Source organism: Manis javanica, chromosome 11 (assembly GCF_040802235.1).
Source record: "Manis javanica isolate MJ-LG chromosome 11, MJ_LKY, whole genome shotgun sequence".
Lineage (NCBI taxonomy): Eukaryota > Metazoa > Chordata > Mammalia > Pholidota > Manidae > Manis > Manis javanica.
The window spans coordinates 76730742-76791689 of record NC_133166.1 but is presented as its reverse complement, the minus strand read 5'-3'; the positions used below and the strand labels follow the sequence as shown (position 1 = coordinate 76791689).

Genomic DNA, 60948 nt, shown 5'->3' with positions numbered 1-60948 from the left:
CAGGCGGGAGCCGCAGAGGCCCAGGGAAGCCGGACCGCCGCAAGGGTAGGTTTAACAGAGAAGCGGGAACCGTATCTGCGCAGCCCCGGCGGCTCCGCCGTGCGCCGATCTGCCAGGCCGCGTAGGAGCGGGCCAGGATGCGCGCTCCCGTCGGCGCAGGGGCGGAGCCACTATATTACGTGCGCGGTGCCGCCCCTGCGAGAGGACGTTGCGTGCTCGCTCGCGCCAGGCGAGTCTCCGCGTCTCCCTCGCGAACTCGGTGAAAGGAATTGGCGCCGTTCGACACCAGGCGGGTCTGCTCTGCAGCACGAACCCACTTCCAGCCGCAGCCGCAGCCGCCGCCTGGGCCGGGAGCAGCCGCAGCAGCCGCCACCGCCAGTGGCCGAGTGAGCGGAGTCGAATTCGACCAGCGCCTAGCGGTGAATCGGGGCCTCACCATGAGTTCCTCGCCTGTTAATGTAAAAAAGCTGAAGGTGTCGGAGCTGAAAGAGGAGCTCAAGAAGCGGCGCCTTTCCGACAAGGGCCTCAAGGCCGAGCTCATGGAGCGGCTCCAGGCCGCGCTGGATGACGAGGAGGCCGGGGGCCGCCCCGCAATGGAGCCCGGGAACGGCAGCCTGGACCTGGGCGGGGACTCCGCCGGGCGCTCAGGAGCAGGCCTGGAGCAGGAGGCCGCGGCCGGTGGCGACGAGGAGGAAGAGGAGGAGGAAGAGGAGGAGGAGGGGATCGCTGCGCTGGATGGCGACCAGATGGAGCTAGGGGAGGAGAATGGGGCCGCGGGGGCGGCCGACTCGGGCCCGATGGAGGAGGAAGAGGCCGCGTCGGAGGATGAGAACGGCGACGATCAGGGCTTCCAGGAAGGGGAGGATGAGCTCGGAGACGAGGAGGAAGGCGCGGGCGACGAGAACGGGCACGGAGAGGAGCAGCCTCAACCGCCGGCGACGCCGCAGCAACAGCCCCAGCAGCAGCGCGGGGCCGTCAAGGAGGCCGCGGGAAAGAGCAGCGGCCCCACCTCGCTTTTCGCGGTGACGGTGGCGCCGCCCGGGACGAGGCAGGGCCAGCAGCAGGCGGGAGGTAAGAAGAAAGCGGAAGGAGGCGGAGGCGGCGGTCGCCCCGGGGCTCCGGCGGCGGGTGAGTGCTGCGTTGTACGTTGCGCGCGGCGGGAAGCCCGCGCGAGGTGGGGACCGTGCCCCGGGCTGCCGGAGCCCCACGGGGGGAGCCCCAGGCGGGGGCCGCCGCGAGGGCGGGGGAGGGGCACGGGGGAATCCCGGGCCGTCCGCGCTGCCGCGGGCGCGGCGACGGCGTCGCCTCCATTATGTGGCTTGAGAGCCAGGGGGAGCTGCAGCTGCGCTGGGGGAGGAGCCGGGCGGGCGGCGGGCGGGAGCCGCGGTGGCGCCGTGCTGCGTGCGCGCGGTGCGGACACATGTCAGGGGGAGGGGAGAGGCCCGCGGGCCCGGGGCGGGCGCGCTTTGGCGGCTCCGGGCCGCGGTATTGTGCAAGGCGCAGGGACTCGGCGTTACGTCATTTCCGGCGGGCGGGGCGGCGCGGGCGGAAGAGCAGCACAAAGCGGCCGCTGGAGGGGGGGCGACCCCTCCCCCCTTCCTGAACTCTCTCCGGGACGCACGTGGGGCTGGGCCCGGCCGCGCGGTTTTCTGAAGCTTTCTCGAACCTTCGAGCGGACTGACGATGTTAGTACCTGTAGACTGCGACACTAACTCCAATCCGATTTCCGGCTCGTGGTTCTTTGAATTAATCTTTGTCATTTGATAATGCTTACTAAAAGGATCTGGGAAGGTCGAGCTTGTTTTGCATCTCAAAACAGGAAAGATTTTTTTGTTTGTTGAATTGTGGCCTGGCCTGTTAAACGGGGGTGTTGTGTGTTATAGGAGACGGCAAAACAGAGCAGAAAGGCGGAGATAAAAAGCGAGGTGTTAAAAGACCTCGAGAAGATCACGGACGCGGATATTTTGAGTACATTGAAGAGAACAAGTATAGCAGGTAGAGGATGCTAATGTAGTTCTACTTTGCTACCCGTTTTTGATTTGGTGGGGAAAGCTGTATCAGGAGACGATTCTGTCTTTCAGAGCCAAATCTCCTCAGCCACCTGTTGAAGAAGAAGATGAACACTTTGATGACACAGTGGTTTGTCTTGATACTTGTAAGTGAAGCCGTTTTTCCTCCAATTACGAAAAGTAGTGATTTTGGGATACAAAAGTAGAAAACTTAAGCAGTACATTGAATATAAAGGCAGAATATTTACTGAGGGTAAACAGTTTTTTTTAAAGCAGGAAGATGATGGCTTATGTTCCGATTCCCGGTAAATTAATGTTTAGTACAGTACCACTTGCATTGTATTTGGTAATTTTACGGATTCTACGGTATTTTCTTGTAACTTTAAAGTTCTCATTTGTAGGAATGTAACTTAATGCGTTTTTGATTAGCTAATGCAAATTTGTAAGACTACCTGTAACTTTGTCCTCATAGGCTTCTACAATAATTTCATTTTTAATGGAATTAAGTGAGCTGTTTGGGCTAAATATTTATTAATGACTTCCCATTAGCACACAAGTATATTCCCTATTCTAAAAGATTGTAATACTACTTTCTCAATAACTGCTCTTTTGTTCTCAATTCCAGTTCAGTAGCTGCTGCTTTAACATAAGTTGATTTCTTCCAAAGACCTGGGGCAGCAGCAGTGGGCTATCACTGGGCCACTAGCTTTCTTCAGCAGCGAATGGTATCAATGGCAGCGCTGTAAATACTGCTACTTACCTAGTTGGGTTGCAATTGAGTATGAGGAAGTATTGCAAACCTCTAAATGGGCCTTGGCTGTCAGATTTGTAGGATTTTTTTTTATAACAAAAATTTTTTTCTGTTACTTGATTAGAATGCACAGTTCTTTTAAGTGTTTTAAAATAAGGTAGAAATAATTGCTTGAAAAACAAGAGGTAAAGTGTCGCGCCCTGTAGGTGTGTAGGGAGTTGAAGTTTAGATTTAGAGTCTTAATGTTTTCCAAAACAAATTGTTTTTATTCAGATTTGTAAGAGGCAGATGTAAACCTGGATTTTATATTGAATACCCTTTACAAGTAGTTGAGATAGTGGAGTCTCTTTTAAAAGAAAAAACTGCACATGGAAAAGTAACTATTGGAAAATGTTATGTTAAATTCATTAGATATAAAACGGTTAGGAATTGACAAGATACTGAAGGAATGATTCAGAAGGTAAAGTGAACAGGCTTTTAGCCGATCGCATAAGAATCTCCAGTTTGTCGAGAGCAGTATTCAGACACAGTTTGTTGAATTTGAAGTTCAGTGATAAGGAACTTCAAGAGCAAAGCTAATTTAAGGAAAATTTTGAACTGTAGACTTAATTTCCTTTCATCAAGAAAAACAGTTTTCTAACTTAACCTCGCAAAGTGAGAACTCTGAGAAGATTCATGATAATGAGCGGGTGACTCAAGGGTAGTTAGCTAGGTTAAAGACGTTTTGTATTTGAATAATCTTGGAAGTCGATAATCCCCCATTGTTACTGATTAACCGGCAAGACTGGGGGAAAGGGGGAATTTAAAATGCTGTAATGTTAACAGCATTAGACGACCAGTTTTGTACTTTGTAGATTGAGGCTGCTTTCTTCATAAGTGGTAGAAAAGAACTTACACGATCCCGAGCCCCGGGGTCGAAAATCACAAAGTGCAAGATCAACAGCTCATACTCGTACTTTTAAAATATTTGATCATGGCCTCCCTTCAGTTTTATTGTGGCACTGGTAAATTCTACCTGGTTCTGGCATGCTTCACTTTGATTTCCTGCTATCCTCTACTGCTTGCCTCTAAGTCAAGGTAAAGAGCAGAGCAGGTATGTATTAATGTCACATTGTCTTGATTATTTTATATACTTAAAACTATACATCAAACCTTGATGTTTTAGTTTTATAGGTAGTTGGCATTGTAGTTCATTGTTTGGTGTTACTTGGTGGGAGTGGGGTTTAAACTGAAAGTTAAAATAGCATGATCTGTAAAAACAGTGTTCCATGCAGCATTAAGAAATACATGCAAAAAATTTAATAACCAAGTTTTGTCTATATAGCAGATACATTTACACTGGATGTCAAAAGAAGTAATATGGTATTTGGTGTAATTACAGATAATTGTGATCTACATTTTAAAATATCAAGAGATCGCCTCAGTGCTTCTTCCCTTACTATGGAGAGTTTTGCTTTTCTTTGGGCTGGAGGAAGGGCATCTTACGGTGTGTCAAAAGGCAAAGTCTGTTTTGAGATGAAGGTAAATGCAATTTTGTGACAGCAGGTCCCCCACTGAGAGCTTTTTGTGATCCGTGATCATCTCACACTATTAGGTGTCATAACTTTTATATTTGAAGTTTCTGTGGATTAGAAGAGTTTGGAACTCTTGCTTTCTAATAGTTAAATGTGTTTGTTAACATCTGAATTTGCAATATATAGCCAGCCTGTTTATTTGGGGAACTCCTTTTTCATCAGGCACCTTGAAAGGCATGCTAACAGTTTAAAAGTAAAAAGGTTTGGCTTTTTAAAAAGTCCTGGTTTTGTTCAGGAAAAAAACAGGTTAAGTGTATGCTTTAATTGGCTTTAAGTTGATAGAATATATAATTTTAGAATGTTAACTTCTTTAAATGCGAAACAACAAAGTACTTAGCTCAAATTTTTTTCAAGTTTACATTAAAGGCCCTTACTGAATTTTAAAGTTCTTGCAAATGTTGGTGGGAATTGCGGTAGAGTTGAGTGTCTTTTTGTCTTTAGTAGCCAGGAAGAATAGCCCATGGCCCAAATGAAATAAGCCAGGGTTCAGTGGTTTATCTTCAGTTTATAGTTTGATCATTTCTGATTTGACTTCCAGGTTACAGAGAAGATCCCAGTAAGGCATTTATATACAAAAGATATTGACATACATGAAGTTCGGATTGGCTGGTCACTAACCACAAGTGGAATGTTGCTTGGTAAAGTTTCCACTTGAGTGCTATGTGGTCATGGATGTTTAGGGTCTGATTTCAGTAGTTAGTTGAGAAGGCATTGTGAACATTTTGTCTGTTTACTACCCATTCTGTTAACTATTTCAGGATATTAGCATGTAGTATAAGCACAGACTAAGATTTAATTTTTTGTTCCTTTATGGTTATTTTATGACCAGTGGTTAAAATTAGTATGTTATTCATGGTATGCAATTTGTCAACTAGTTATATATATATAATCCATCTCTCATTAGTTCTGTATCTAGTATAAAGTCAAGTGTAAGTGAAAGAGTATTAGGTTATATTATCATTTCTCTTAAACCTTCCATCTTGCTTATTAAAGTATGTGGGTCATTGGACTTTAGGAAAATGGGCTTATGAAGTTAACTATTTTCTTAGGTGAAGAAGAATTTTCTTATGGGTATTCTCTAAAAGGAATAAAAACATGCAACTGTGAGACTGAAGATTATGGAGAGAAGTTTGATGAAAATGATGTGATTACATGTTTTGCTGTAAGTCATAGCTGACTTTCTGTGTACAAATGGAATTAATAAGCTAGAAATGGGGAATTAATAAGCTAGAAATTATTTTAAAGCTACATCAATGTCAGCCTTTAGAACTAATTTTGACTGAAAACTAAACATGAAGTTGACCTGAAAATATAGTCTGTTTTTCTGAGACGGTATTACTTCCAGTTCTGGGTATAGGTGTTTATTCTTTATAACCATCATAATGTTCTATTTAACCTGTAAATGATTTCCATGGGATGGACTTGAGTCCTAATTTGAAATTCTGAAGTTTTTCGGTAAAAGCTGTATAGGAAGCCGATTAAAACCATTACTTTGCTTTCCAATTAACAGAACTTTGAAAGTGATGAAGTAGAACTCTCCTATGCAAAGAACGGACAGGATCTTGGTGTCGCCTTCAAAATCAGCAAGGAGGTTCTTGCTGGGCGGCCACTCTTCCCACATGTTCTCTGCCACAACTGCGCAGTTGAGTTTAATTTTGGTCAGAAGGAAAAGCCATATTTTCCAATACCTGAAGACTATGCTTTTATCCAGAATGTCCCCTTAGAGGATCGAGTTAGAGGACCGAAGGGGCCTGAAGAGAAGAAAGATTGTGAAGTGAGTGAGTTTTTAAAAACGTGGAGTTTGTTTTTCTGTGGCAAAATGACATTTTGAAGAGCTGGATGATTGATTGGTTTGTTTGCTTTCCTGTGCTTGTTCTTCTCAGTCACCCATTTTTCTGTTAGATGTGTTCTCCCTGTGGAGTACTAAATTTTCCACAAACACATTTTCTTGTTACAAAGCTATGAAAACTGGGTTCTTGTGTATTAAAGACTCATGAGATGACTTCCAATGATTGGAGAGAGAAATAATTCTTTCCTTTGTAGGTTGTTATGATGATTGGTTTGCCAGGAGCTGGAAAAACTACCTGGGTTACTAAACATGCAGCAGAAAATCCTGGTAAATACAACATTCTTGGAACAAACACCATAATGGATAAAATGATGGTAAGTAAAATGTTTTGGGTGTAATCTCAGCATTTTGAAAAGACTAATCATTTTGTGTGTCTTTACCATTTTGTTAGTAACAGAGGAATTTGGGGGAAAGTTCAGTTGGTTAGGTTACTTAGACTATAAGGTAAACTGGCATTATTTAGGCTTCATTGGTTTTTTTCTATTGTTTTTTGAACTCTTAACAGTAGCTAAAGAACTATTGAAATTCTAGGATCTTATAAGTAAAGTGACCTTTTTATTAGCAATAATGAGAAAAGGCAGTATTCAAAATTTAAAATGTTGCCTGCTTTCCATTTAGATCTAAGTTGTTATGAAAAGTTAAGATTCACATGTTTAAAGGAACTTTACAACTTTTAAAAACAGGTGGCAGGTTTTAAGAAGCAAATGGCAGATACTGGAAAACTGAACACGCTTTTGCAGAGAGCTCCACAGTGTCTTGGAAAGTTTATTGAGATTGCTGCCCGTAAGAAGCGAAATTTTATTCTGGATCAGGTAGTTTTGAAGTCGAAATATAACTGATTGGGGTTTGGTTGTAGAATTACTATGGGGTTATAGACATAATTTTTCTTTTCTTTTCTTTTTTAAGACAAATGTGTCTGCTGCTGCCCAGAGGAGAAAAATGTGCCTGTTTGCAGGCTTCCAACGAAAAGCTGTTGTGGTTTGCCCAAAAGATGAAGACTATAAGCAAAGAACACAGAAGAAAGCAGAAGTAGAGGGAAAAGATCTACCAGAGCATGCAGTCCTCAAAATGAAAGGTATGAATTTATTTTAAATCTTTTAGATGATGTATATCTGTAAACTCAGTGTAGTCTTTTTGACAGTAATACTGTTTTCAGGACTTAAATTTAACATGTAAATTAGTGTGTTTAGCTATTTCTATTTTTAGGTATTAATGTTAGTAAACCACGAGTAGTTATGTAGTGTGTGTTGAAAGAAGTAAAGCCATGCAAAAATTGTAAGCTTTTAAGGTAGTGAATATGTGTAGTGGGTTTTTAAGTTGACATGACTTTATTTTTCATAGGAAACTTTACACTGCCAGAGGTAGCTGAGTGCTTTGATGAAATAACCTATGTTGAACTTCAGAAGGAGGAAGCCCAAAAACTTTTGGAGCAGTATAAGGAAGAAAGCAAAAAGGCTCTTCCACCAGAAAAGAAACAGAACACTGGCTCAAAGAAGAGCAATAAAAATAAGAGTGGCAAGAATCAATTTAACAGAGGCGGTGGCCATAGAGGTCGTGGTGGATTCAATATGCGTGGTGGAAATTTCAGAGGAGGAGGCAAGTTAAAAGTATTCTGTTTATTTGCTTCAAGGGTGAAACAAAAGGATAATCATTTAATTTCTGGTTTGGGTCTGTATGTTACTAAGATGAATTTAACACAGGAAGCTTATTTTTGCTGCCCAAGAAACTAACTTAAAATCTTCATGTGGTCTGATAGTAAAAATACCTACATTGTTTGTTTGAATGGTTAAACATTGTTTTTGTCTAAACATTTGTTTTCCTCCTAAAAATAAAGGAATAGGCCTGAAGAACCCTGAGTCATATGTGTAAAGGAGATAAAACACAGCTCTTAAACATCTCTTGTTCATAGCTCCTGGGAATCGTGGTGGATATAACAGGAGGGGCAATATGCCACAGAGAGGTGGTGGCGGTGGTGGAAGTGGTGGAATTGGCTATCCATACCCGCGTGGCCCTGTTTTTCCCAGCCGAGGTGGTTATTCAAATAGAGGGAACTACAACAGAGGTGGAATGCCCAACAGAGGCAACTATAACCAGGTAATGATTTCATCTCCCTGCAGGCACTGATTATCTGTATAGTTTAGTCTGGAAGGTTGTACATGTTGCGTAGCCTCAGTAAGAATTGAGTGTAACACAGTGTCCATGTATTGCCATAAAAAGTAAACCAGAGATGGTAAAACGAGCCCACTTCTATTTTCAGGTGCACTACTATAGTGAACAAGTCTGATGTCTCGTAATTAATAAGTACCTGAGAACAAACCAGCAGAAGGTGCCCAGAGTGTAACAGCTAGCAGCTCATCCATTATGCTGTGCTGCCTCCCTCACTGTGTACAGATCTAATAAGTTGTGCTCTGGATTCTTAAAAGGTTTTCTTTTTTACTTTAGAACTTCAGAGGACGAGGAAACAATCGTGGCTACAAAAATCAATCTCAGGGCTACAACCAGTGGCAGCAGGGTGTAAGTAATTTATCTGTGCTTGTGGTACATTAATTGTATTTTGAGTTCATAAAAACCAGTCGGGAAGATCTTGTCCATTGATTGAAGTGATGATAATTGTTACAGGGCAAGGTGTGAATTTTGTTGCAGTTGTAGCCATAATCTTTATTTTCTGAAGGCAAAATATGTTGGAGTTTGCTGTAACTTACTTAACATTTTTAAATTAAGTAATATTTCATACATATGGTTCTCTTTATTACTAGCTTAAATTGTGTATGTAACCTTAACCAAGTCATGATGTGTTTCCTTTTGTAATGTGTTTATTGATAATGATGGGATTTAATGCTAACTGAACCTGGTTTGATAGAATTCAGAGGTATGACAGATATAAATTTGTTTCCAGCAATTACTCTGAATTAGATTTCATTGTCATTTCCTAAAAGCAGTTTGAGTGGCTTATGATGTTTTTTCTTTAAAAAAAAAATTTTCTCTTACAGCAATTCTGGGGTCAGAAGCCATGGAGTCAGCATTATCACCAAGGATATTATTGAATACCCAAATAAAACGAACTGATACATATTTCTCCAAAACCTTCACAAGAAGTCGACTGTTTTCTTTAGTAGGCTAACTTTTTAAACATTCCACAAGAGGAAGTGCCTGCGGGTTCCTTTTTTAGAAGCTTTGTGGGTTGATTTTTCTTTTCTTTTCTTTTTTGTACATTTTTAATTGCAGTTTTAAAGTGAATCGTTAAGAGAACCTCAGCATTGTGCACGATAAGAGAATGTGTCAGTATTTCAGGGTTCTACATTTTATCTGTAAAATGTGACTTTTTTTTTTATCACAACAAAAGTAAAATGTTGCTTTGTACCTGGTGTCTTTTATTAAGAATTTACTCCCCCCATTTCTCAGAGATAACAGTCGGGAGTCATTGTCACAATATAATAGAAATGTTAGCAACCAGATTCATGTAAGGACTAAGTCGTCCTCATGAATTGCATATGACTCTGTACTGCTCATATTACACTCCATCCTCTCTGTAGTTTGCTGAGTAGTGGAGGGGGTAAGCTTAAACAATAGTTTTGGACAATAACTGGGAAGGCTTTTTATTTTTAAATAACAATGGAATTGGCGTAATTGGGAATGAAGATAAAACTTGGAACCAAGATAGAGAAGATGGAGTGTATGTAGAAGGGCTGTTAAAAATGTAAACCTTGGTTGCATTATTTGTGGAGGCTCAAACTTGTGAAGGTTAACCCATAATTTTTCCATTTGTTCTGCATTTTGATTCTGAAAAGAAAGCTGGCTTTGCCCATTTCTTATTAAAAAAACTTGTTGTAAATCCAGTTGTCTAATGGGATCTATATGAAGTTAGCTATGTCTGTATGCCCTTCTCCCACAAAATACTGTATAACTAGTGTGCTTGTAGTAGTTTACTCCACCATCTTTGTAAGCTAATGAAAATTGTGACACCCATTTATATCTTAATTTTTAATCATGTCAGTTCTTGAATGGGTATCTCCTTAGCCTGCTGATTTCTTTTTCTTTCTAAAGAAAGTGGGTGGAGAAATTAATTTAGACGTTTGTTTGCAATAAAAAGAATTCATTTTACTCTCGTTTTGGGATTCTCGCCATCAAGGTTCAAAATCCCTTTATAAACTCCTAAGAGGAGAAAATTTTAAGTGTGTGCTTTCTGGACAGCTTATTCTTTACTCTGTGCTTGGAACATTTAGGTTTTAAAAACTTAAATGTATACTGACAAGTCATTTTAATTACGAAGAAAAGTTGAATTCTTCCCTTCCCCTCCCCCCTGCAGATGACTTAAACATTTAATGAGGGGAAAAGGTACTGGCTGGGAGAAGTTAACACTCACTTTATCAGCTTTACAAAATGCTAATGGCTGTCCTCAACTGACTTTTATTTTATATACATATATATCTATATATAAATACATGAAACTTTAGGAACAGATGCTTTTAGAAGCCATCATGCAAGCCAGTCATTGATTTCACTATTACACAACACTGCTAACTTAACTGTACTTATGTGATAACATTAGATCCCCTAATTGTAATTTTATTGGGTTTGCACAGAACACTTAATCTTCTAAAGGACCCTCACTAATACAAAGTGAGGAATCAGGAGTCAAACTGTAGAACTAAAACTTGAGTCTAGTGTTTTGTTCGTGTTTCAGGTTGCTTCTGGTAAGTGTAGGTTTGTCTATATTTTTGATTGTTTAGGCTTTTGTTCTAGCAATTTTTAAGTCAGACTTTTAACTTTCTTCATACTCCTAGGAATTTTCTCGGTACAAGCTGAGCTGGAGTTGAGTTTTAGGTGATGGCATAGATTCAGTTGATAAATTTTTGGAGTGAGGAAAAGCTAATCCTATTATCCTAAGAATACTTGACAATACAAGGTAGTGTCTCAGGGGCTTTCATCATTTTAGCCACTTACTGCTTAGCAACCACTGGCACAAGCACCTTCAGTATACATGGATATACTTCTTGGGTTCAAATTGCTAATATTAGTTCATACTCTAATATGTAGTGGGAGAGTAATGGCCATTTGGTGTGGACTATCCTGCCTGTGTAGCCCAGAAAGTTATCGGATGAGAGATGGGATAGATAAAAATGCTGTCCAGGAAAATTAAAATTTTAAGGAGTGTAATCTCAGGATTGGAACTAATGTCTACATTTTGTATGAAAAAAAATCTTAGTATTTAAGAAATGAGAAGAGTAAGTGTACTAAATGGCAGGCAAAAGGCTGAAGATGAGAAATGCCAAGTTTGGCAGAATAAAACCTGTGTAAGAACCTTGGTTTTTTATCTGCCCTTCCCTTTGCCTACCTTCTCTTATTGCAAGCACATCACCCTATAAACAACATAGTTTGGAACAAATGTCCCAAGTATACCCAGAGAAAACTAGCCTGAGAGATTGTTATTGGCCTAATGGGCTTTCACTAGGAAGTGGTTATAGTTTCTTATACCTGTTCTGAGTCAAGAATTGGATCCAATTGATCACCTGCAGTATGAAAAATGACTTAAAGAGGCCAATCAGGAAAACAAGTGCTGTAAGATAGAAATGAAGTGACTCAAACTCAACGGAGTAAGTTTTCTTTGCTGCTGGTCAGTTGCATCTTGTATGAATGTCCACTGTTAGATGGAGGGTTTGACCTAGAAAGCTGTGACCAGCTTCTTTCTGTCCCTGGCACCCAGACAGCAGGATGAAATCTTAACAATGAACTGTGAGCTAAATTTTGACATTGAAATAACAAAAGGAAGAAGCCATATTAAATCGACCAAGCAATAAGCTCATATTTGCCTAGGGTGGATCTGTCTGCAAATAAGTAATGTAAAATTATGTTCTGAGAAATAGCAACAAGGTATTCAAGCTTCTTAAAAGAATTATCTTTGGAAAAGTACTTAAAGTATCCAGAAAGGGTAATAGTACTGGGTTTGTTTGTTTTTTTCCATCTCTAGGGGAGTTGACATTCAGGGACAGATGATGTTCTGTATTTAATATTTGCCTCATTTGTAGGAATTGAAGTACATGTTTTTCTGTAACCAGTAAGTTGGCTTTTTACCCTAGGATCATTTTTATAGTATATGCCACTGCACAAATAAAACTGGTGAAGTATTTTAATGACATCTGATGAGTAATTGTAAGTGTGTAGGAATTAACCTGATTTTAAAAAGTCACAACCAGAGTAAGTTTATTTTATCAAGGTATAAGCTTGTATGTTTTATAGCCCAAGTCTTAGTTTCTGGTATTAGATATAAATGCACATCTTCAACAGTCACTATAATTCTCTTCCTACATATACCTTAAAATGTCTTCATAAAAAAAATGGATGGAACTTGTAGCAGAGAATAATTCTCTGCTCCCTAGCCCTCCAGGACATTCATTGAAATGTTCTGGAAAGATGAACATCATACCCTTTTGAAAGCCATTTTTTCCTAAAATGCTTGAAATGGTTTGAGTCTAAACTTTTCCACTGTTAATATTTTTGGGCTCTGAGAAAAACTGGGTTTAAGTTTTGGTGTTTCAGTGTTAATAAAAGCAAGGATACACATGTGGCAATAGGCTGTGCTATCGATGCACTAGAACTCATGCATAACTTTTAAAGGACTACTAGTGCTTTGAATAGGTAGTAAAACTTTCAACTTCCTCAGCTCACCAAATAGCAATTTGAATTTATTAGTCGTGTAAATAAACCAGTCTCCAAATCATTAATTTCTTGAACTTAAAAATAGTTGAACTATGATGTCTTTCTTGTAAGGAGAGCCTTTTCCTTAGATAACTTTTAGGTTTGAATTTTCCTTTTGGCCCTATCATTCCTGAACTTTGACACAAAAATACATGGTGGAAGATCTAGCCAGTTCAGTGATTGAGGTTTTATTGAGGCTACTCTAATTCTAGGTGTTTTTTTCTCTCTAATACTAGTAGTACAGGAACAATGTTTGTGAGACAAATACTTATTTTGTCCAGCTAACGTTGAAGTGACCTTTGTCTTTCTAACCCTTTTACTAACCTTATTTAAACCCTTGAGTTGAAAGTGAGCTGCAGTATGGACTGATGTATGCAGAAAATAAAACAGGATGCTCAAGTATCCTAACATTCTAAAGTTTGTTACATATATTTGTGAAGTTAGTTGAAATAACCTACCTTGATACCAGTTTTTATTTTGTTTTGCTGAGTATGCTATTTTGATGGTCACATAAGTGTTTCAACTGCAGGCAGCTGGAGCTCAGAGCTTTAGATGGGAAATGGCGAGAGTATTTTACTAATACACTAGCCAATACACTTAATTTGCTCAAAGATCTTAGTCTATATGCAGTAGTAGATTGGAAATAGGTGGGAATAATAGATTCATAATGGTAACCTACAATTAGTCAAGACAAATCAAAACCCTATATATCTTAATGCATTTAGGTTGGCAATGTGCTGTTCATGTTGGAAGCTGAATTAAGTACAATTTTTTTGGCATTATGTAGGCAATCTAATTTTAGTTGTGATTGGAGACGCAAAGAACAAGTGCAGTTAACTGGTAGGCCAGGACATTGGTGATCACTGCTCAGTTAGTACTGAGACAGGAGTTTAACCATGTTATAATTAATCATTGCCCAGGAATATAATTTTTTCCTCTTTTCATGCCAGGATTCAACATATACTTGTATCTTGACAAGGAACAGGGGTTTTGCTTTTAAACAAAGCTTGAACTGTGGGTATGAGAAAATGATAACGAAAGTCAAAAGTGATGAGGTAATAACAACAGTCTAGGTAAATAGAGATAAAGGTTCACCTCCTCCATGTTGCACTGTTACATTTGCAGTGCTGTACCAGTGGCATTACGGTTAACTCGAGCATGTACGCTGCTACAGGCTGGATACAGCTACCGTAGACCCTGATGGTAAACACTGAATTGTTGTTGGTGGCATGACCCTTTCGTGACAGTTTTAACAGCCTGTGGTCTTATGGAAGTAAAAATCGGTTTTGTCCAGTAAGTATTCTATACTTGCCAAGCACTTGAGAAGAAGCACTGCCATAAATTAGTATCAGCCAAAAAACTTTTAAAAATAAAGAGGAAAAAAGAACAGTTATCTAACTTGGGTGACACAAAAGCTTTATATCTTAAGGCATCCAGAGAAAGGTAAAATCAGTACTAAAGAAAAACAATAGGGGCTTACTTTTTTAAAGGTAGCTATTATAAGGTCTTATACTTATGTTGTCTTCTTAAGGAAAATAGGAGTCATGGTCAAGTACAATAAAGGTTCCAACTTTTTTTTTTAAGTAAAGCGAAAAATATGTGCTGATTTAAATTTCATCTCCTTTTCCTTAGTCTGTCCATGTGAATGTGCTGTGTGGAAGAGTAAAAGGGCCCAACTAAATGTGTTCCAGTGATTCCAATAGGTACTCCACATTAATTGCTGCTTGTACATTCTTCTATAACACTTGTTATATTGGGCTTTCCAGGATCACCTTATTAGAAACTCCTCTTATTCTATTTGAAAACATTTGAAAACACTGGTGAAAGGGACAAATTGGTAACCAGACGGATAGATAGATCTCTAGCAGCAAAAAGGGGTTTCTAATTTCCTCTTTGCACACCTGAAGTATTAGCTGGTGTATTAGCAGTTGCTGGTCCTCTTGCAAAGATTTAAGGCAGTCTATGCAAATAGAGCAGAGCCCTTTTAAGGCTGGGTCCTTACTCTAAGGTGCAAATTCCCTGTTTACCTTTTTCAAGACACTTTAATATTAATCTCTCACTTAAAGAGTGTGAATACTTGAAATATTCTAATGCAAAAGTCTAGGATGCCAATGTCTTGTTTCTTAAAATCTTTCTGCATCTAAAAGTGGACAAATACATGTTACCTATAAAGTCTTTGAAAATAGATGGGATCCATTTAGATGATGAAATGATAAATTTACATCAAAGTATGTAAAATGAATTAAGTACACTTAAGTAGTAAAGACAGAAGGAATAATAAGGCTGTGTGTCTGCTTTATGCCAGTCCGGGGCATGTAATTTCTTAAAGGTTCAGCTTAGAGGAAGTTCATTTTTCCCACCAAGTACTCCAAAATAATGTCTTTTGATAAAATGAGAGGACTTGGGTGCTATACCAATTTGAAATGTAACTATCAGGGTTTACTCAGTGATATGTAGCACAATCTTTCAACTAGAAATAATGCAGTGGCTTCTGAAGAGCAGACAACTCGGTTTCAGAGTTAAAGGTAAAAATAACTTCATTTGAGAAAAACCATGAAAGTAGAAAAAACTACTTTCAAAAAGCTTTAAATTTAGTAAAGCATGTCAATGGGAAGAAACATGGAAACTCATCCATTAAACCAGTTTATGCAGATTGTTTACTTTGATGTCCTAAGTGCAGGCCATAAAACAGGTGGTTTAGAGCATACAGAATTTTATGGAAATCCTAGAAAAAAGGTACAACAGATGTCACCTATTAAATTGATCTGAACTTGTGAATAGAAGCCATCTTAAGTCACTACCTGCTTATATTGTAGTCATTGGTAGCTTTCTCAAGATAAAAATGCTTGGAGGAAAATCCATCCTTACTCTGGATAATAAAGGGTGAAGTTGATGCAGTGGTTGAAAAGACTCATATTTACAACCTGTTAATCTGTAGTGTTCACGCTACAGACTTTAAAATGCAGTACTTTGAAAAGTACTTTTTTAATAAGTTTCTTCTTTAAAATGGGATCTAATGCACAAGATAACCTATAAGCTGCGAGTATTTGGGTGGTAGAGGATATTGGTATACTGACCTGATTTGATGACCACTGGACCGTATTTTAAGATGCTTCCAAAAAATATGAGGACCATTAAAAATCAGAATTACAGCAATTGTTTTAATTTTCTACTTTTCCTTATTAAGGTTTTGTTTACCCATAGTATATATATATTAACATGACTTTTAAAGGGGTGCCTTGACACCCCCCATCCACCACAGATTTTTATCTAGGAATAGAAGGATTCAAACCCTATTTGATCCCTAGCTCTTTGCTGAAAAGTGCATAAACAGGAATCCTGAATTTATTATATAGACCTCCTCGCATTATATAATCGAAGCAAAGGGAAACCAGCGATGGAGTAGAGGTACGTAGACTAAAGAGAACACTTGCAAATCAAATAATGGTTCTAGGAATAGTCAAGATTTCTTGTTGCCAAACTTGGTCAATATAAATGAAGTCCCGCGCAAAGCTTCCTGGTTAATTTTAAATTCCCTAAGGTCCTTTTACCAAGATGTAAAAAGCAAGTAGTCAAGGATAAAGGGAGGGCTGAGGGACGGGAAGCTGTGAACATGCAAGGTTTAACAAAGTAGGTGTGATAAGCTGAGCTACGGGAGTTTCTAAAACTACTAATGACCACAATTCTGTTTTAATCAGCTGTTTAGCTGGTACCTACTGCTCTATCACCTAGTGTGAAATTTCGGAATTAATGGAACAAGGAAGCACAATACAACTGGAGGCTCGAAGTGGGCATGGAAGGTAGGTTACTTTTTCAGTTTAAGATTCAGAAGGTGAGGGAGTGGACAAGAGGGAAACCTGGACTCTGTCTTGTTAGTGAAAATTTAATGATTTGAGTTTAACAGAGGTAGTTGGTTGAGATGTAAATATTGACAGGGTTCCTGACAAGAAGCTTACGCTCTACTTGTAGCAAAGACCAAAGTACCAACAACTGTAACATGAAACACAAAATAGAAGAGAGCCTAAATGAGGTCATGTAATTCCCAGGGGTTAATGAGCCAGAGAATGGAATGCCACAAGGAGGCAGAAGAAGGGCTCGGTGGACTGAAAGATTGGGCAGGGGCATCGATTTAGGTGATGGTGGCCAGAAGCTCACTGGGGATAGGATTGGTGAAACTTCACACAGTTTGAACTGGAAGTTGGAGGGCAGAGTGGAAATAGATTGGAGGCCTGACCAAAGGTGTGCAGTAGCAATATGGTATTGGGCCTGGGATATTGTACATAGTCCAGTAACTCATTGATGCATTTTATAACATGTCAATAGTTAAAAGTATTACATTAAAGAAATAATACAACCAGTTAAGTATATCACAAGTTTTGTGTTTTTACCCAGGTCTCCAGTGTATGCTGTTGTGAAAATGAATTAACCCTGGTTTTGATGAAAGCCTTGGAAGTTTTACCAGTCAAGAATGGTCTTTTTCTTACTCGGGGTAAGATGAAACCATGAAACCATGGTACGCTAGAGCTAAAAGGGACTTGAGTTACATAATCCAGTTGCCCAGTTTTATGTACTTATGTGTTCATAAGCTGAAGGCAAAGATATATAAGTGCTTGTTAAGTATCAGATTTGATTAGTACCATTTTTCTCCTTAGTTCTGCGGTGCTGCCTCTTAAAATGTAAGTGGGCTATCACACTGTGGAATTTTTAATGTAATTATTTAGTCATGATCAATTTGAACAACCAGACTGCACTCAACTGATTGTGTCAGTTTGAGTGGGCACATGCTGGCAAAAACTCCATTTTCCTTTATAATCTTTTCCTTGTCAAAGTCTCCCTGGTGGTTGCCAGATGATTAGGCTCAATAGAAAACTTAGGACATGTGCTGGCAATGACATTCACTAGTATCACTGCATTTGATAAACCACCCAACTTGTGTGCCCTGACCCTTGCAATGACAGCCACAAGGAAGTGGGGATGGGAGGGAAGATGCTCTCTCTTGTGAATTGAACTCTGAAGCAAGCTCCACATAGCCTTTGAAGAGGGATACAGAACAGAATTCAGTCTCATGACATTTGTTCCTTGCTCAATTTCTTTAGCTCATCATGATAATCAAGTTATAGAACAATAATAATGCCAGAATCCTGTCCACTGGTGTCACTTTTCTCATTAAGTATCATTTCTTAACCAGGAAGATCTCTAGGTCATATTGTTATATTTAAAAGATTGCACTGAAAAGTAATACCGATATTTTTCTAAACAAAAAATAATTTGCTTTGGAAAGGAGAATTTTTTCTTGAATGAATGAATAAATGTTGTGGACTAAGCTGGATGTTGGGTGCTTCTGAAAAATTTTTTATTGTGGCAGCCCATTGGATTACGTCTTACTGTAATAATGTACATGTGATCTTGGAGTTCTCTTTCATTTGTGCCAAACAAGTCCTGAAAATCTTTTAATGTATATATATATACACACACACACACACACACACACACACACACGATGTGCATATTTAAATTTTACCTAGAAAATTAAATACCTGCATACTTGCAAAAAATATTTAGAGCAGTTAAAAACCTTTACTTTTTGGGAGATGACCCATCTTCTATAAGAAATGGTGGAAGCACAGTCCATTTTCTCCAAGTTAAAAATAACTTGCAAAGTAATAAAACCCATTAGTGTTAGTCTTACAGTAGTAGCACTGGCTTCAGAAATCAGGAAGTGTGTTCCCTCATTTTTAACAGGGTAAATAAACACTTGTGATTTTAGTAAAGGCAAGTTTTAAATTCTACCTAGGGAGATTTTATTTCTTGAAACGCTGTCATTCATGCTCAGTAGCTGTCATTCATGCTCAGTACTTATTTAAGAACTTACCTAAGCCTTGGTTTGCTTTTGACAAGTCTGCTGTCCTCTGGCAGTGGATGTGGGGCAGTAATGCGTCTGTGAGTACTCACTCAGGTGTCAGAAAAGGACAATACGACTTACACATACTTTATTTGCTGGACTGAAAGCCTTATTATGGCACATACAGTGTTTTACAGAGCTGACCTCAGCTCATCCACATGGCTTCAGAGGGTTGTACTTGGTGTGCTCAGGACTCTACTTGCTGCTGCTGGTGTCGGTTTGTTTTCTTTCAGGATCAAGGTGGGTACTTTCATATAAAATCTTATTTTTAATTCCTTCTCTGGCAATTCTTTCCTGGATCCTTAGCTTTGCATAATTATACCTACAATGGAACCTTGTAAGAAAAGAGCATTAATAAATTAGTTAATGACCAAATTCCTATAGAAACAATTTTGAAATTTATAACAGTTTAAAAATGCTTATAGACAACTGCCCAGAGACTGAAAATAGAATCAGTCTAATTTGGATGGAGGCCTGTTTTTTGGGTGGCTTGGTATCAAGACACACCTTCCTTACCTTCCTTATTAAGGTATGTTTTTACCTAAAATGAGGGGTTTCTGTCACAGCCTATTTTGTTTTTTGGAGGACCTCCTATAATGGAACCATATAGTGTGTAGTTCAGGTCTGGCCTTTTCGGCTCAAGAGAAGTGTGAGATCAGTCTGTGTTGCATCAGTAGCTGTGAATGCATTCTTAAAGGAGCATTTTCAGATGGGACGCTATAAGCAAGGATGAAATGAGCACTGGGGTAACAAAGGTTGAGGCGTTTCTAAATAATCTGGTATATAAATGGATTGTCAACTGTTACTCATTCACCTATTCCGTCAACAAATGGTATAAAATGTGCACATACACATTTAAAAAACTAAGATTCATGGATCTTTACTAGTATACATACCAGCACCCGAAAGTCACCAAGATAAAGCCTCCTACTCCAACATCACATGATCTCCTAATTCTACCTGTAAAAGCAGCATAACCACCACAGTCAATGACATTTTATGTATTACATAGCACACCCCATTCAGAAAAAAGACGGTCGGCCAGAGAAATGTATATTTTTTTTAAGTAGAGAAAAGCAGACACTCACTTGTTAACAGAAAATGTCCAAGGCCAGCCACAACAGATCCTAATGAGCCGTATAATACCGAATCACGTGCACAAGGAATATTTTCGACGTCTAAAATTCCTAGGAGCTTAAAGGGCTAGGGCAAATAAAAAAAGAACCTAGATTGAACAAGAAAATATTTTATTCCAGCGTAGCTTGGCAAAGACCGCACTAGAATATGTGAGGTTTGACAACAGTGAATCTGTTTACATTGTCTTGGGTGTACAATCTGAATCTAGATGTAAACCTTGAGGACTTGAGCAGAAAACCCCTAAGCACAAGGATAACTCACATCTAAAATAATGGTGCTGTATCATAATTTGCTCATCTACTGGTTGGAAGTAAGAACACATTTTATGAGCTCTTTAAGCATCTGTATGAAATTATTGGGGAATTTTGCTTCCAATAATTTGGGATGCATAAATGGGAAAAATAAAATTATTCTAACCATGTTTGTTACATACTATTAGTATAGTGCTCTGTCTCACATTTTATTGGTGTTGACTTGGTGAACATCATTTGTATTTGTAAAGACAAATATTTCATGTAGTGTTTCCTTGCTTGTTACATGAAATTGCTCTTAAATGTATTTGATTGTTCAGAGTAACCACCTCTGAGTATGATGAAAAAGCTGGACATCCAGAGAGTTGCGTTTTGTCTCAGCTCTTCTGTATCCTGTAGGACATACTATTCTAATCTGTGGCCCTCAACTTAAAATTGTCACCTAGCCCAATCCCTTTTATTACAAGTTCCTTAAAGTGATAAAATGAAAATTTTCAACAGTCCTAATGGGATTTATGGATTTGTTCTTGATTAAAAAAAATACAGCCACCTTAAGCTTAATAGGTTTAACTTCAATGTCTGTCAACCATTAACTCTGTATTAGGGTTTTGGAGAGGGCAGGATAGACATTTAAAAGTAATGTCTACATTTCACTGTGGCATTCCATTAATAAAGACTGAAAAAATGTGATACCGCTATTTAAAAGGAAGCCTTGTCCATTAAAGGTTTCAGAGTTATGGTAGCAGAGTGAGGCAGGACAAGTTTAAGAGAGGGGGTTCGATAGGATGAGGTGTGATAACTGGAAGGAGTAAAGGGGGAGAAACGGGAAAGGACAGTAAAAGTCAGAATTAAACGCTGGTACATGAATCTATTGATTGTATTTTTTTCTTGTGTTGGCTTTGGCTCAAGCTTCTGACAGAAAAGACAAAATGTGACTTGATTCATAATAAAAATATATGTACTCCTGTGGATCATTCTGTTACATTTCTTTTGTGGTACCCCATTATCCTCCCCCCAAACCTGACATACTACGTTATGAACACAGCAGGCACTAATTAATGCTACAGTATTGTGTAATGAAGAGCCTTTAAAATTTTTATATGCAGTATGCAAAGAGATTGGGACATTTAATCCTGCTTAACCTTTTATTTAGCAAGAAACTCTTCTCGTGTGGAGAATATATGGTCCTGGGGGAAAATGTAGCTGCTCTGCAGATGGAACAGGGACTGTTGGGCTCCCCGTTCCATCTCCAAGCCAGCTGATTTCCCAGGGGAGCAACCCTAGGGTTGGCCTCCCAGGGGCCAGAGGGAGGAATGTGCTTAGTGTGAGTCTTTACAGGTCTTAAAGCAAGTGAGACCAGCAGTTTCAACCACAGGATAGAATGTTACACCTTCCACATTTGGGAAAGAATTAAAGGAAAGTACACACACACTGCACACACCTCCCCTAAGACAGCACAGGTTCCTTTAAGGCTTCTGGACTTTGTCATTTGGATTCCCTTGCATAGTGGAGCCACGGTGTGACCCCAGGATACACCAGAATCTGCAGACATTTTGGTCATTTACACAAAATGCTGTTGTGACCCCCGTTCATACTAAGTGTATGAAATGTACTTGCCAAAAATCTGAGGAGGTGCTGATGTCACCTAAGTAACTTTTTTTTGATGAGTCATTCCTTTTATTTATCGATATACACTCTTACGAAGGTTTCACATGAAAAACATGGTTACTACATTCACCCATATTATCAAGTCACTGTCCGTCAGTGTAGTACGATGCCAGAGTCACTACTTTTCTCTGTACTACACTCTACCCCATGACCCCCCCACACCATGTGTACTGATCATATCCTTCAGTTCCCTTCTCCCCACCTGCCCTCTCCCACCCTTCCCCGTTGGTAACCGCTAGTCCCTTCTTGGAGTCTTAATGGGTCTGCTGCTGTTTTGTTCCTTCAGTTTTGCTTCATTGAGTAACTTTCTTAATCTCACTCTAAGATTCTGATTTAGATGTAGAATGGGTTACTGGAATCCATATTTAGAAAGCTTTGTTCAATCTATCAGATTGAGAAAATACTGCTTTAAAGAAAAAAGTCACTTTAAAAGAACTGCAAATAATATGATTGACTAAGAAACCTCTTACAGAGGCTATATATCCAATTAAAAATGTTACCTTCTAAAGCCAACCTGGATAGAGACCTAGGATGCTGCTGCCAAGCCTTCTCCAGGACATGTCAGCCCCTCCAGCACCTCTGATGTAATGTCATCAGTGCCAAGGCTGAGAAACCAACGCTGGTATCATCTCAATTTGGAGCCAGCAGGGGACTGTTAGTACCAGGCCCTTTACATCCATTTTTTAAATTCTCAAAACCTTTGTGAGCAGTTCTCTCAGTTTCTGGGACTTTATGTAGAAGGCTAAGTGCTGGCAGAGTGGATATGGAAAGTTAGTCTCAATTCTGAAATCTGTCATCTCCACCATTTAATAACCCTCTGGGATTTTTATAGATGAAAAAAACCCCAAGGCTTAGGAAGGAGTCACTTTGCAAAGGTCACACATCTAAGGAATAATAGGACTAAGTACATAATCTCTTACATCTGCAGTTTGTATTAAAACTGGATAAGGATGTACAAAGACTTAAGAGCAGTTTTCCCTTTTTAGTGGAGAATTCTCAGTCTCCTGGTAAAGCTGGAGTTTAGACTACTGATTTACTGATTACTTCAAAGCAAGTATGGAATACTAATGAACCAGTCTTCGGCATACATGCTTTTAGAACACAACTAAAATTCTCAAAAATTAAAGGGTCTAAGCCCCTAAATTCTTTGAAGTAGTACTATTTATAACAAGCATTGTGGTGTTTCTTAAGTAGACTGTAATGTTTAATAACTTAACGCTACTAACAAACTCAGGCCCTTAAATATAAACTGACATTTTAGACTTGTGAATGACTTTAAGCTTAGATTTAAAAAAGCAGCTTTACCAGCTCACCCTGATGGAATTAAAGGAAGCAAGATTTTTAAGCCAGAATCCCAATTTAATTTATAGGAGATAGACCAATAGAGCCACCTTGTCTCTAACTGCCTGCCAAGTGTATCTGCATCAGTGCCCATATTCCAAAGGACAAGCTGACTCTAGTCCTAGTCCTAACTGCAGTTGACTCTTAGCAGTAAAGGATTTTGCTTCTACAGTTATCCCTTAATTTGCATCATTGGTTTTCCCTCTACCATAATAATCTCCATCCTAAAACACAAAATATTTCTCTGCACCCCTTTCGCCTAAGCTGCCATCGCATTTCAGCTCCCTTTGCAAAACTACCAGGGTGGTGGTCTCCACTTCAAACCTACCCTCCCTTTACCTCATCAATGAGGCATTTGTCTCCTGCACACCAGTGAAGCAGCACCATTCTAGGAAGACATCCATTTTGCGAAATCCAGCATAGTCCACATCACATGTGGGAATCCAAATGAAAAAAAGATAATTTTTGAGACATTTTCTCTATGGCTTCAAGTAAAATACGTCTTCTGTTTTTTTACTTCAGTGGTCATTTCTGGCAGCTTCATTATTGTCCTGTCCTCTGATGGCCTCTGAATGTTGAAGTGTGTGCTACCCTTCTCCCCTCTGGGATCTATCTTCCAAGGTGTCTTAAAACTTTCAATTAAATGCCATTTATGAGGACTCCTAGATCTATCTAATATATCAGACCTCAGTGTCTCCTGAGCTTCAGTTTCATATTCATCTGCCATTGGCAACTCTTAAATATCTAAGCACCTTGAGCTTAGTATTTCCAAATTACAATTACTTTTCAGGTATTGCTACTCAACCAGTTTTCACACCATAAACCTAGGAGTTACCCTTGAATCCTGTTCATCGAACCCATGTCCAGTGCATAAGCAAGTCTGGAACAGAGTACTTGAGCCAAAGCACCTCTCACCTTTCACTGCTGTGGCTACTCTCTCCCCCAGTATCCTAAAATACTGATTGCAATCAGATGACTATCATCTTACTTTTTAAACCCTCTACGGCCTTCGGATATGCTCTGAATATGTATTCCTTCTATGAAGGCTCTCCCTCCCCTCCTGCATCCCACGCTCCTGTAGCCTAGGCATGCTGGGCCATGGCGTTAGTAACAAGCCTAGATGGCTATTGCTTAGCGCACACTGCCTTTCTCTTGGATCTTTGCAAAGCTGGCTTAATAAATTAAGTTCCTACTTCCTTTTTGATTCCTCCAATAGAATTGGAGTCCCACAAGGACAGGGATTTTTGCATTTTGATATGCTGTATTTTACACACCTAGTTAAGTGTCTAATACCCAGTAGGTTCTCTATAAATTTTTTGAATGGGTGATTAATTTTAGAATTTACTTAGAGCACCTACCTGGTAGTCATGTACCAAATTTTATAGTGTTTCTTGGACAGCAAAGAATGAGAGAAAGACTCTTTAAGGTGTAGTTCTGTCAGCTGTGCTAGCTTGATAATGTACCCATTTTTACCTTAGCTTTGCTGATTCTAATCTCTGTGCATTGTATTGGAATGATCACTGAAAAATTCTTTTTCACAAACCTGCAGGGTTCCTTTTCTGACATTACCCTGGGTGGTTAAGTTCAGTCATAGCTTATGTTCTATTAACTTTATTATAATTTCTTTGATGAGCTTTGATAGGTATCACTGTTTCATGAGAGATTATTTACAGGCCTTTTTTTAACTTTTTTGCCCCACAAATCTGGTAGTGCTCATTTTTAGAGCTTGTACCATTCGTTTCACAACAAAGGGTGTTGCTAATGATGGGCCAAATAGGGCAATACTAATTTTTTCTTTCATTGAATTCTTTGATCCTCCTCAGTAGAATAAACCATATTTATGACCCTTAAATGACAGCAGTTACCTCCTATCAAAAGGTGGACAGTCAGATACGAAAGGGATGAAGTCCCCATTCAAGATTCCAGTGTTCTCACAATAGAATTTTTTGTGTATGTAGTTACGGTGCCCCCTAGAAATAGGCAAGTTTCAAATAAGGTATATACATTTTATATATACACTAAGCATATTCCAAATAGTTTATAAGACATTTAAAAAACAGAAAAAGCACCAATAGTGTGCAAATTGACAAAATTTAAGTAAATTTATCCAACCCATTTGATGATGTGCTGTCTTGGCCAAATTTAAATGGTAACGTCCCCTGAGAAGCAAGAACTTTGAATAAGTGAGATTTCCAAACTAAGCAGGAAAAATTCTAAAAGTATAGATTAGAAGCGGTCTGGAACACGTTGGGAGCCTCAATAAGTATTTGCTCGTGACTCATCCAATGTTAGTATCTGCTAGGTTACTACTGGAAAAAAAAAAACTTTCCAGAACACGTTATTGCTTAGCACTGAGGATGTAAATCGGGTTCCTCTGCCCTTAATATGCCCAAGAAGACAAACCTAACTTCTTAACCTCCAGTGTAATAAATGCTGCGATGTAGCTGTGCACAAGGTATCAGGAGAGATGCGATAGCCGCACCTCCGGAGGCCCAGGGAGAACCTGGTTTAGCTTTAGCACCCCTGGACAGTAAAGCCTGAGACGAGTCAGGCTGAACAGTCGGGCTCACTGAAGGGCTTTATATGACGGGCCGAGGATTTCAGGTTTTATCCTGAAAGCAACGGGTAGTAAAACTGAATTTTAAGCAGAGCAAAATTACCCAATTTCCAGGCTGGAGGGCGGAACAGGACACCAGTACCCACTGGGGAACCTACTGATTACGCATAATACTGCCCACTCCACGTGAGAAGGCAAGAGACCGGAGGAAACCACTCTTCACCTGATCCCCGGCTCTGGATGTAAATTCACCGTAATATGGCAAGTTTTCATCCCTCGGCGCTCACCGGGCCCTGTACGTTGTATTGTGAAGTACACAGCACTAACTCATCCGTCCTCGGGGCTTTTTAACCACAAGCAGATTACGGCGCTGGGGCCTTGTCAGCAAAATTTTACCAAGGGATTTGGGGTTGTCAGCTCGATGACGCGCAGTACGTAGTCAGGGGCGCCGTCCCCTCCTCCCCCATCCTCATGTTAGCGCACCCAGGACTGCAATACCCAGGGTAGGGGCTGCGACATGGCGGGTCACGTGCTCCCGGCCAGGGTCTCCCCCCCGTCCCCAGGCCTGCGCCCCGTTACCTTCCCCTTCCCGGGCTCGCCAGGGTCCGGCATGGCCATGAGGACGACGGGTGCCGCAGCCCTGCCCCCGCCGCTGAGGCCTTCCGCCAGCGGAAGCCCCGCCTGCCCGCCCCGCGCCGTCCGCCATTTTAGAGGACGTTTCTGCCCCGCCGCTCGTGTCGCGGTTGTGGCCGCCGTCGTCTTTGTTCAGTGGGACGCGTCCCACCACTTCCGTTAGGGGCTACACCCGGCCCGGAGGGACGAGACCGCTGGAGCAGGGCTCGTGAAGCAGCTCCGCACCGGACTCCCGGCGGGGCGGAGGCGAAACAGCCACCTGGCACCTCGCGACAGTGCCTCTTCCCGCCCCAGCCCCCGCCTTCCGCCCCGACCGCCATCTTTAGCTGTCACCCGCACGCGCGCGTGCCTGGCGCGGAGCGCGCGCCGCGAGCATCAGGGCGGGAGGAATGGGGGTGGCGCGCGCGCGCGCGCGCCGCCTCCACTTTGTCCTGCGGCGGGATCGCGGCCCCAGCCCTCCCGGGGCTTCCCCCTCGCCGCGAGCCCACCCAGACCCTCCTCAGTCCGGCCTGGTCGTGGCCACGGTCCGGAAGTCAGCCGCGCTCGCCCACGGCCCTTCCGTGTCCTTTGTCCTTCCGGCCGGGGCCTGGCAGCTCCACCCGCGCTGGCGGCCGTTTGGCCCCGGGCGCCAGCCTCCAGTAAAGTGACCCCACGCCCACACCGCCTCCTCCCTGTTGTAGGTCCTTGCGAGCGGCTGTGAAACGGCACCCGGGCGGGCCTGGGGGGATACTGCGGACAAAATGGAGGAGCACCGCGACGGGCGCGCTGCCGAGGGCCAGGCCGCGCGGAAGGCTGCCCTGCACTGTGCCCTCGCTGCCAGTCCACGCGGCGCCCGAACGCCGCACGGGGGCCAGGGCCGTGCCGAGCAGGCCGCCCTGCTCAGGAGGATAAGTGAACAAATGCACCCTTTTCCAGTTTTTCCTCAAGCCACCTTGAGCTAAAGGTTCCTGTCGTAACCTGGGCCTCCTGGACGTTTGACGTTCAGTCTTCACATATTTCAAAGGTTTCTGCAGGGAAAATGGTGCCACCGCCGGGCCGGGCGTTGTGCAGAGTCATTCTTGCTGCCTGGCACCCAACAAGTGCTGGATGGGGTCAGCCGACTTGGAGTACCATGTTCGCGCGTGTTCTTATCCATGTAATGACCTTTCTTTGATGATCTTTGAATGCCTTTCTGCAATCCCAATAAAATACACAGTTTATGACTTGTTTGTGTGTGACAGTTATTTTTTTAAAGGGGAACCTGTGGGGAAATAGGACACACAGTTAGCTATGGATGTAATATTGGGAAATAGAAACAAAGTCACCCCCACCCATGATACCTACCAGTTTGGGGTTCTCAGCTGAAATTCTTGAGCTACCTATGCTTTGAACTCGGTCTGGGCTTATTGAAGGTAGTAATATTCCATAAAGAAGAATTATTTTGTAGTAATTAGTAACGTTACAAAAGAAGGAGAACTGGAAAAGTACCAGGTAAAACACCATAAAACCATCCCTCCTTACTTTTACCATGAACTGGAAAACTGCTAGGTCAAATTTAGGTTTAATTTACATAATAGTTGTAATGTTTGATTCTTTGTTTTTGTTTTTTGATATTCAAAGTTCAGAGTGAAAATAAAACTCATTCTCACCCCCTTTTCCTCCCCTTGCTAGGAAACACAGCTAACAGTTTGATGTGTCTCTTTCCAAACTTTGTAAAAATTAAAACACTGGAATATGGGGTAAAAAGTGAAAGTCTCTCCATACCATACCTGCCCCCATTCATACATATACATGTGCCTGTATATGGTACACACATGACTAAGTGGCTGTGCTTGCAATTTGCATTTCATTTACTGTTTATCATTTAAATGCTAAAAAAGATTTCAAATGTATCTTGGAAATTTTTTCTTGTAAGTACCTATACGTTTACTCATGCATTTTAAAGGCTGCTCAACAGTCCTTTAATCAGTAACTTTGTGATTGACAGGAAGTTTCAGTACCTTTACTAAGCCAAAAAATGCTTCAGTCAGTGAGCATCTTTAGGCATATATATTTGTGCACATGTTCAAGTATTTCTGTAAGATAGGTTTCTGGAAGTGGCTTGACTCAAAAGGGTATGCACTTAAACAATTTAATACATAGTGCTTCACCGTCCTCCCAAAATTCCACCCCTTGATAATCCCCATTAACAATGTAGGAGTGCTTGTTTCCTCACATTTTTAACACTGCATATTATCATGTTTTAAAATTTAAAATTAAACATTTAAAAATGTTTAAAACAAATTTTAGGTATCATGGGTGGGGGTGACTTTGTTTCTATTTCCCAAAAAAAAAATTGTATCACTGCTTTAAACTTTTCTGATCACTAGTACAGTCGTGTGTTCTTTCAAATATTGGTGATTCTTTTTTTTTTTTTTTTTGAGAGGGCATCTCTCATATTTATTGATCAAATGGTTGTTAACAACAATAAAATTCTGTATAGGAGAGTCAATGCACAATCATTAATCCACCCCAAGCCTAATTCTCGTCAGTCTCCAATCTTCTGAAGCATAACGAAAAAGTTCTTACATGGTGAACGAATTCTTACATAGTGAATAAGTTCTTACATGGTGAACAGTACAAGGGCATTCATCACAGAAACTTTCGGTTTTGATCACGCATTATGAACTATAAACAATCAGGTCAAATATGAATATTCATTTGATTTTTATACTTGATTTATATGTGGATCCCACATTTCTCCCTTTATTATCATTATTATTATTATTATTTTGAATAAAATGTTGAGGTGGTAGGTAGATGCAAGATAAAGGTAGAAAACAGTTTAGTGTTGTAAGAGAGCAAATGTAGATGATGGTGATTCTTTTTTTAAGAACTAAATTTATATAGCTGTGCATTTAAACATTTGTGTGATTTACTTATAGCAGCGTTTTGCAAAAGTGGCTCTTTATATGTGGAACGTTTTCTTCTTGTTCTCTTGTTAATTTTGTTTATGGAGTCATTCATTGCTCAAACTTTAACCTTTTAACCTTTTTATGGAATCCAGTCTGTCAGTGTTTTCTTTTATGGCTTTTAATCTTGAGTGTTGCTTAAATAGGCCTTTTTGATTTCCATAATAAAAAAATACATAATTTTGAAAATAAACTTTATATTCCCCCTTTCTCATTAATAATTTTGATTATCTCTTTTCCTAGTTCTTAAAAGAACAACTTTTGGTAATTCCAACTCAGTTTTTGTCTATTTCATTTCATATTTTACATTTTTTCTATTTACCTGGCTTCTGTTTTGTTGTCTGTTTCTAGCTTTTTGAATTGAGTGAATGTATTCTCCATCTTTTCTGGTTTCTAATCAATGTATTTAAGGCTATGAAATTTCCTCTGAGAACTATTTTATCATATGTTAGATCATAGATTTTGGCAGGTAGTGTTCCTATTACCACTCTTTCTTAAATTTTTTATAGCATTACATTAGCTTTTATTTCTTCCCAAATATAAGTTTGGATAGGCTTTTGGTATTCATTTTTAGTTCTTTTGTTTTACACTGTGACCCTTGTATTTTCTTCTTTTTTTAACTTATTGATTTGTGTGTATGTATGTGTGTGTTATCTTAGATCATTTTGTACATGTTCCACAGGCATTTGAAAAGAATGTGCATTCTCTGTATTAGCATTAAGTTAAGCTTATTAATTATAACAGTGCAATGTATATATTATATAAACTATATTAATGTTAAGCTTGTTATCATTCACCTATCTTTTTGTATGTTTAAGAATTTTTTCATTTCAAGTACAGACTTTGACTCTAGTTAGCTTAAACAAGAAAGAAATTTACTAGTAAGATGTGGAGAAACTCACCGAATTGATATAGAGCTGAAGAGCTAGGTCTTGAAAAGGACAGGATCCAGGACAGTTCCAAAGTATTGATAGCAAGAACTGAAGAAGTGGCTTTTCAGGAGAGTGGTGGCAAGGGGTCATGATAACAGACTTCGTCTGGCTTCTTCCTGCTGGTGTGCTTGGCTTTTAACCATGCTATCGTGAGACTCCTGTTTGCCTGGCAGTGGATGCAGAAGCCCTGGATGAAGCGGTGGTTTTAGCGTACTGGGTGAAGTCCAGAAATCTCTTCTCCAGTGGTTCCTCCCCTCATGGGGGCTGTAAATCCCCTCACACACTGGAGTGTCCAGTGTCAGTCATCCCACTCTAGAGAACTGTAGTTATCTGCTGGCAGCAGACAGTTGGGAGGAAATGAGGATATTATTCTAGGGGTTTGGTGGGACTGTGCTGACAAAAATCACTTTCTGAGGTTCTCAGATATGTGTGGGGTTGCCTTTTAATCAGGTATATTGGGTTTAATGTTCAATCTGATCCCAATTCCTTTATACCACCCAGAAATTTCTCCGGTAGTTTACCTTCATACTTCTAATTAAAATGCTCATTTCTCTATTTCTTGATTTGTCAGTTTTAGGCATTAGCTATGGATAATAAAAATTCATCTCTCTTTGCCCCCGTCCCCCTCTCCACACCCTCTAATATGGTGGCACCACATTTTGAAAAGTTAAGCCATTATACAGTGTGGACGTTGTTATGACAATGTAAATGTCCACAGCTGAGCCATTCAGAGTACTATGATACCGCTTATTTTTTAGAAAACCTTTTTGTTGTCCCAAGAGTAATAATTGCTTTATTTATTTGCTTAATTTTATTGGAGCAAGCTTTTATTGGCTCTTTTTTTAAGGTAAGAGATTATCTGAATTTTAGCATGTAACACTCATTTGGTTCATGATATACATGAGTATTATATGCCCAGTTTTTTGCCAGTGGCTGGCTCTTGAGAGCTGGTGGTGAGCATCTCTTGCCAAGGCTTTGTTTAGTGACTTCACATCTGTAATTTGGAATTAGGTATAGTGGAAGTATTTATGCCATGGAAATTAACATGCTACAAATCAGGCCAGGTGGCCAGCCGGCCAGCCTGCCCCCTTCCCTTCTTCCCTCCCTCCCTTTCTTCCTACCTTCCCTTTTTTCATTAGAGAGGTGGATAACCTTAGGTTTCATATTTGTGAAAATGTGGTTAAACTACCCCTCTGAAAATGAGGACAAGAAGTAGAATGTGCCAAGTGCTGGGTACCTGCTTGTTGCTGTGTGCTGGTAACCCCCAACCGTGGGTGCCCTGAGCTGTGTAAGCTTCCTCCTTTTCTCATCCTCCACTCCCACAGCTCCCATCTCCCTTTCCAAAAAAATCTCAGGTGATTAAACAAGATGGCAGTGTGAGAAGTGATGCAGAAATCTTCTCTCAAAACCATATATAACATGAAAATACAGGAAATACAACTAATCCTGAAAGAACGACCCAAAAGAAGACCAATAGACTACCTACATCTGGGGAAAACCTCACAGAAAAGGGCAAAGTAGCAGAGCTGCAATCTGGTGGGACCCAAGCCCTGCCCTAACACCAGCTCACTGGCAGGAGGCAGAGAAATGGAGTGGGGAGGGAGTAGAACACCAGGACTGCTAAACACCCAGCCCTGGAGATCTGCTCTGGGAGCAGGAACCCACATTACATGGTGCTCTGGAGATTAGTGGGGTTGGAAAGCAAATACAGGCAGAATACTCAGAGAGACTGAGATTTCAGCCACTTGTGCAGAAAAGGTACAACAGGCCAATCTGGGGCAAAAGAAAGGAGAGCACTTTGAAAGACTTCCCAACAGTGCTAAAGGGGCAAGGATTACACAGAGCTGGCTGCTCAGGAGAAAGGGCAGGTGGACAAAATTGTCCCAGAACATTCATCCCAGCAATTTGGAAACTTTCAGGAGCTTCAGACGATCCATCCCCCTGGGTGGCAATGAAGAGACTAGGCCCCACACTGCAATATGCAGCCTGCTGCTCCTTCCTTCCCACTGGCACTGGTTTGCAAACCTACTGCCCCTGCCATTGCTCCAGGCCAGCGGGAGGGTGGTCCTGCCTAAAGCGGTTACAGGGGCATAACACAGAGGCTCCTTCTTGCAAGCTCAGCCCACTGGCCCTGGCAGTGGAGGCAGGCACTGCAGCCAGGAAACAGGAAAGAGCTCTTTCCTCCTGGCAGGCACCAGTGCCGCAAGACTCCTGTGATTGCTCCAGGGGCTGGGCAGCCCAAGAGAGTAGACCTTCAGGACAATCCATAGGAATCATTACAAATATGAAAGAGAAAAAAATCTGGTATAAACCCAAATACCTCAAACACCAGAAAGATGGCTAAGTGAAACTGAAATCACCAATCTTCTTGATAACTATTTCAAAATAAAAGTCATAAACATGCTCACAGAGCTACAGAAAAATATTGAAGACCTCAGGGAGGAATTCAACAAAGAGATAAAAATGTTGGAAAATACAGTATCTGAAATGAAACATACAATGGAGGGATTTTAAAAGCAGATTAGATGACATAGAGGAGACAAGTTAATGGAATAGAAATCAGAGAACAGGAATACAGAGAAGGTTAGGCACAGAGAGAGAAAAGAATCTCTAGGATTGAAAGAATATTAACAGAACTGTGTGACCAATCCAAATGGAACAATATTCACATTATAGGGGTGCCAGAATAAGAAGAAAAAAAGGGTAAGAAAGTCTCTTTGAGGAAATAAATGATGAAAACTTCCCCAGTCTGGGAAAGGAAATAGTCTCTCAGGCTACGGAAGTGCACAGATCTCCCAACACAAGGGATCCAAGGAAGACAACACCAAGACATATAATCATTAAAATAGCAAAGATCAAGGACAAGAACAGAGCATTAAAAGCAGCCAGAGAGATTTAAAAAATCACAAAAAAAGGAAAACCCATCAGGCTATCATCAGACTTCTCAGCAGAAACCTTACAGGCTATAAGGGAGTGGCATGATATATTTAATGCAATGAAACAGAAGGGCCTCAAACCAAGAAGAGCACTCTATACTGAAAGATTATAATTTAAATTTGAAGCAGGGGGTAAAAGTTTCCAGATAAGCAAACATTGAAGGAATTTACCTCCTGCAAACAGACTCTACAGTGTATTCTGTAGGGACTGCTATAGAAGGAAGTGCTACTAAGGCTAAATAATTGTCATCAGGGACAATAAAACCACAGTAAAGGAACTAGACCAAGTAATTACTAAGCAAATGCAAAATTAAATCAACTACCCACAAAGTCAGTCAAGGGATACACAAAGAGTACAGAATATGACACCTAATATATAAAGAATGGAGGAGGAAGAAAAAGAAGGGAAGAAAAAAAGACTTTAGATTGTGTTTGAAATAATGTAATAATCAAGTTAAGTTAGACTGTTACAGAGTAAGGATACTGCCCTCAAACCTTTGGTATCCATGAATCTAAAACCTGCAATGACAATAAGTACATATCTGTTGATAATCACTCTAAATGTAAATGGACTGAATGCACCAATCAAAATACATAGAGTAACAAAATGGATGAAAAACTAAGACCCATTTATATGCTGCCTACAAGAGACTCACCTCAAACCCAAAGACATACACAGACTAAAAGTGAACAGATGGAAAAAAATATTTCATGCAAATAATAGGGGAAAAAAAGCAGGTGTTCCAGTACTTCTATCAGACAAAATACACTTCCAAACAAAGAAAGTGAAAAGAGACAAAGAAGGACACTACATAAGGATAAAGGGGTTAGTCCAACAAGAGGATATAACCATTATAAATATCTATGCACCCAACACAGGAGCACCTAAATATGTGGAACGAATACTAGCAGAATTAAAAGGGGAAATAGAATGCAATGCATTCATTTTAGGAGACTTCACCACACCACTCACTCCAAAGGACAGATCAACTAGACAGAAAATAAGTAAGGAGACAGAGGCACTGAAAAACACATTAGAACAGATGGACCTAATGGACATCTACAGAACACTCCACCCAAAAGCAGTAGAACACACATTTTTCTCAAGTGCACATGGAACGTTTTCCAAAATAATCACATACCAGGTCACAAAAAGAACCTCAGTGAATTCAGGTTTGAAATTTTACCAACCAAGACACCACCTTTTTGTTTGTTTGTTTGTTATCATTAATCTACAATTACATGAAGAACATTATGTTTACTAGGGTCCCCCCTTCACCAAGTCCCCCCCACAAACCCCATCAGTCACTGACCATCAGCATAGTAAGATGTTGTAGAATCAATACTTGTCTTCTCTGTGTTGCAGCCCTCCCTATGCCCCCCCCACATTATACATGATAATCATAATGCCCCCTTTTTTTTTCCCCACCCTTATCCCTCCCTTCCCTCCCATTCTCCCCAGTCCCTTTCCCTTTGGTAACTGTTAGTCAATTATTGGGTTCTGTGATTCTGCTGCTGTTTTGTTCCTTCAGTTTTTCCTTTGTTCTTATAGTCCACATATGAGTGAAATCATTTGGTATTTGTCTTTCTCCACATGGCTTATTTCACTGAGCATAATACCCTCTACCTCCATCCATGTTGTTGCAAATTGTAGGATTTGTTTTCTTCTTATGGCTGAATAATATTCCATTGTGTATATGTACCACCTCTTCTTTCTCCATTCATCTACTGATGGACACTTAGGTTGCTTTTGTTTCTTGGCTATTGTAAATAGTGCTGCAATAAACATAGGGGTGCAATGGTCTTTTTCAAACTGGGCTGCTGCATTTTTAGGGTAAGTTCCTAAAAGTGGAATTCCTGGGTCAAATGGTGTTTCTATTTTGAGCTTTTTGAGGAACCTCTATACTGTTTTCCATAGTATTTGAACTAATTTACATTCCCACCAGCAGTATAGGACGGTTCCCTTTTCTCCACAACCTCGCCAACATTTGTTTTTCTTTGAAGACACCACCTTTTTACCTGTATTGACAAAAATGATATACTATGTTAGTGAAGATGTAGAGAAAACAGTAACTTATGCATTGTTTTTTGGAATATAAATTGGAACAAACTCTATAGAGAGCAATTTTGCAACATGTTGTCCAATTACAAATGCACATGCCTTTATCACAGCAATTTCACTTCTAGGATTTTTCCCATAGTAATTCTCACATATGATATAAATCACATACATAAAAGGTTATTCATCACAGCATTGATTATAAGAGCAAATTATTATAATTCCAAAGGTCTGATACCAACATCAAGGAAATTATGGGATAACTAAATAATGGAATACAATGTAGTCCTTCCTTCTCCAAGATAGATAAAAAAGAAAGAAAGAAAGAAGCAGAACAGCATGTATAAAACACTTAAAACAAAACAAAAGAAAAAAATTATACCAATCAGCTTCTCAGACCACAAACGTATGAAACTAGAAATGAATCATGCAAAGAAAACATAAAATCCCACAGACACGTGAAGGCTTAACAACATGCTCCTAAATAATCAATGGATCAATGACCAAATAAAAAGAGATCAAGCAATATATGGAGACAAATGAAAACAACAACTCAACACCCCAAAAATCTGTGGGATGCAGTGAAGGCTAAGAGGGAAGCTTATAGCAATACAGGCTTACCTCAAGAAAGAAAAACAATCCCAAATGAACAGTCTAAATTCACAATTATTGGAACTAGAAAAAGAACAACAAATTAGGCCCAAATTCAGTAGAAGGAGGGATACAATAAAGATCAGAGAAGAAATAAATAAAATTTAGAAGAATAAAACAACATAAATAATTAATGAAACCAAGACCTGGTTCTTTGAGAAAATAAACAAAATAGATAAACCCCTAGCCAGACTTATCAAGAAAAAAACAGACTCTACACACATAAACAGAATCAGAAATGAGACAGTAAAAATTACTGTAAATACCACCAAAATACAAAGAATTATTTGAGAATATTATGAAAAATTATATGCTAACAAATTAGATAACCTAGAAGAAATGGACAACTTTCTAGAAAAATACAACCTTCCAAGGCTGACCTTGGAAGAGACAGAAAATCTGAACAGACCAACTACCAACAGTGAAACTGAATCAGTAATCAAAAAAATACCCAAGAGCAAAACCCACTTACCAGGTGGCTTAACTGCTAAATTTTATCATTTAGACAAGACCTAATACCTATCCTCCTTAAAGTCTTCTAAAGAAAGAAGAGAAGGGAATACTTCCAAACTCATTCTATGATACTGGTATCACTCTAATACCAAAATCAGGCAAAATCACCACAAAAAAAAGAAAATTACATACCAATATCCCTGATGAACATAGATGCAAAAATACTCAACAAAATATTAGCAAACTGAATTAAAAAAATACATCAAGAGGATCATACACCATGATCAAGTGAGATTCACTACAGGGATGCAAAGATGGCACAACACTCAAAAACCCATCAACATCATCTACTACATCAATAAAAAAATGAACAAAAAGCACGTGATCATCTCCATAGATGCTGAAAAAGCATTTGACAAAATTCAACACACATTCATGATAAAAACTCAACAAAATGGGTATAGAGAGTAAGTACCTCAACATAATAAAGGCCATATATGACAAACCCACAGCCAACATTATACTTACCAGTGAGAAGCTGAAAGCTTTTCCTTTAAGATGGGGAACATGACAAGGATGCCCACTCTCCCCACTTTTATTCAACATAGTTCTGGAGGTCCTAGCCACAGCAATCAGACAACACAAAGAAATAAAAGGCATCCACAGACCCTAGACCAATGGAACAGAATAGAGAGCCCAGATATAAACCCAAACATATATGGTCAATTAATATACCATAAAGGAGTCATGGATATACAATGGGGAAATGGCAGCCTCTTCAACAGCTGGTGTTGGCAAAACTGGACAGCTACATGGAAGAGAATGAAACTGGATTATTGTTTGACCCCATACACAAAAGGTAAACTCAAAATGGATCAAAGACCTGAATGTAAGTCATGAAACCATAAAACTCTTAGAAGAAAATATAGGCAAAACTCTCTGGAATATAAACATGAGCAACTTTTTCATGAACATATCTCCCAGGCAAGGGAAACAAAAGCAAAAATGAACAAGTGGTAATACATCAAACTAAAAAGCTTCTGTACAGTAAAGGACACCATCAATAGAACAAAAAGGCATCCTATAGTACGGGAGAATATATTCATAAATGACATATCTGATATGAGGTTGACATCCAAGTTATATAAAGAGCTCACACACCTCAACAAACAAAAAGCAAATAATCCAATTAAAAAATGGGCACAGGATATGAACAGACACTTCTCCTAAGAAGAAATTCAGATGGCCAACAGATGCGTGAAAAGATGTTCCACATCGCTAATCATCAGAGAAATGCAAATTAAAACCACAATGAGATATCACCTCACACCAGTTAGGATGGCCACCATCCAAAAGACAAACAACAACAAGTGTTGGTGAGGATGTGGAGAAAGGGGAACCCTCCTACACTGCTGGTGGGAATGTAAATTAGTTCAACCTTTGTGGAAAGCAGTAATGGAGGTTCCTCAAAAACTCAAAATAGAAATAACATTTGACCCAGGAATTCCACTCCTAGGAGTTTATGTTAAGAATGCAGCTTCCCAGTTTGTAAAAGACATATGCACCCCTATGTTATCACAGCACTATTTATAATAGCCAAGAAATGGGAGCAACCTAAGTGTCCATCAGTAGATGAATGGATAAAGAGGTGGTACATATACACAATGGAAAATTATTCAGCCATAAGAAGAAAATAAATCCTACCATTTGCAACAACATGGATGGAGCTAGAGGGTATTATGCTCAGTGAAGTAAGCCAGGCAGAGAAAGACAAGTATCAGATGATTTCACTCATCTGTGTAGTATAAGAACAAAGGAAAAACTGAAGGAACAAAACAGCAGCAGACTCACAGAACCCAAGAATGGACTAACAGTTACCAAAGGGAAAGGGACTGGGGAGGATGGGTGGGAAGGGAGGGACAAGGGGGGAAAAGGGGCATTACGATTAGCACACATAATGTAGCAGGGGGGGACATGGGAAAGGCAGTATATACAGAGAAGACAAGTAATGATTCTATAGCATCTTACTACACTGAGGGACAGTGACTATAATCGGGTATGCGGTGGGGACTTTATAATAGGGGGAGTCTAGTAACCATAATGTTGTTCAAGTAATTGTACATTAACAATATCCAAAAAAAGAACAAAAAATTAAAAAGGCTACTAAAAGGCACTGATTTAAAAAAAGGCATTCCAGATTGGCAAGAAAGAAGTTAAACTGCCACTGTTTGCAGATGACATGATATTGTACATAAAAAACCCTAAAAGGTCCACCCCAAAACTACTAGAACTAATATCTGAATTCAGCAAAGTTGCGGGATGCAAACTTAATACACAGAAATCTGTTGAATTCCTATACACTAATGATGAACTAGCAGAAAGAGAAATCAGGAAAACAATTCCATTCACAATGGCATCAAAAAGAATAAAATACCTAGGAATAAACCTAACCAAGGAAGTGAAAGACCTATACCCTGAAAACTACAAAACACTCTTGACAGAAATTAAAGAGGACTCTAATATGTGGAAATACATCCCAAGCTCTTAGGTAGGAAGAATTAATGTTGTCAAAATTGCCATCCTTCCTAAAGCAATCTACAGATTCAATACAATCCCTATCAAAATACTGACAGCATTCTTCAATGAACTAAAACAAATAATTCTAAAATTCATATGGAACTACATAAGACCCTGAATAGCCAAAACAATCCTGAGAAGGAAGAATAAAGTTGGGGTGATTATGCTCCCTAATTTCAAGCTCTACTACTTCAAGCCACAATAATCAAGACAATTTGGTACTGGCACAAGAACAGACCCATAGATCAATGGAAAAGAGTAGAGAGCCCAGATATAAATCTATACATATATGGCCAATTAATATATGATAAGGGAGCCATGGACAAACAGTGGGGAAATGAGAGCTTCTTCAATAGCTGGTGTTGGCAAAACTGGACAGCTACATGTAAGAGATTGAAACTGGATTATTGTCTAACTCCATACACAAAAGTAAACTTGAAATGGATCAAAGACTTGAATGTAAGTCATGTAACCATAGAGCTCTTAGTAGAAAACATAGACAAAACTCTCTTGAATATAAACATGAGCAACTTTTTCATGAACGCATCTCCCTGGCAAGGGAAACAAAAGCAAAAATGACTAAAAAGCTTCTGTACAGCAAAGGACACCATCAGTAGAACAAAAAGGTATCCTACAGTATGGGAGAGTATATTCATAAATGACATATCCGATAGGGGATTGACATCCAAATTATATAAAGAGCTCACATGCCTCAACACCCAAAAAGCAAACCATCCAATTAAAAAATGAGTGGAGGAGCTGAACAAACACTTCTCCAACGAAGAAATTCAAATGGCCAACAGGCATGTGAAAAGATGCTCCACATCCCTAATCATCAGAGAAATGCAGGTTAAAACCACAATGAGATATGACTTCACACCACTTAGGATGGCCAACATCCAAAAGGCAAACATCAACAAATACTGGCAAGGATGTGGAGAAAGGGGAACCCTCCTACACTGCTGGTGGGAATGTAAACTAGTTCAACCATTGTGGAAAGCAATGGTTGAACCATTTGACCCAGGAATTCCACTCCTAGGCATTTACCCTAAGAAAACAGGATCACAGATTCAAAAAGACATATGCACCCCTATGTTTATAGCAGCACTACTTACAATAGCCAAGATATGGAAGCAACCTAACTGTCCATCAGTAGATGAATGGATAAAGATGATGTGGGACATATACACAATGGAATACTATTCAGCCGTAAGAAGAAAACATGGATGGAGCTAGAGGGTATTATACTCAGTGAAATAAGCCAGGTGGAGAAAGACAAGTACCAAATAATTTAACTCGTTTGTGGAGTATAACAACAAAGCAAAAACAGAAGGAACAAAACAGCAGCAGACTCACAGACTCCAAGAAGGGACTGTGGTTACCAGAGGGAAGGGGTGGGTAGGAAGGGAGAAGGGGATTAAAGGGTATTATGATTAGCACATATAATGTAGGGGGGCCATGGGGAAGGCAGTATAGCACAGAGAAGACAAGTAGTGACTCTATAGCATCTTACTACACTGATGGACAGTGACTGCAATGGGGTGTGGGGGGAACTTGTTAATATGGGTTAATGTAATAATCACAATATGGCTCATGTGGAACCTTCATAAGATTATATATCAATGATACCTTAATAAAAAGAATCTCAGTCGTATTCTTGTACTCTCCAGTTTATTTTGAAAAGAATCTGTTATATATCCATATAAATTTGCAAATAGTTATCTCAAAGTGCACAGAAATTACCCATATTTTCCTATAAATTTATGAAACACTGATGAAATGATACTTATTAACTTATTAACATACAAATGTGCAAGTGCTTCAACATAATTCCCTAATTCCCTTTCAACTTCTAAAATTATTTTTTCCCACCTAAGCCAATACACATTTACATTTGGTTTATGGGTGCAAGGAGTCTGCACATTGTTCAAATGTGATAGGTCTTAGGAACTAGGTGAGGTGGTGAGATATCTTAAAACGATTATTCTGACTGCTTTGTGGAGAGTTGATGAGTGGTGGCAATAGGCATTAAGGGATGTCATACATGAAAGATGAGGTTTTCTGAATACTTAGATTTCAGCAAAGAAATTAGCAGAGCTGCTTAAGAAATGCTTCCTAGGACAGCCTCATTCGAATGGCTTTCTGGGAGAGCATGCCATGCGCCCACACTTTCAAGCAAATCCTTCCTAAAACCCCATGTGGATGATTTCTAAGATGTGGCAGGATTTTACCAGTTTGGGAGTCTCTTCTCCCTCCCTTATCAAAAAATTTAAGCATTGCCCTTTTTTTCTTTTTTTTTTATTAAGTTATCATTAATATATACTCTTTTGAAGGTTTCACAAAAAACCAATGTGGTTTCTACATTCACCCATATTATTGAGTGCCCCCTCACACCCCATTGCAGTCACTGTCCATCAGTGTAGTAAGATGCCACAGAGTCACTACTTGTCTTCTCTGTGAATAGCCCTTTTTTAACTATTCAGTTCACCTTATACCATAGTCTCTGCTGTGGTAAGTAATAAAGGAGATTCCAGCTCTTAATAATTTATTTGCTTGGTGCTTTGTATTATTATTTTTCAATCTTAGAATATCATTCTTTATTTAGAGTGTAACTCTTACCCACTTCTACACAATCTTAAAGATGGAACATTGTGCGTATTTGAAAATTTAGGTGAATGAAGCATATTTGAAAAACCAATAAGACAGAATGATACAGTTGTTGTAAGTAAAAGAAAGGACATATATGTTCTGCAAATATCCATTTCCAATGGTTGAAGCTTATTGTTGGGGGTAGTCCCCAAAATGATATAATTCTAAACCTGGAATAATTAAATATTGGAGTAATGAAGACAAACCTATGAAAATAGTTTGTATTAGAAGATCATATTATTGGAAACTATTCCAGAATAGTCTTCCAAAATAAGGAAATGTAAATTAAAGTATCAGTGAAATACCATTATCATATGACTGGTGGGAATGTATATTGATACAATCACTTTGGAAGACAATTTGACAATTCCAGTAAAGCTGAGGACGAGCACTTCATGTGACTCAATGATTCCACTGCTTGGCACACACCCCTGTTAGTTTGCTGATCCCTGACAGTCCACAAAATGATTATTTCTGGTCTGCGTGGAGGTAACTACAGAAATTGAGAGTATGTTTTGAGGAACCTGTATGGCAATTTAACATTGCTGAGACATCAAGGGTATGATGTTTATATTTTACAAAATGTGAGTCTGTAACAGATTGAAAATTAAAAAATCAAGACAAAACTGATTCATCATCAATCATTGCAGAAGTACCACTTCTTTTCGACTGATACTTCTTGTTTTGTATAGACAAATTTCCTGGGAATAAGGTTAAAAGGCAAACCCTAGTTCAGTAGGTCTGGTATGGGGCCCCAAATTCTGCCTTTCTGGCAAGCTCCCAGGTAATCCTGACACTGCTGGTCTTGGGGCCACACTTTGAAAAGTAAGACTCTAGATTCAACTTTGACTCATGCATAATAAAAGGAGACACTAGTGAGAATATTCATAGTAGTATGTCTGTAATAGCAAAAATACTGAAAACTTAAATGTTCTTGAATAGAAGAATGGATAAATTAATTAAAGACATCAATAAAAAATACACCTATCAGTGAAAATGAACTAGAGTAATACATCAACATGGATGATTTTTACAAACATGCCAAACAAAATGTAAGTAACACAAAAATATACACGGTGTGATACCATTTATATAAAGTTTAAAATTATGCAAAAGACTATTATATATATAGGGATGCATATGTATGTAGTGGAAGCATAAAGTTAACACCTAGAAATAATAATACCAAAGTCAGGAAGGTATTTCTTCTTGTGGGGAGGGCAGGATGTGTGACCGGGAGAGGCCACCAAGGCACTCTACCAATTTTATTAAGCTGGGTGATAAACAGGTAATTGTTGTATTTATGTTTGTCAAAGGTTTTAAATATTTAACAGTCACATTTAAAAGACAATTTAAATTCATCCACTATAAGTTTGCCCAACTTAGAAGAATTCATGAAATCTCATATATATTCTATGCTTTTTAAAGATCTTACAGGGTGAGGGCATAGTGGAGAAGAGCTCCTGGAATTTGGGGAAGAGCTCTGAAAGAGGAAAAGGGGACAGTTTGGGGAACTTTTTTTTTCTCCCTAAAATCTGTTTAGGATCAGTTACAGTTAAACTGTACAGAATTCCTTATTACCATACCAGCTATTAAATAATTCATGCATGTGGAGAAACTGAAGGTTCCTATGGCCAGGATTCTCACCTGACCGTGGTTGGCTAGCTCACGTGTGGGCAATGCGTTATTATTGACTTTATATAAAGAGCTCTACCCAGTGCTCTGGCCAACACGGTGGCAGGGCTGCATGGTTGCAGGAGAGCAGAGACTGGAGTGGTGGCAGCACCAAGAACAGACTGAGATGGCTGCGGGGGTAGAGAGGCCCAGAGGCAGAGACCAGCTTGCTGCATGCAGACTTGCCCTGTGTGGATGGGATTCTAGTGACTGACCTGCCACTGTGGGAATAAAGGTGGGTATAAACCCTTTTACCCCAACAATGTTCCATTGTCATTTTTCGGTCTCACTGAATCCATAGTGAACTTGTCTGGGGCTGACACCCACTGGCGAGACAGTGCACAGTGCCTACAAAGCGTGGTCAGTCCTGCTCCAGTTCTGTTGCACATGAGCAGACCACCTGGGGAAGGCCACCACCAACTCCCACCTAGGTTTCTGGGCTACATTTCTGCTTCCACTCTTGACCTTCCCATGGTCTTTCTCCTGCACAACAGCCAGAGTTACTTTTTCAAAACAATTCAGAAAAGTCATTCACCTACTCCCAACCACTACTGGCTGCCTCATATTTAAAATGAAGCCCAAAGTCTTTAGCACAGCCTACTTGGCCTCCATGAGCTGCCCTTCTAACTAATGTGACTCATGTATTGCTCTCCCCTCTCGACCCTACACTCAGGCCCTACTGGCCTCCATAGTGTTTATCCAACACACACTCACTCTGAGTACAAGGCCCAGAATCCCCTTCCCCTGCCTAGATCTCATGGTTCTCTCCTTCCCACCATTCAGGTCTCTGTCCAAAAGTACCTCCATAAAGAGGTTCTGGCCCCCCCATCTAAGGAAACACTCGATCCCTTTAGCCTACTTTACTTTTCTTAACCCCAGTTGTCAGCAAACATTGCAGCAGATATTGGTTTACTGCTCACCCCCACATATGCCTGACCACAAGCTCTTGGAGAAAAGGGACTTAACTATTCCCTTCTCTGCTTATCTCCAGGGCCTACAACAGGATCTGGCACATAGTAGCTGGTCCATAAATAGCTTTGGAATAAATGGATGAGTGAATCAGTGAGTGAGCAAGCCAGAGACCTTTTGCCATCCTGCCATGGCTAAACTGGACACTTTTAACCTACAAATGGTCAACAACTCAGGAACAATCTTGAGATACTTTATTACCAGTTTGGAAACCAATAGTAACTTCATAAAACATATTGGTTATTGGTCATTCTTGGACATTAGAAAATTATTAGATAGCCCTTTCCCAGCACATAGTTGGACAAGTTTGTATGATTAAGCAAGGTTTATACATTTTCAGAAAGAAAGCATTTACATTCACTAGAACATAATAAGCATATCTTATGCTTCATTATTTCATTTCATCTTGTTTTCCCAGCAACTCTATGAGATAGATGTTTTCATTTCAAAAAAGAAAAAAATCTGAAGTTCAGAGAGGTTAAGTATTTATTTGCCTAGAGTCACAAAGTTAGTTCTATAATCCATATAGTCATATGGTCTACATGAAGTTGACTATTCTGTGCCTATAGGAGTCAGTAAGGGTACCATTGAATGTCAGCACTGGGAGGGAATCTGGGCATTATTTAATCCAGCCCCTCAAGTCACAGAAAGCAGAACTGACACTGACTAGCTGCTAGTCCACCCACTGCTGACCCGGAGGGACAGCCTGGGGTGCTCCACGCTGCCTCTTTCTGTTCCATGTTTGGACAGTCTTTCCTACAGTGTGCAGGTTCCATATTTGTGAATTCACCTCCTCACTAAAATTTATTTGTAACCCCCAGATCAGTATGCATGCTGCTTGAATGTCACATAAAGCCATACACAGAGTGGCAAAAACACCAAGTTGCTCACTGTGCACCGAGCCACCTGAGGTGCACTTGGTGGTGCTCAGTCTTCTTACATTTGCTCTAATACTGTAAATAAGTGTCCTTTTCATGGCCTCTTTAATGCCATTTTTTTTTGTTTGCATTTTTGTGCTGCTTGTTGGTGGTCACGCTGTGTGAACTGGGCCCTGAGAGTAGTGCTGAAGTGCTGTCTGCTGTTTGTGGGTACACGAAGGCTGGAATTCACCTCACAGAGAAACTATGTGACAGGCTTCCTTGGGGCCTGAGAATGAGTGTTGTTAGCATGAGCTCCATGGTAATGAATCAGCAATAAATATAAATAAGAGGGTTTAAACAGGAACACACGTAAAACAAGATGAGGTATTGATTGGTTAACAAAAACATCACCAAGCTGCGCAGGAACCTAACCCTGTATTTCCCCTAGGAATCTGCTAACAGTGTTCTGGGCAACTTTATAGAACATATCTGTGGTGAATAACAAGAATGACTATTTTTGTAACGTGTTATAGAGTTGCATCTGGTTACAGAGGCCAGGAAGAGGGAGTGATGTGGATAAAATGAGAGTTCCTGTGGCCAGGATTCTCACCTGGCCCTGGTTGACTAGCTCACTGCACACCTGTGGGCAATACATGGCTATTGACTCTATAAATATATCTCTGCCCAGTGCTCTGGGCACACACGGTGGCAGGGCTGCAAGGCTGCAGGAGAGAAGAGCAGAGGCTGGAGTGGTGGCAGTGTCGAGGACAGAGGCCCAGAGGATGGCTGTGCGGGACGGCTGTGCAGAGGGACCCAGAGGACAGCTGTGCGGACAGAGGGACCCAGAGGCAGAGACTGGCTTGCTGCCTGCAGACTCGCTCTGAGTGGACAGGATTCTACTGACTCACCTGCCACCTGGAAATAAAGTTGGGTATAACCCTTTCACCCCCAAGAACGTTTTGCTGTCATTTTCTTTGGTCACACTGAATCCATAGTGAACTTGCCCAGGGCTGAAACCCATTGGCAAGACAGATGCCTAAAAAGAAAAAAAAGAAACAAACAAACCAACCCCAACCCCTAAGAGAGCTACTTAGCTGTAATTTAAAAGTATCAGGGTACTTGGTTGCTGGTAAAGCTTTAGTTAAACCTCTAAAGCTTGAGTGATTGCCCTCTCTATGAGGGGAACACTTTCCATGTAACAAGTTACCCTTTCTGCCAGCCTGAGATTGTTTGCTATAATTTTAGTATTCTTATTTTTGACCTTTTCTAAGTACAGCCGTACACTCACATTGTTAAAATGGGAGATAATTGTAGTAAGGCAGAAAGAGCACTCAGTTTGGAGGCAGAAATTCTGAGGATGAGTCAAAACTGATGCCTACTGATGCCCCCTGCTCCTCCCCAACTGGTTGTGTGACCTTCAGCAAACCTCCCAACTTTTCTGACTCTCAGTTTTCTAATCTGTAAAAATAGAGATGAAGTCTATGTTAGGTAACTCACACATCTCAGGTGTTCTAAGAGCTTTTTGTTTAACCCTCACAGCTGTGTAGGGAGACACTAATACCTCATTTTACAGAGGAGAAAATTGAGGTCCACAGGGGTCAAGTGGCTGGCTCAGGATCACACAGCGAGAGCAGAGCTGGGGCTCTGAGCCTAAGAAATTGGCCTTAACCACAGCCCCCTAGCACCTCGGTGGGCCTCACCACCTGCTGTCTCAAATAGTACTGGGGGAGGGTGGCATAGTGTATAAACCCCCAGTGCCAATAAATGAAAGATGTTACCATTTCTTTTTCACTGGGATTAACATTTTGAATGTTAACATTTCAGCAGGGAGCTTTCCCTTAAGATTAAAAAAGTTTGTCGAAAATCATAAATGAAACTATTACTCCAGGAACCAACTTTTTTTTGGTCAAAACTCATTTCTAACTTTACGTAGAAAAAGAGGATTGTAAGTGGACATTTTCTTTGTAGCAATCCTTTGTGGCACTTCTCTTTTGCATTTAGAATGCGGCACTTGTGTTTGCATTTGAGGGTGATTTTTCAAAGGCACAAGACATTATGTCATAACTCAGAACTGTTTACTGGCAGTTTCATTTGAAAAAACAAAGACAAAAGGAGAAAAGGGTAAGAATAAGAGGGCCACTGAACTTCAGTGCAACCTACTAAGTCAGCTCTTGGAAACATCATCTTCCTGCCAAAAAAAATTTGTCACTAAGTTGAAACTAAATTCTCTGGTGGGTTTCACTGACTCACAAATGTTTTTGATCCTCTGCTATGTGCCTGGCACTCCTCTAGGTCAAGAGGATGCAGCCAAGAGCATGGTGCCTGGGGCCTCTCAGGAAGCTTAGGTTTCCAGAGGGGAGGAGGACAAAACCAAGTCAAACCCTTTGAGGGGTGGTGAGTGCTGTGAAATGCACCATCTTTGGCTGGCCGCTCCCTCCCTTTCTCTCTCTCAGACCTTTACTCTGGGGGAAGCAGGTACCCGTATAAGCATCTCTAATAAGATGCCCATGGGTGAGGGACTGTGGCTCTGGTCTGGCAACAACCATGGGAGTTTGTAGGCAGCCCTGGGCTGGGCTTGGGCATGACAGAGCCCTGCCCCTCAGCTGCTTCCACACCCCTGCTCCTCCCCAACTGTGAGGTAATGCATGGTGTGGTTTTAAGCTGCAATGTTTGGGGGTAATTTGTTCTGTAACAGTAGATACCCACCACAGTTCTAAACTCTCAGGTTCAATTGTTCTGTTTGGAGCTGTGACCCAGCCTCCAACTGGACAAACCTGAACATCCTTCCTGTGGGAGCTCAGGGTGGGGCTGCTGCCTGTGGATGAAACCCCCACAGAGCAGCTTTCAGGCTCACAATGTCATCTGGACAGACTGTGGACATGACCGACGATGCTTCCCCAGGAGCCTTCTCACTGTGGAGCCTTCTCCCTGGCTGTTAGCCCTCTGTCCTCACCTCCAGACCCCAGCTGAGCGGGGAGGGCCTTATGTCTCCCTGCGCCTCTGGCCTCCTGCCCCCGCCCCACTGCCCCTTCTGTGCCAGAGGAAGAATGTAAGGTCAGTTTCTTGTCTAGATCCTCATTCCCTCCCATCCACCTTCTCAGGCTCTGTCCTTCGTCAACTACCTGCTCTGGTCCTCCAGCTCATCCCTATCAGGGCATAAACACCCTGCACTCCCCACCCTGAAGAACAAATCCCCCATCAGCCCCACATCCTTCCTCTCTTCCTCCCTCACAAAACTATGCAGAGGTCATGTGTGACTTCCGTGATGATAAATCAAGGCTACTTTTTATTATGGGAAAATAATAAACCTTTGATTCTGGAAATCTCAAACAGGTATGCATGCAGCCAATCCCCATGGTGTCCCTCTCCCCACCCAGGATTAGGCTGAAGGAAATACCAGATATCTCATCATTTATCCCAAGCTATTTCAGCATATATTTCAATATTGGAAGAATGCTCAGAGACCATTTCCTAGTTTTCACTCTGATGGACTGTTCAACAAGGCTTCTATTGTGGTTTATTCTTTCCTAAGCTTTGATGACACTATTTCTTATGCTTCTAGGTCACCCCCCGCTTCCAGCTTGAAATTCCCCTTGTTGGCCTTTTCTCCTCTCCCCTCCCCTCCCCTCATTTTCCTTGGGGTGTTTCCTGTGCCCCACAAGCCCAGGCCTCCCAGGCCACTTTACCACCCACCCCATGGCCCTATCCTTTCTCAGGAACCCCCACCTTCACTAGCCAACTCTGTACCTGACACCTCTCCCTGGGTCTCTTCCAGGTACTTCACCTGGACATACTTAAAACTGTTGAAAAGCAATTCAGCTAAGTAAATTTGAAGATCTAATTGGCCTTACGAAGCCATTCCAGAGCAGGCAGCATCCCATCTAGCAAGCAGAGATGCTCTGGGGAGCTGTGCAAATGGAAGGTTTTCACAGGCAGGAGGGAGGGGCAGGGCGTTAACAGCAAAAGAAGAGAAGGGATTGTTCCAGGCAGGGCCACCATCCCCTGGGGGAGGACCAGGGGGTCTCATCATGCAGATCACCTCATCTTTTGAGGGGTAGGGAGAGGGCCCATGTGACACATTACCTCACTAGTGCTGACCAGAAAATTCCTGATTGACTGTTAAAGGTCACATTCCTAGACTAGGTTGAAACTGTAATTAAATCTTGGTTTGGGGTGCAAATGATTCCATTTGAGTTTGCGGTTTCTTAACAGAACTAAGCTCATCATCTTCCCCACTAAACCTCCTTGGCTTTGTGTGCTTTCCCATTAAGAGGCACTCACCCACCCAGGGGCTCCACCCAGAAGCACAGGAATCCTCTCCCTGGCCCCCTGGTTTCCCCCCACCCTGCCCTGCAGCTAACACACAAGCCCAGTAGATGTCATCTAGGTAATCAAACGTCCAACACCTCTTCCTATCTTCCCTGCCCCTGGCAGAGTGACTGTCACTGCTCACAGCATTACCACCGTTTCCTAAATGGGTTTCCCCCAAGCCTCTTGGTGGCTCTTCCTTGTTTTTAGGTTAAAGACCAAGATCCTCAGCAAGGCTCTGGGTGCCCCTCAACACCTGGCCCCCAAGTCTCCAGTCCCATCCAGGGCCATTTCCCTCTGGTTATTGCTGAGATTCTACATGAGTTTATTGAAACACTCTACCAGTTTATTGAAAAAGCTGGACTTAGTAGCTAAGTATAAAAGAAACTCTAACTATAAAGCATACTCTATGGACACATTCTGCCTCTCTCTTGGATACGATTAATCTGTCCAGAGCTTTTTGGTTTCTGCATCTTTTATCTGAGTAGCCTCATTTCAGCAAAATTTTAAAGCCCCATTAAGAGTTATATTGATGATCCAAATTTATTAGATTCTAAATATCCTCCATTCCCAAGCTTAGGCGTGCCAGGCTTGGAAACCAGGGGCAGTTTCTGACCCTCCAGGGTGGAGCCAAGGGACGGTGGCAGGGGGATGGATAGGGAAGGGAAGGGACACCCAGCACAGCTTCAGCCAAAGTCTCTTTGACCTTTCACAGGGTTAGAGGAGGGTGGCCCCAGTGCTGGTGGGACTGGGGGGACTTGCCCCTAGCCAGCATCTCAGTTGACAAAGCGGGGGGACCTGGCACCAGTTGTTTAACATTCGGCCTTCTGGGGCTCTTGCTGAAACTCTGGCAAGGAAAAGGGTTACAGTAAACATCCAGATACAGTAATTGGTACTTTATTTATAAACTCTTTAAAACTTCCCCCAGTCCAAGTTACTGTATCAATTTCAGAGTAATAAAGATAGTCTGTTAAAATGAAATATGATATTCTACAACTTGAATTTTACTTTATAATTTAGTCTGGCCTTGTTTTCCATTAGTCTACTTTAATGAGATTTAATGTAATTTACACCAGAGGCATAAATTTAAATTCCAGGTAAAATTTTAAAAAACCTTTTTTGGAAAATCACAAATATATCCCCCAATAGAGGAAATAACATAATGGGCTTCCAGGTATCCTTCATCTGGCTTCAATGGTCAACCTTAGATCCATCATGTTTCATTTATACGACCCCACCTACACTTTTTTCCAGAGTATTTTAAAGCAAATCACAGACATTGTATTACTTTACCATCAATAATTCAGTAGTTATCTCTGAGAGGTCAGGGATTATCAATATGTGTGTGTGTGTATGTATGTATGTATGTATCTGCTGTGTCATTTAGCTTGTTCGCCTCACCTCCTATTTCCTGTAAGCTGGTAGGCGGTGATGCAGGCCTGGTTAGGGTCAGGCTTGCTGGCAGGCATACTTCACAGCACTGCCATATCCTTCCTCTCTCCCTTTCAAAGACTGGTCGTCAGCCAGGGTGCTGTCAGCCCCATCACTCCATTTTAAAGTCTCTCATGAAACCTGTCAGCTGATGGTTTTAGTAGCTATTGGTGATTGTGGCCTAGATCCATGACTTAATTAGTGGCTACCATTCCTCCTGGATTTATGAACTGGTTTTTAATAAAGAGCTTTCCTTCATCATCTGGTTACTTTGACATACAGGCTGAATAAGAAGGCAGGATAAATGCTTTACTCTCTCTTAATTTACCAACTGTCAGAAAAATGGGTTGGTACCTTCATCTCCAAAGGCAAGCAATGAAGATATTTTTGGTGGAGGGGATGGGGGTGAGGAGGGGCAGGGAATGAAGAGTGTCATTATGAATGCTTGGATTTTTATAGTTTGGTTGTTTTTCAATTCACTGCAGTCATTATTTTTGAGGGTCAAATTGTTCCATTTTTTGGCCTCGGGAAGTTGGTCCCTGCATCTTTGATAGTTCCTTACTTTCTGATGCAAAAGATGCCCTGAGAACATTTTGTATGTTTTCTGCTGTGGATCTGGACTCAACCATTTCTCCAAAGACCCTTTTCGCTTTGAGTGTGTGTGTGTGTGTGTGTGTAGTATTTGGAAACAAAGAACTGTTCACTAGGTGACCTCACTGTTCCTGGGTGCTTCTAGGCTCTTTCACTGGGCACAGGTGGAGAGAACAATTTTGTTTAATTGTGAAATCGTATTGATATTCAAGTTAGGATATTTACAATCTGGGCACTTGGAGTGCTTGTCACCATCAGGTGTCGCTGCTTTTTGGCCTTTTCAGTAGGCAGTTATTGTCCACTGAATTAAGAGCACATCCTCATGGGTCACAGGACTTTTACTTAGCTTTTCTGGGTTTTATACTCTTCTCTCTTTCCTTTCATGCTGAAAATCTTGGTTCCTAAGATATTAACATAATGATTCACTTTATCTATCTGTCTGTCTATCATCTATATCTATTATCTGTCTTTCTATCTATCTATATCTATCATCTATCTATCTATCTATCTATCTATCTATCTATCTATCTATCTATCTATCTATCTATCTATCTATCTATCTATATTTTTTTGTTCTTAGGGTATCTCCCACTACAGGCACACAGTCAATTGTGTATTTTAGTCTTTCTTTGTGTAGATCTGGCACCAACTTGATGTGTAGTAGATTCATTTGTTTCAGTTGATCAAATATTTTGAAATTTTTTAAATGTCCCTGCCCTTTGTTAACTTTATAATAAGATTACCACCAAGTGATACATTTCAATACCCCCCTGGATACATGCATCCAGAAGAGGGGAGGCTCTTCCCTTTGCCCCTGGGCTCTTCTGCCCCTAACATGCTGTTGGGGCATGCTCCCACTCACCTTCACACGTTCCTGCCCTTGCTAGGCAGCATGCCGGGGCCTTGGCAGACACCCTGGCATAGAACCATCTCTACCTCCAAACAAGGGAGGTATTTGCATTCCTATTTTTCGAACGAGGAAATTGATTCTCAAGAAGGTCAAGTAGGTATCCGAGCCACACAGTAAGTGGGAAGTCCAGATTCAGTCACAAGTGCATCTTATCTAAAACCCTAGATTTTTTTCCATTCTGCTGTGTTATTTGTCAGTAATAATAATAAAAATGTGTAGTATTTAATTCCAGAGCTCTGTTCCACCCCAGTTCAGGAGAGGCAAGCATGTTTGTTACTGTTGCTTATGACTACATCTGGCATGTTCTGAGCAGCTCTCTTGGGAAGGCCCAAGCTGGGAACAAGAGCAACCGGGTGCTCATCGGCAGAATGAGAACACATGGCTGCTCATGTGACAGATGGGGTGAATTGCAGAAACAGAAAGTTGAGCGAAAAAAGCCAGGCATAGAGTGTATACATTGTAGGTTACTATGCAATAAATTTCAAAACCAGACAAAAATGTATCTATGGTCTGGGAGTTTGGGGGCCTGGCCAATGAAGGTGTGGGTGGCTGTGCTGGCAGCCCCTGGGTACAAGGAATGTTTTTTTATTGGTGGATAAAAGGAGAGTTCCTGTGGCCAGGATTCTCACCTGGCCCTGGTTGACTAGCTCACTGCCTACCTGTGGGCAATACATGGTTGTTGACTCTATAAGAACTCCACCCAGTGCTCTGGGCGCCACACAGTGGCATGGCTGCAAGGCTGCAGGAGAGCAGAGCAGAGGCTGGAGTGGTGGCAGCACTGAGGACAGAGGCCTGGAGGATGGCTGTGTGGGACAACTGTGCAGAGAGGCCCAGAGGACAGCTGAGCGGACAGAGGGGCCCAGAGGCAGAGACCGGCTTGCTGCCTGCAGACTCGCTCTGAGTGAATCGGATTCTAGTGACTGACCTGCCACCTGGAAATAAAGATGGGTATAATCCTTTCACCCCCACAAACGTTTTGCTGTCAATTTCTTTGGGCACACTGAATCCATAGCGAACATGCCTGGGGCTGAAACCCGTTGGTAAGACACACCCTAGCCCTTTGTCACATTCCTGAAAAATCCTTAAAAGGGGGAACCCCCAACCTTTCAGTGCACTCCTCTCTCTCAGGTCACCTGTATGTTCTAAGTGTGTAACCTTTTAATCTTAAACTCTCTCAACCTTTCAAGGCACTCCTCTCTAAGGTCACCTGCAGTTTCTCTCTAAGTATCTTTTTTTTTTTTGAGAGGGCATCTCTCATATTTATTGATCAAATGGTTGTTAACAATAAAATTCTGTATAGGGGACTCAACGCACAACCATTAATCAACCCCAAGCCTAATTCTCAACAGTCTCCAACATTCTGAAGCATAATGAACAAGTTCTTACATGGTGAACAAGTTCTTACACAGTGAGTAAGTTCTTACATGGTGAACAGTGCAAGGGCAGTCATATCACAGAAACTTCGGTTTTGATCACGCATCATGAACTATAAACAATCAGGTCAGATATGATTATTCATTTGGTTTTTATACTTGATTTATATGTGAATCCCACATTTCTCCCTTATTATTATTATTATTATTTTTAATAAAATGCTGAAGTGGTAGGTAAATGCAAGATAAAGGTAGAAAACATAATTTAGTGCTGTAAGAGGGCAAATGTAGATGATCAGGTCTGTGCCTATAGACTAAGTATTAATCCAAGCTAGACAAGGGCAACAAAACATCCACGGATGCAGAAGATTTCTCTCAAAATAGGGGGGTGAGGTTCTAAGCCTGACCTCTGTTGATCCCCAATTTCTCTCCTCATAGCCCCCCTGCGACTGTGCCTGTCTTAGGTTGTTCCTCCCTTGTGGAATCTTACCTGTCTCTGGCTAAACAGTCATCTTCCAGGGCCATACAGGGAAATGTAAAGTTGGTAAGTGAGAGAGAAGCAATATTCGTTGAAAAGGTTAGCTTTTTACTTTGCAGATTTGTGCCCTGTGGCTTCTATGCCCAGCTTTTGTCTTGAGGTATCTTTACCACTTGGAAGAATTATGAAACTCAGTAATTTTCAATATGAGGCATGAATTCTACTAAAGGGTTGTAATTAGGAAGAAGAAAAGCTATAGAAGTAGCAGACGGAAGAAAACATGGGAAGATTGATTATTTGTTTGACATATCTTCTTGTAGAGTAACATAAGCATGTATAGGTTTTAAACTACTAATTAAATTGCATACACACATTAACAGAATAGGAATACAGCTACATAACAAAAGCAGACCTACAATTACCAGCCATATCCAGTGAAACCAAGAAAATCAGTTAGGTACCCTAGGCATTTGTGAAAACTTATCAATGATATAATGGATATTGTCTAACTGAATTTGAATAGTTTGAGAAAAATCAGACAAATTAAAACAACATATTCCTGGGAACTGTTCACATCCCATATGTTCTTTTAACAGTAGATAGTCTATAGTCGCACAATTTTGGAGCACTGCAACTTGCACTTCTCCTAATTCTTTGTTGAGTTCCAACAGTATAGATCCAGTCAAATTTGTTGTTTTACTGTATGCACAGGCCAGCTTAGATATCTCCTTCTTCATTCCAATGGCAAGTCCAGGTGGGATGAATGCAGCTACAACTGCAACAGCACCAGGATCATTGTTGAAGTTTTTTGATGATCATCTTCTGGAATGACTCTTCCAGAGGATGTTGATGTTGGAAGTTCTTCTTCATATTGTATCTTAATTCGTTTTCTGGGTAGCCAAATTAGGCTTTGATCCTCTGTATAAACACAAACAAACCCTTTGCCCACACTTTGATATGACCTTTATACCATTGTGAAGAACCTATTGGAGATCACCACACAGGAACTGCTTTTTTTTTTTTTTAAGAGAAAGGAATATTATCAGAAAAATGTACTTCCATAGCTGATCACCTGACACCCTTTAAAAGATTAAAATTAAGGATATGCAAAGCATGCATGAATCGTTGATTTGCAGTTAGGTTTATCCTATCAGGGAGTAATCCCCCTTTTCTTTCTCTTTTTTTTTGTTATCATTAATCTACAATTACATGAAGAATATTATGTTTACTAGGCTCTGCCCTATACCAAGTCCACCCCCCAACAAACTCCATTATAGTCACTGTCCTTCAGCATAGCAAAATGTTGTAGAATCACTACTTGTCTTCTCTGTGTTGCACAGCTCTCCCCTTTCTCCCACCCCCCACATTATGCATGCTAATCATAATACCCCCTTTCTTTCCCTCCCCTTTATCCCTCCCTACCAACCCATCCTCCCCAGTCCTTTCCCTTTGGTACCTGTTAGTCCATTCTTGGGTTCTGTGATTCTGCTGCTGTTTTGTTCCTTCAGTTTTTCCTTTGTTCTTATACTCCACAGATGAGTGAAATCATTTGGTATTTCTCTTTCTCCGCTTGGCTTATTTCACTGAGCATAATACCCTCTACCTCCATCCATGTTGTTGCAAATGGTAGGATTTGTTTTCTTCTTATGGCTGAATAATATTCCATTGTGTATATGTACCACCTCTTCTTTCTCCATTCATCTACTGATAGACACTTAGGTTGCTTTTGTTTCTTGGCTATTGTAAATAGTGCTGCAATAAACATAGGGGTGCAACTGTCTTTTTCAAACTGGGCTGCTGCATTTTTAGGGTAAGTTCCTAAAAGTGGAATTCCTGGGTCAAATGGTAAGTCTATTTTGAGCATTTTGAGGAACCTCCATACTGCTTTCCACAATGGTTGAACTAATTTACATTCCCACCAGCAGTGTAGGAGGGTTCCCCTTTCTCCACAACCTCGCCAACAATTGTTGTTGTCTGTCTTTTGGATGGTAGCCATCCTTACTGGTGTGAGGTGATATCTCATTGTGGTTTTAATTTGCATTTCTCTGATAATTAGCGATGTGGAGCATCTTTTCATGTGTCTGTTGGCCATCTGTATTTCTTTTTTGGAGAACTGTCTGTTCAATTCCTCTGCCCATTTTTTAATTGGATTATTTGTTTTTTGTTTGTTGAGGTGGGTGAGCTCTTTATATATTTTGGATGTCAAGCCTTTATCGGATCTGTCATTTACAAATATATTCTCCCATACTGTAGGGTACCTTTTTGTTCTATTGATGGTGTCTTTTGCTGTACAGAAACTTTTCAGCTTAATATAGTCCCACTTCTTCATTTTTGCTTTTGTTTTCCTTGCCCGGGGAGATATGCTCAAGAAGAGGTCACTCATGTTTATGTCTAAGAGATTTTTGCCTATGTTTTTTTCTAAGAGTTTTATGGTTTCATGCCTTACATTCAGGTCTTTGATCCATTTCGAATTTACTTTTGTGTATGGGGTTAGACAATGGTCCAGTTTCATTCTCTTACATGTAGCTGTCCAGTTTTGCCAGCACCATCTGTAGAAGAGACTGTCATTTCCCCATTGTATGTCCATGGCTCCTTTATCAAATATTAATTGACCATATATGTTTGGGTTAATGTCTGGAGTCTCTAATCTGTTCCACTGGTCTGTGGCTCTGTTCTTGTGCCAGTACCAAATTGTCTTGATTACTATGGCTTTGTCGCAGAGCTTGAAGTTAGGGAGTGAGATACCCCCCCCCACTTTATTCTTCTTTCTCAGGATTGCTTTGGCTATTTGGGGTCTTTGGTGTTTCCATATGAATTTTTGAACTATTTGTTCCACTTCGTTGAAGAATGTTGCTGGTAATTTGATAGGGATTGCATCAAATATGTATATTGCATTGGGCAGGATGGCCATTTTGACGATATTAATTCTTCCTAGCCAAGAGCATGGGATGAGTTTCCATTTGTTACTGTCCCCTTTAATTTCTCTTAAGACTGTCTTGTAGTTTTCAGGGTATAGGTCTTTCACTTCTTTGGTTAGGTTTATTCCTAGGTATTTTATTGTTTTTGATGCAATGGTGAATGGAATTGTTTTCCTGATTTCTCTTTCTATTGGTTCATTGTTAGTGTATAGGAAAGCCACATATTTCTGTGTGTTAATTTTGTATCCTGCAACTTTGCTGTATTCCGATATCAGTTCTAGTAGTTTTGGAGTGGAGTCTTTAGGGTTTTTTATGTACAATATCATGTCATCTGCAAATAGTGACAGTTTAACTTCTTCTTTACCAATCTGGATTCCTTGTATTTCTTTGTTTTGTCTAATTGCCGTGGCTAGGACCTCCAGTAATATGTTGAAAAGCAGTGGGGAGAGTGGGCGTCCCTGTCTTGTTCCCGAAATGAGAGGAAAAGCTTTCAGCTTCTCGCTGTTCAGTATGATGTTGGCTGTGGGTTTATCATATATGGGCTTTATTATGTTGAGGTACTTGCCCTCTATACCCATTTTGTTGAGCATTTTTATCATGAATGGATGTTGAATTTTGTCGAATGCTTTTTCAGTGTCTATGGAGATGATCATGTGATTTTTGTCCTTCTTTTTATTGATGTGGTGGATGATGTTGATGGATTTTCAAATGTTGTACCATCCTTGCATCGCTGGTCATGGTGTATGATCCTCTTGGTGTATTTTTGAATTCGTTTTGCTGATATTTTGTTGAGTATTTTTGCATTCATGTTCATCAGGGATATTGGTCTGTAATTTTCTTTTTTGGTGGGATCTTTGCCTGGTTTTGGTATTAGGGTAATGTTGGCATCATAGAATGAGTTTGGGAGTATTCCCTCCTCTTCTATTTTTTGGAACACTTTAAGGAGAATGGGTGTTATGTCTTCTCTGTATGTCTGATAAAATTCTGAAGTAAATCCATCTGGCCCGGGAGTTTCGTTCTTGGATAGTTTTTTGATTACCGATTAAATTTCTTTGCTGGTAATTGGTTTGTTTAGGTTTTCTGTTTCTTCCTTGGTCAGTCTCGGAACATTGTATTTTTCGAGGAAGTTGTCCATTTCTTCTAGGTTTTCCAGCTTGTTATAATATAGGTTTTCATAGTATTTTCTAATAATTCTTTGTATTTCTGTGGGGTCTGTCATGATTTTTCCTTTCTCATTTCTGATTCTGTTGATGTGTGTTGATTCTCTTTTTTCTTTTTATAAGTCTATCTAGAGGCTTTTCTGTTTTGTTTATTTTCTCAAAGAACCAGCTCTTGGTTTCATTGATTTTTTTCTATTGTTTTATTCCTCTCAATTTTATTTATTTCTTCTCTGATTTTTATTATGTCCCTCCTTCTGCTGACTTTAGGCCTCATTTGTTCTTCTTTTTCCAATTTCAATAATTGTGACGTTAGACTATTCATTTGGGTTTGTTCTTCCTTCTTTAAATATGCCTGGATTGCTATATACTTTCGTCTTAAGACTGCTTTCGCTGCTTCCCACAGAAGTTGGGGTTTTGTGCTGTTGTTGTCATTTGTTTCCATATATTGCTTGATCTCTATTTTAATTTTGTCATTGATCCATTGATTATTTAGGAGTATGTTGTTAAGCCTGCATGTGTTTGTGTGGCTTATTACTTTCTTTGTACAATTTATTTCTAGTTTTATACCTTTGGTGTCTGAAAAGTTGTTTGGTAGAATTTCAATCTTTTTGAATTTACTGAGTCTCTTTTTGTGGCCTAGTATGTGGTCTATTCTGGGGAATGTTCTATGTACACTTGAGAAGAATGTGTATCCTGTTGCTTTTGGATGTAGAGTTCTGTAGATGTCTATTAGGTCCATCTGTTCTAGTGTGTTGTTCAGTGCCTCTGTGTCCTTACTTATTTTCTGTTTGGTGGTTCTGTCTTTTGGAGTGAGTGGTGTGTTGAAGTCTCCTAAAATGAGTACATTGTATTCTATTTCCTCCTTTAATTCTGTTAGTATTTGTTTCACATATGCTGGTGCTCCTGTGTTGGGTGCATATATGTTTATAATGGTTATATCCTCTTGTTGGACTGACCCCTTTATCATTATGTAATGTCCTTCTTTATCTCTTCTTACTTTCTTTGTTTTGAAGTCTATTTTGTCTGATACTGGTACTGCAACACCTGCTTTTTTCTACCTATTGTTTGCATGAAATAACTTTTTCCATCCTTTGAGTTTTAGTCTGTGCATGTCTTTGGGTTTGAGGTGAGTCTCTTGTAAGCAGCATATAGATGGGTCTTGCTTTTTTATCCATTCTATTACTCTGTGTCTTTTGATTGGTGCATTCAGTCCATTTACATTTAGGGTGACTACTGAAAGATATGTACTTATTGCCATTGCAGGCGTTAGATTCGTGGTTCCCAAAGGTTCAAGGTTAGCTTCTTTAGTATCTTACTGCCTAAATTAGCTCACTTATTGAGCTGTTATATACACTGTCTGGAGATTCTTTTCTTATCTCCCTTCTTATTCCTCCTCCTCCATTCTTTATATGTTGGTGGTTTTATTCTGTGCTCTTTCATGTTTCCTTTAACTGCTTTTAGTGGGTAGTTGATTTTATTTTTTGCCTTTAGTTAGTATTTGGTTGGTCTGCTTTCTTTGCTGTGATTTTATTTTCTCTGGTGACATCTGTTTAGTCTTAGGAGTGCTCCTCTCTTGAACAGTCCCTCTGAAATACCCTGTAGAGGTGGTCTGTGGGAGGCAAATTCCCTCAACTTTTGCTTGTCTGGGAATTGTTTAATCCCTCCTTTGTATTTAAATGATAATTGTGCTGGATACAGTATCCTTGGTTCAAGGTCCTTCTGTTTCATTGCATTAAATATATCATGCCATTCTCTTCTGGCCTGTAAGGTTTCTGTTGAGAAGTTAGCCTGATGGGTTTTCCTTTATAGGTGACCTTTTTCTCTCTAGCTGCCTTTAAAACTCTGTCCTTGTCCTTGGTCTTTGCCATTTTAATTATTATGTATCTTGGTGTTGTCCTCCTTGGGTCCTTTCTGTTGGGAGTTCTATATATTTCTGTGGTCTGTTTGATTATTTCCTCCCCCAGTTTGGGGAAGTTTTCAGCAATTATTTCTTCAAAGACACTTTCTATCCCTTTTTCTCTCTGTTCTTTTTCTGGTACCCCTATAATACGGATATTGTTCCTTTTGGATTGGTCACATAGTTCTCTTAATATTGTTTCATTTCTGGAGATCCTTTTATCTCTCTCTGTGTCAACTTCTATGCTTTCCTGTTCTCTGTTTTCTATTCCATCAATGGCCTCTTGCATCTCATCCATTCTGGTTATAAATCCTTCCAGAGTTTGTTTCACTTCTGTAATCTCCCTCCGGACTTCATCCCTTAGCTCTTGTACATTTCTCTGCATCTCTGTCAGCATGTTTATGATTTTTATTTTCAATTCTTTTTCAGGAAGACTGGTTAGGTCTGTCTCCTTCTCAGGTGTTGTCTCTGTTATCTTAGTCTGCCTGAAATTTTGCCTTTTCATGGCGATAGAGATGGTTTGCAGAGCTGGCACGAGTGATGGCTGGAAGAACTTCCCTTCTTGGTTTGTGGCCTTCCTCTCCTGGGAGAACAGCGACCTCTAGTGGCTTGTGCTGGGTAGCTGAGCATAGATGGGACTTCTGATTCTTGCCTGGCCACTATGGAGTATATCTCCACTGTTGCTGTGAGCGTGGCCTGCCTCGGGCTGCTGCTCCGATATTGTGGAGCCACGTTAGAGGGGGAGCGGCAGGGAGGCTATTTATCTCTGTGAGGGGCCTCCCTGCTTCCTGCTGCAAGGGGGTTAGAGTTCCCAGAGTTCCCCA

At 40.4% G+C, this 60948-nt stretch overlaps 2 protein-coding genes across 9 annotated transcripts; one reads left to right on the top strand and one right to left on the bottom strand.

Moving 5' to 3' along the window:
- Nucleotides 1-216: 216 nt before the first annotated feature.
- On the top strand, nt 217-27574 carry HNRNPU (heterogeneous nuclear ribonucleoprotein U). Of its 7 annotated transcripts, none has more exons than XM_073216718.1 (17): nt 217-1128; nt 1884-1995; nt 2082-2155; nt 4142-4281; nt 4873-4972; nt 5384-5496; nt 5845-6108; nt 6378-6497; nt 6867-6995; nt 7090-7258; nt 7525-7779; nt 8093-8277; nt 8626-8697; nt 14512-16679; nt 17272-17368; nt 25850-25996; nt 27049-27574. In XM_073216718.1, the coding sequence occupies exons 1-14, from the start codon at nt 438-440 to the stop codon at nt 14557-14559; spliced, it is 2472 nt and encodes an 823-aa protein (XP_073072819.1). In that variant the 5' UTR covers nt 217-437; the 3' UTR covers nt 14560-16679; nt 17272-17368; nt 25850-25996; nt 27049-27574. The 7 variants fall into 7 exon arrangements, with proteins under 7 accessions (XP_073072819.1, XP_073072818.1, XP_073072821.1 ...); XM_073216717.1 differs by having other exon boundaries at nt 25850-26030; XM_073216720.1 differs by lacking the exons at nt 25850-25996; nt 27049-27574 and adding an exon at nt 18909-21138 and having other exon boundaries at nt 14512-14582; nt 16578-16679.
- Nucleotides 18853-26703, bottom strand: COX20 (cytochrome c oxidase assembly factor COX20). Of its 2 annotated transcripts, none has more exons than XM_017669985.3 (4): nt 26315-26703; nt 19870-19984; nt 19678-19741; nt 18853-19115 (listed from the first exon to the last, which is right to left on the bottom strand). In XM_017669985.3, exons 1-4 carry the CDS (start codon nt 26351-26353, stop codon nt 18977-18979), a joined length of 357 nt encoding a protein of 118 aa, XP_017525474.1. In that variant the 5' UTR covers nt 26354-26703; the 3' UTR covers nt 18853-18976. The 2 variants fall into 2 exon arrangements, with proteins under 2 accessions (XP_017525474.1, XP_036869568.1); XM_037013673.2 differs by lacking the exon at nt 26315-26703 and adding an exon at nt 23518-23580.
- Nucleotides 27575-60948: the final 33374 nt, after the last annotated feature.

What these genes read in the sequence shown, in the direction of transcription:
- HNRNPU (XM_037013671.2), top strand. Translation starts at nt 438, where the DNA reads ATGAGTTCCTCGCCTGTTAATGTAAAAAAGCTGAAGGTGTCGGAGCTG. An exon ending in GAAGAGAACAAGTATAGCAG is followed by an intron (nt 1,996 to 2,081) that starts GTAGAGGATGCT and finishes TCTGTCTTTCAG; the next exon opens with AGCCAAATCTCCTCAGCCAC. An exon ending in AAGTCTGTTTTGAGATGAAG is followed by an intron (nt 4,282 to 4,872) that starts GTAAATGCAATT and finishes TTTGACTTCCAG; the next exon opens with GTTACAGAGAAGATCCCAGT.
- COX20 (XM_037013673.2), bottom strand. Translation starts at nt 23,565, where the DNA reads ATGGTGCTGCTTCACTGGTGTGCAGGAGACAAATGCCTCATTGATGAG. An exon ending in ACAAATGCCTCATTGATGAG is followed by an intron (nt 19,985 to 23,517) that starts GTAAAGGGAGGG and finishes TATTTGCCCTAG; the next exon opens with CCCTTTAAGCTCCTAGGAAT. An exon ending in TGGACATTTTCTGTTAACAA is followed by an intron (nt 19,742 to 19,869) that starts GTGAGTGTCTGC and finishes CTGCTTTTACAG; the next exon opens with GTAGAATTAGGAGATCATGT.